Raw genomic sequence first — 72089 nt, forward strand, 5'->3', positions numbered from 1 at the left:
TCCTTGCATCACCCTGACCAATCACGAAGGCACGACCTCGGGCGCCATTGCCATTATTGTTACCCCCGTTGTTGCCTGATGTGGGGTAAAATACACATATTTGTCCCGTGTAAATTGTATAATTATTGTGTAGGTTTTATTTATTTTTATTTAGTTTTAGTATTAGATTACATTATTTGGTGTTTTGGCAGGTTCTGATGCAAATGGAGCGAAAACGGGTAATAAAGAAATAACCTGCCAGTTGAGTTGAGTAGGGCGCCAATGACTGAACTAAAATAGTCACTTAAGTGAGCCGAGCCCGCTATCTCCATGTCATCTATTAAGTGTTGCATACATAAAAGAATTAGTAAATGTCCTTTTTGATGGAAAAAGCCATAAAAGAATTGTTATTATTGGAGGTTGGGCCAGATTCTAACAATACTTGGAATAAATAAAGGATACATGCACGTGAAGTTATAAATGGCTGCTTTATCTATTTGTGGTGGGGCCGCCAGACATCAAGGAGTTCGTGATCAGACCATTATTTGATATTATTACTTGGAAAAATCCTTAGGTTGGTGGTTGGAGTTCAACGAAAGTGTAGTGGGCCGAAGCCCATGTTTTGGGAAAAGAAAACATTAGTGTGGGCGGCAATCCTTATTGGCTGAATTTGGAGGCGGCAATAATATTATTTAAGAGGACATCAGACGCGTGGAGGAGAGGCATTGAACGAAGGCAGCAAGCAGAGGGATTTTTTGGGTTCGAACAGACAAGACGAACTTTAGGCGATCATAGAGGCTAGTTCAGAGGTTTTGAAGGCTCGGGGAAGCTTGGAATCATCGTGGGAGGCTAGGGAACACTCGGGTTTGAAGATTTTCGGGTTTTATCTTCTCGTTTATTCTTCTTGTTCGGTTGATCTTTGTTTATTCATGATGAATTCTGATTTATTACTGATTGTTATGTTGATCTTAGACATGATTATTGGCTAAACTTCTCGAACTACCTAGGCGATGATTATGGCATGACAAAGATTGGATTTTTATATGATTATTGATGTGGTTGTGATTTTTCTTGCATTGTAAACACTATGATAGTTTGTCTTGGTGCGTTTGTATGCTTGTGATTTCTTATTTATCGGTTATTTGTTCCATTCAATTCTTGGTGACGGTCTTTATCACGTAATGGAGTTGAATTAGGGTTTTTGACTTAGGTGAGTGTCTATATCACATAATAGGTCATTAATTCTTTAGGGTGAAAAGTGCACTAGTAACCTTAGGAATAATATTCGGTAATTAATTAAAATCAAGTGTGCTGCTAGACTCGTCGCGGAAAGGCTCGAGGATATTGGTAGGTCTAGGAGTAGTTAAAAGGAATTAACCACCCATTGTCTATCAAGCCAAGATTGAACCCATAGTTGCTTTAGACGTTCGCGCGGCAAAGTAGAGCGTCTTACATAAGCACTTTCAAGAAACTAGAGGACGGAAAAGAAATCTAGAAAACCGGTGAGCGTAACATCCTAGGTAGTGCCACAAGAATCGCCTCGAGAGTGTTTGAGGGGCTTAGTGGTATCTTAATAGGTTTAGCATTCAAAGATCCCGGTTCCACACCACAAAATCATCGAATAGAGATCCATCCTGAGTTTAGCCTACGTCTAGCCTAGGTAGTCTTCATCACCTCTGGTCAAAACCTTCGTTCGAGTTCGTGTCTAGTTTTCTAGCATTCTTTTATTATTTTTTTTAGGATTTTTAGAAACCTCCCCCCCATCCAATTAAACAATTAGTTGAGTCGTGTCAGTCTAAGTCTAGATAGAGTCATTAGCGTAATCAGTAGAGTCTCTTGGGTTCGATACTCGGACTTCCTTAGGCTATACTACACCGATCGGTACACTTGCCGGTTGTGTGGTTTAGGGTTTAGAGAGTCTTAGTTTTATAAATTTAAAACTTAGAGAGTCTAGAATTAGGGTAATTTAGCTAGTTTTAATTAACCCACTTTTAGCACATCAAGTTTTTGGCGCCGTTGCCGGGGACTCTTGGCGATTGCGTTGATTACTTTGTTTGGACTTGATTGACATTATACGTGCTACGTGCTATTTGTTGGAGTCGTAGGAGTCTAGTTGTCCGTGTCTTTTATTTTTCTTGAGTCTTGTAAATATGTGTGAAATTTGTGGAGGACCTCATTTTACTGTTAAGTGCCCACAATATGAGGGGTCCTCTGCACGATGTGACGCCAACCCTTTTATGTGTCAAAATTGTGGTATACCTCACATATCTATATTTTGTCCATATTCCTCGAGATACTCCACACGTTACACTAACCCTGTTGTGCAACCGCAGCCATATTTTTCACAGGGGAATTATTTGCAAGGTTATGATAATCGGCCATATTACAATGATCTGTATCAGCAGCCGCAACATAACCTGGTTGAGACGAGCGATAGAGGTTTTGAGGGTAGTATGAGTAGGATAGAAGAAATGTTCGCTCAGACAATGACACAAATGGAGCAGTTCATAGTGCAAAATCAAGCTACCCTGGAAAGCATGGCTGAATATACGGAGAGAAATAAAAAGATAGTAGAGGAGTTAGTTCGAGAGCGGGGTGAGCTAGAGGAAGTAGAAGAAGAGTCAGATGAGGAGATCATTCCAGTCACGGAGACGATAATGGACGACGAAGTCCCACCTCCGGTTCAGAAGGGTATTATATATGACTTCGGGAGTGACTCTGATGATGAAATAGACGAAGAAGAATGGACGGCGTATCAAAGGTCGTTAGTGAAGAGAGAAGTGGAGGAAGAAGAAGTGGAATTGGGGGATTCCACTAGTTGGATGTTTGTTGCAGAGGAAGAAAGTGAAGAGGTTGAAATTAAGTCTTCTGGGGAGGATGAGGTTTTAGAGTCGGAATTGATCGAACTTATCCCTTACGAAGAGACTAAGTGTGGGGATCATCCTGCAAGAGTGGTGGAAGAGGAAGAGCACCACAACTGGCCCGTGGTAGGGGTAACTGAGAAATCAGAAAAACCACGGGAGAAGGCAAGAAAAGGGAAGAATCGAGATTGGTTGTGGGTCGAAAGCTGGTACAAGATGGAGAAGAAGGAGCCATTGAAGTTCAAACATGACCGGTCTTCTCATTACATGCCACGCATCCGGTTTCTTCCAGGTAAGTTTAAGTTTTGGTGGTCTGACCCGTTTCAAAATTTTAAAATATTTTATAATTCCACCATTAAATTTTTAACTATTTTTGAGGACCGGATGGAATTGAACGGGTTAGATAGGGTCCAAGTCAAAGAAAAGCCTCCTGATTAAATTCAAGTGTGGGGAGGTTTTGTAGTGTTTGTATTTTGAGTCGTAGTTTTTGTTTATTGAGTCTTAGTTAGTAGTCTTTGAGTCGTTTTTTTTTAGAGTCGGTACTGCTTTGGTTTTTGCTTGTTTTTGTTTATGCAGGTTTGAATATGTACCACTCGTACTCAATCTCCATTCGGGTGATTTTGGAGCTGCTTATCAAATTCCAGGCATTTATCAAGTGTACCAGTTAGAGTCAAAGCCGATCGCGAATGAAATGATATACGATCGAGCTGGATTGGACGAGAGTTTTGGAGCATACGCGAGAATTTAACCAGCTAAGTCCTTTCCATTTATGCCTTTGTGTCTTTTATTTCTTATTTATTTTTAGTTTTTTGAGTCGGTTTCCATCTTACATTGAGGGCAATGTAAAATTTAAGTGTGGGGATGGGAACTGTCATTTAGTGTCGGTTAGTTAGTGTCTTGAGTCATAAAAAACCGAAAAAATACAAAAAAATTAAAAAATCAAAAAAAAAAAAATTGAAAACTCAGAAAATGTCTTTTGAAATAAGAAGTTTGCAAAATAAAAACGGAAAATGATAGAAAAGTCGGGTTTTTGTTCGGGTTCAAATAATAATAATATGAGATTAAATAATTGAGCTTGTGTCTAGTTTGGGATATGCGGGTAGGCCTGAGTCGGTTCTGGGTTCCTTTGATCTTAATATACCTAATTGTTGGTCTACTAGTGGGTTCTCATCTAGGGAAAGTGGGGAAATTGAAACCGCCAAAAATAACATAAGGGGCACCGTTATAAGTTAAAACCGTTAGAGTTTGTGATCATAAAAAATAAAAAAAATAGAATAAAAAGTGAGCTAGAAACTAAATGAAAGTAGCCACTTCTATGTAGTCTGGGTTGGGGATAGCGACCCTACAGCCGGATTGCCTCTAGGGTGTGTGAAATCGACCGTGCAAAGCGAAAAAAAAAAAGAAAAAAATAATAAAAAGTACTGAAACTAAGTAATCTGTGGTTGGGGATAGCGACTCTACAGCCGGATTGCCTCTTGGTTTGGGAAAGCACCGTCTAGACTCACGAGAAAAAAAAAAGAGAAAAAGAAAAAAAATTGTTTGATTATAAACTCTCTTGGTTTTGATATAAAACGGTTGGGAATTGGTCTATTGATCGTTCCTTTTGTCCTATAAGTTTGAGGTGGGATTAGATGGGCCTGTGATTTCTAGTGTGAGACCCTATGTGGATTGACCCATATTTGAACTTAAATTGCATGATAAGGGCTTGGAACCGGGTTTGGGTTTAAGAGGATCAAAATACTTGCAATCGCAACTAACACATGTCTCGATTTTAAAATAAATTAACAAAAGCTTTTGGCCCGAATGACTATCTTGACTATGATTCCGATGCATAATTCTTTTTCGAGGACGAAAAAAGGTTAAGTGTGGGGATATTTGATGTGGGGTAAAATACACATATTTGTCCCGTGTAAATTGTATAATTATTGTGTAGGTTTTATTTATTTTTATTTAGTTTTAGTATTAGATTACATTATTTGGTGTTTTGGCAGGTTCTGATGCAAATGGAGCGAAAACGGGTAATAAAGAAATAACCTGCCAGTTGAGTTGAGTAGGGCGCCAATGACTGAACTAAAATAGTCACTTAAGTGAGCCGAGCCCGCTATCTCCATGTCATCTATTAAGTGTTGCATACATAAAAGAATTAGTAAATGTCCTTTTTGATGGAAAAAGCCATAAAAGAATTGTTATTATTGGAGGTTGGGCCAGATTCTAACAATACTTGGAATAAATAAAGGATACATGCACGTGAAGTTATAAATGGCTGCTTTATCTATTTGTGGTGGGGCCGCCAGACATCAAGGAGTTCGTGATCAGACCATTATTTGATATTATTACTTGGAAAAATCCTTAGGTTGGTGGTTGGAGTTCAACGAAAGTGTAGTGGGCCGAAGCCCATGTTTTGGGAAAAGAAAACATTAGTGTGGGCGGCAATCCTTATTGGCTGAATTTGGAGGCGGCAATAATATTATTTAAGAGGACATCAGACGCGTGGAGGAGAGGCATTGAACGAAGGCAGCAAGCAGAGGGATTTTTTGGGTTCGAACAGACAAGACGAACTTTAGGCGATCATAGAGGCTAGTTCAGAGGTTTTGAAGGCTCGGGGAAGCTTGGAATCATCGTGGGAGGCTAGGGAACACTCGGGTTTGAAGATTTTCGGGTTTTATCTTCTCGTTTATTCTTCTTGTTCGGTTGATCTTTGTTTATTCATGATGAATTCTGATTTATTACTGATTGTTATGTTGATCTTAGACATGATTATTGGCTAAACTTCTCGAACTACCTAGGCGATGATTATGGCATGACAAAGATTGGATTTTTATATGATTATTGATGTGGTTGTGATTTTTCTTGCATTGTAAACACTATGATAGTTTGTCTTGGTGCGTTTGTATGCTTGTGATTTCTTATTTATCGGTTATTTGTTCCATTCAATTCTTGGTGACGGTCTTTATCACGTAATGGAGTTGAATTAGGGTTTTTGACTTAGGTGAGTGTCTATATCACATAATAGGTCATTAATTCTTTAGGGTGAAAAGTGCACTAGTAACCTTAGGAATAATATTCGGTAATTAATTAAAATCAAGTGTGCTGCTAGACTCGTCGCGGAAAGGCTCGAGGATATTGGTAGGTCTAGGAGTAGTTAAAAGGAATTAACCACCCATTGTCTATCAAGCCAAGATTGAACCCATAGTTGCTTTAGACGTTCGCGCGGCAAAGTAGAGCGTCTTACATAAGCACTTTCAAGAAACTAGAGGACGGAAAAGAAATCTAGAAAACCGGTGAGCGTAACATCCTAGGTAGTGCCACAAGAATCGCCTCGAGAGTGTTTGAGGGGCTTAGTGGTATCTTAATAGGTTTAGCATTCAAAGATCCCGGTTCCACACCACAAAATCATCGAATAGAGATCCATCCTGAGTTTAGCCTACGTCTAGCCTAGGTAGTCTTCATCACCTCTGGTCAAAACCTTCGTTCGAGTTCGTGTCTAGTTTTCTAGCATTCTTTTATTATTTTTTTTAGGATTTTTAGAAACCTCCCCCCCATCCAATTAAACAATTAGTTGAGTCGTGTCAGTCTAAGTCTAGATAGAGTCATTAGCGTAATCAGTAGAGTCTCTTGGGTTCGATACTCGGACTTCCTTAGGCTATACTACACCGATCGGTACACTTGCCGGTTGTGTGGTTTAGGGTTTAGAGAGTCTTAGTTTTATAAATTTAAAACTTAGAGAGTCTAGAATTAGGGTAATTTAGCTAGTTTTAATTAACCCACTTTTAGCTAGAATTAGGGATCGTTCCTTGCATCACCCTGACCAATCACGAAGGCACGACCTCGGGCGCCATTGCCATTATTGTTACCCCCGTTGTTGCCTCCATTGTTGCCTCCATTGTTGTTCCCGTTTCCTTGGTTGTTGGTGTTCTGATTCTGGTTCAGCTGAGGACAGTTCCTCTTAAAGTGGCCTTCAGCGCCACACTGAAAGCATCCTTTATTGCCCTGCTGTTGCTGCTGCTGGTGGTTCTGTGGAGCTTGTGGCTGCTGTTGACGATTCTGATTCGCAGGACGTGAGCTCCTGCAATCCTTGGCTTCAAAACCCAGCTTGTTACATCTCTAACAACGACCCTTGTTACACGGCCCGCTGTGGTGCAAATTACATCGATTGCACTTAGGGTGATTTCCCTTGTAACCACCCTGACCTTGATTCCCAGAAGAATGCTGACTGGGGCTCCTGTACTCATCCGTCTTTCACTGCTGGGACTGAGACTGAACTGAAGTAGAGCCCTTGCCCGAATTTCCATCCCACTTGCGCTTGTTATCAGTGGGAGCATCAGTAGTAGTAGCGCTAATACGCTTGGGCAGCCTGTTCTGCTCAACTGCCTGATCAATGAGACGATGAGCCAACCAGATAATTTGCTGAATGGTGCCAAGATTAGCTGAGGTCATGTGGCTTTGAATTTCTGGCACCAAACCCTTAAGGTACAGCTCGATACGCTTGATTGGAGGATCCACCATAGTAGGACACAAGATAGCTAATTCGTTCGATCTCTTTGTGTATGCCTCGATCTCAGACCCCGTCATCTTCAAATTGAAAAATTCCACCTCTAGCTTGTGGATGTCATCACAGCTACAGTACTCCTCTTTGATCAAATCTTTGAAATCGTTCCATGGTGTGGCATTAGCAACCGCCAACCCTAGCAATTGAACCTGTGCTGTCCACCAGGTTAACGCAACACCTTCGAGTGTTCCAGTAGCAAATTTCACCCTACGATCTTCAGGGCATTCACACATCTCAAAAACAGACTCAAGCTTCTCGAACCAGTGAAGAAGACCTACAGCTCCTTCTGTGCCGCTGAAAGTACTAGGTCGGCAATCCATGAACGTTTTGAACGTACATACAGGAGGCTGAGCATGTTGACCTGTTGCGCAAGAATAAAAGACAAGGTTAAGCACAAGAGTTAGTTCGCGAGGGTAGGATCTAAACGTCCTAAGATGGGTTGATATGGCAGGTTATACCTCCTGTAGGGACAGCTACGAGTGCCTTAGCAACTCGTTTATTGATCAAAGCCGTCAACTGGGCTTGAGTTAGGTTGATACCACCACGTCCTCCGCGTCCGTTCATGATCTTCACAACGAAGCAACGTGAGTGAGAAAAGTGTCGCGAAAGTGCGTAAGCGTGGGACGACATAAGAGAGTAAGCACACAAGGCTCAAATAGCAGTTATCACGTTAACTAATGCACTATGTGGACTATCAAACAGACAATATAAACATAATTCATGCCACCTATTGTGTCGAGTCTTGCATGTGGAGCGAAGCGTCGTTGTGGATCGTTGAGCACTATACAGGTTATAGTCTGGTTTTATCAAAAAGCTTTTCCCTTTTTAAAACCAAGTTCACTATAACCAATGGCTCTGATACCAATCTGTCACACCCCCAAAATCCACCTTGCGGAGTATCACCGCTTGGAGGCGTGACATGACCAGGATCAAGCCGCCAATCATATTGAACAATGTATTTAAGATAGATAAAATCCAACCACACGATATAATTGGTGATCAAAAGCTAGTTAACCAAGTTCAAATTAAACAGCGGAAGCATAAAACGTGAAACCAAGACATAAGTCTTATAGGTTCATAAAGTTCAAATATTAAGCACTGGACATAACAGTCCATATCCCACAACGACCTCCACCTCGTGCAAGCTCCATAAGCATCTAACAACCTGTAAGGCATGTAACAACTAGTTAACAACAAAGTTGAGTGAGTTCACAGTTGGTTGTTTAGTTTTATGTTGTTTCCGAAAACATGGTTTGTGTTTTGCTGGCTTACTTGCCGTGGGGGTTACCCCATAGTTGAAAACATGATTAACCAGTTCCTTCTTTATTACCCTAACCATATCCATAATCAGTGGGGTCTTCCCCATGTGAACCACTAGACCGTTACCATATCGACTACTAACGAAAGTAAGTTGTGCCCTACGTCAATGTCTATCATCATTGACAGTTTGCCATAGTCCATGAGTACACGCCCGTCCGACTGGCACGGTGTGAGGTTTGTTAAACCTAATAGCGCTATTAACTAATGACCCGCTCGCCATTGGCCTCGGCGATTAAGTCGATATAAAATGAGGGACTTCATGATAGAGTTTTGTCTAGTAAGTTTTAAGGTTGTTGTCCTACCCAAGGAGGACGAACGTACGTATTCTACCCAAGGAGAATACGCAGGATTTATATTGGCATCCTACCCATGGAAGATGGCGGTACATATCCTACGCAAGGAGGATATGTAGGTTCCGTTTTAATTCTTTAACCCATTCCCAACCACCGGGAATCCCATGCCTTAGAAAGTGTGTGAACTCACCTTGGTTTGCTCGGTTAGATTAGTTACTCTAATAATCAGAAATCAAGCACGTCCTAATAAGGTACAGATAACAATCAGTTTCTCATGCATAACACGTATCCTACGTACGGTTTATCTACTCATTACTTCTATCACGTACCACACAATTCTAATGTCAAGGTACTTTGTTAAGTTATATTATTTTACCCTAAAATAATATAACTATCTCACAAAATAAAGAAGTATCCACACAAGTGTTCCTGTATAAAATATATATTCTAAATATATATATTTAACCATTTTACTTGTAAAAATCAACCTCCGATACTTTGTATTTTTATAACAAAACTCATGGCGAAGTTTATTTTGAAAAACAAAGTTGAAACGTATTTGTGAACACTTGTTAGAAAAATAATTTCTAAGTGTTGGAATTTTTAGAAAATTTCGCCAGAGTTTCCTTTGTAAATGGAGGTGTCCATGCTAATAAGCATATCATTTTCTTTTCCAAACATTATTCAACAATCAACAATCATTCACTAAACAATATTACATTCACCAAGTGTAAAAACAATGCACTCTACGTAGTAACATGAACTTGAGTTTTCGTAAAAACGCGTAGTAACTTGGTAAGGTATTTAGTGGTCTTAGTTACCTCCCGAAGTGTATTTACTTTTGTGAAAATCTCTTTATCGGGATTTCTAGATGTTTACAACTTGTAGGTACTTTTTACAAAAATATTTATTTACCACATCTTCTTGTTCCGAAAATATTTCTACACTTATTTTGTTACTTAAAATAGTGTAGGTTTACTAAGAATCATGATCTTTCAAGAATCATCTTTTCAAACTTGGTTCCTTTAGGAAAATCATTCACAAGTCTTGGATCTACAAGATTACTAGTTCACTTTGTTTGTTATTTTACAAGAAATCATTTTATGTTCAAGTTCATGTTTAATCTAGTAGGTGATTATTTCATGTAATTCCCTAATCACCTTCTAACTTGTTAAACCATGTTTTCAATCATACTTTAACATGTTCCATATGATGATCAACATCATATTATCAAGAAATCAACAAGCAAGCATCAACATACACCCAACAACATCATACTAGCAATATTTCATTATGTTTCATCTTTATGTAAAGCTTTATGTTCATGTTTCTTGTTTAAACCTTTTAGTGTTCTTGTGATATTCCTCATACTACATCCTTTAACTACTCAAAATAGAAGTGAACAAACGTTAAACAAGGACTTACAACTAGCTCAAAGCTAGGGAAGAACTTCGAGAGAAAAGATGGTGAAAATGGATGATGAAAGCAAGCAAGAGAACTCCTTGGTGATCCACAAGCTTCAAGCTCCAGGGAATCACCTTCTAGCACTTGAATGAAGCTTAAAAATGGTGGTGTGGTGGTGACAACGTGGTGATGGTGGCGGTGGCAAGGTGAGCCGAGAGGAGGAGGGAGGAGTTGAGGGAGTTGGGTGAAGCTTGAGTGTTGAAGTGAGAAGAATGATATGGTAGGATCTTATAAAGATATGCACCATATCTAGAAGATCACTTACAATATCTTGGCAAAGATATCAAATAAAATATTGAAGTAAAATCTAGTGTGGGGTCCTACTTGGGGCCGTAAATCATCAGGGAGGTGGGTAAGTGTAACTTGATGATAAGTAGGTAAGTATTAGTTCAATTTCAAGTATAAGGTTACTAGTGTTAATTAGTAGATATCTAGTGGGTGCTTATGGTGTACGGGGATCATAACTAGTCAAGAAATAATTAAACAATGTTTCTAGTAAAATTTTGGTGTGCCGGGTAATGTCTGATTGTTCGGTTAGATACCGATTCGTTAAAGTGCTAAGTTGTTCCGTTTAGTGTCTTTTATGTATCTTTTTGTAACATTTTTAATTCCCAACGCTTAGGAAGGCACACATGACTATTTAGTCAATTTTCTGCACAAGACTAGTATGTTAACAAGCACATGTAAGTATGACGCAGGAATCAGAAAGCAGTTAAGTAATTCACCACAGTTATCAAGTACTTTAATTAACATTAATAAATCGTACGGATACACGTAATTATGAGGGTTGTCACATTCTCCCCTTGTTAAGAAAATTTCGTCCCAAAATTTAGCACGTGGTTACCGAGGAAGCTAGTTAAGTTGCGTGGTTTCCTGATTTTCCTGGGGTGTCACATCATCCCCCCGTTGGTTTGGAATTTCGTCTCGAAATTCTGCAGTAGCTTCAGTCTCAATAGTGCATACAAACAGAACATATATACAACCAAGGATTAAACCATCAAAAAACAAAATTAAAAGCACACAATTGCTCCCTTCAAATATATTTTTTTAATATTCTATCTATTCATCACCCATAGAAACAAAAGCACATTAATATCCTCCAACACAATCTGAAAATCGGACTCTTAATCTTTCAGATTTATTTTATTCCTCTTAATCCAGATGATTCATATTGCATAAATTGTAATTGTTGATATTACCTTTTTGTTGTCCTTCGATACACCAGAATTTTAACCCTTTGTTGTGATGCCATGAAGGTCTTGAGCCAAAGAAAGATGATGTAACTTACACCATTCATAACATATGATCAGATCAGATCCGTTTTGTCCAGGGTTTAGATAATCAACACTTTGGATACGCCAACCTTTTCACCTACTTGATCAAAGGGCTTCTTGACCCCAACTTCTTCATGTGCATAGCCAGTGCAACCACCAACGATAACATTCTGTCTGATGAAACAATAAAAACACTAAAACGACTAAACAATGTGAATCTTAACTATAATAACAATCATAACAATTATATAGATATTGTATCGATACGATAGGATCTGATAAGATCGATGAATGCAAAACCAAAAAAAAATCATCATTAAAAGTTAAAAAATATCCAAATCAAGATGCTAATAGAAAGAAATCGGGGTCGTACCTTGTTATTGAAGATCTTTCAGTGATGCGAATTAACCGAATAACTTATTAGAATTTATTTGCTGAGATCGAAAACAATACGTGAAGCGTGTTGAAGAAGATAAAGCCCTAAATACGATATACTCGAACATTTATCACAGAAAATACAAACAACAATCTAATAAACGAACATACAAATCTGAATAATCTATGACTATAGGAATCATACCTTGCTGTTGATGACATTCTGTGAGAAGTAAACATATAGTAGATCATCAAACCCTGGGTTATGAAGAATGAAAAACAAATCAGCAAAACAATCTAAACAATGATTGACAGCCATCGATAAATGAAATCAGCGTGTTTAATCGAAAATATTAATGATCCAACCTTGATTTGCAGCGTTGATGATATGATCTCTAAAGATCAGAGAGAGAGAGAAAAATAAGAAACCCTAGTTGTGATATGAGAACCTGTTTACTTTAAAAGGGGCTTTCAAATTTGAAATGTTTTAAATTGTCCCGCCTAAAAATACCACTAATTAATTCTAATGAAAATCAGATTTATAGATTATTTATAAATTTATAAATTGGAATTATGACATCATCATTGACATGTGACATAGCTTAGGAGCTGACACATAGGCAGATTTACATCAGCTCATCTTCTCTTATTATAGATAGTATAGATACTATCAATTTGGAACATTTGTATATTTTTTTGGTTGTAATTTGTGCTAAAGTAGTTGTACCTTATTTATACTATTAATTTGGAAAACTTAATTTGGAATATTTGTATGCTTTTTTCTTGTAATTTGTGCTAAAGTGGTTGTACCTTACTTATACTATTAATTTGGAAAATTTGTATGCATATTTGGTTGTAATTTGTGCTTAAGTGGTTGTACCTTAATCAAATAATGGTTTCATTACCTTATCAAATTCAATATGTTTTGTATGCATGTACGGTTGTAAATTACGCTTAAGTGATTGTACCCTAATTAAATAATGGTTTCATTATCTTACCATATTCAATCGGTTTGATCCATTTAAAGTTGTGTTGTTTTATTTTAAATTATTATTATTTATAATAATATAATTAATTTAGCCAAAATCTTGTATAAATATAATTTGCAACATATTGACGCAATGGTTGTTGTAATGTATGGATTATGGTTTGTATAGTGGTAATGATATATGTTATATATAGATTACGATGAACCTGTCAAATGGGAAAAAATAGACGTGCGTTCATCGTAACGCGTGAGACATTAGTGCTCGGCCCCACCGCAAAGGGTGCTCAATACTAGTTTTTTTAAAATAGTAACACAATGTATGGTGCTTTTTGTCTCCAAAGAGAATGTCTATAAAATAAGTTTGTTCTTGTCATTTTATTTATTATTAGTCTAAAAACACCAAATTTATTTAGGATAATATAAGACTATTGTGGCTTGTGTTATAGCATACCCGTGGGGCTAAAAAGTTATCTTCTCAGGGTTGAAGGAATGGCCGACTTTTGTGGAGAGATTGCGAGTGCTTTTGATGGCAGAGTGGACGTAACTTGCCGTTGCGGATCTGTTAGATTTATAAATTTACTTCACAGTGAAGTTACAATTTGCAGATAGTTTATGTTAAATGTACGTACAATAATTTGCTTACTCTGTGCACAACATTGTGTAATGTTTCTTAAGCAAGAATTGACTTCGAAGCATCTGCAAATTTCTATTATTAGCATGAACATCAAACTTTTGACACAATCATAAGTAACCTGAAAGGTAATAGTTAATCTAATAAACTATAGAATGTAATTAACACATTTCAAACCATTATGAAATGACACAAATCCTAGAATATGCATTTAAAAAGTAAGTTACACAAATCAATAACAAAGAATACGCTAATTTAACAGATAATAATCAAGAATTAAAAAAATGCTAACCTGGAACAGGATATTCGGGCGATGTAAGATCCGTGAAGAGATTGATGCTGAAAAAATGAGAGGAAATTGGTATTTAAATAGAAAGTTAGAGATCTGTAGATACCTTAAATCGCTATGAGACACAACAATCAGGAAGGGTCGTGCTTAGCAATCAATTTCCGGTCCTCACTTTAGGCGGTAATTTACAACTCTGGTCGTCGTTGCTTCCATTGATTGGGGGAGAAGAGTGGATCTTATGTCGCCCGAGTTGGGGGAGCGTGCAATTAATATTAATATAGACACAACAATTAGGTAAAGAAGAGTAGATACAGGCGGCGTTTGGATCTCCAAGGAGCATGCAAAAGAACCAGGGTTTAATTGGGTGACAAGTTTGGCCCAATGAATTAGTTGCAGGGATGTTAATTACTCTCGGTTAAAGATTTAAAGCAGAAATTGTTTTTTTAATTTATTTATTGTCTAAAAATCTAAAAATAGATGACATCATGGATTTAAAAATTGACGTCATCATTTAGAAGTTCCTGTCTTAAATTGGGTGAATTTGTTCATATGACATCAACCTTAATCAATAAAAAGATTATGGTTCATAAGAGAATATTGACTCTTGCACAAACACTATATTTTTGTATAACATTTATACTTTGAGTAAGTACAATCATAGTGTGAGGTTCACTGTGGAACACTAAAAAAGTGGGGAACCGACTCAAACGAACTCCGATTGGACTCATTCCAGCGGCGTTGGAACCGGCTCGTCGAACCCTAACTAGGATCTCTTAACCCTAAACCCTAAATCATAACCCCTAAACCCTAAATATATTAGGGTTTGGCTTTTAGGGTTTAGCTTTAGGGTTTATCTTTAGGGTCTAGGGTTTAGCTTTAGGTTTAGGGTTTAGCTTTAGGGTTTAGCTTTAGGTTTAGCCTTTAGGGATTAGCTTTTAGGGTTTATCGGTTTAGCTTAGGTTTTAGCCTTATTTTTTAGCTTTAGGGTTTAGAGTTTAGGAGTTAGGATTTAGGGTTTAGGGTTGAAAGCTCTTAGTTAGGGTTCGACGAGCTGGTTCCAACGCCGCTGGAATGAATCCAATCGGAGTTCGTTTGAGTCGGTTCCCCGCTGTTCCCCACTTTTTTAGTGTTCCCCAATGAACCTTCCCCTACAATCATATATGTTATATCATTTTAATGTAGTAGAATTAGAATTAATGGTGTTGAAAGATTTGGGAAGCATCTTTATCATTATCATGGATTTGTATTGGTAAACTAAAATATAACGTGTAAGTAATAAGATTAAGAGAGCAAGAGCATGTTAGTTGTAAAACAGTTAATTCGTACGTAACTAAAAAATTTAAATATATCGCGTAAATAGGAAATAAAATGATGAAGTTCCTTATATAACTATTTGTTAGAAGCCCGACCCTATTTTATTTTATGCACGGTATGACCAAGCCTTTTCGTGTTTACCTGACACCGATTTGCATTTGCTAAAAATTGAATTAAACCGAGTTTAAATGACTTTGAGCATGAGTTCTAGTCTAAAAATAAAGTTTGTTTAATAAATGTAAGACACGTCTCAATTTAACACGAATATAATCATATCATACGCATTTTACACGGAAATGAGACTTTAAAAACGTTGTTAAGTTAACATTCATACATGTTAGAAACCTTTCAATTTTTAATTCTAAATGTTTACAAAATTCACCATTAGCTAAAACAAAATAAGATCATCATGGAAGCTTTAAATGACATGCGTTCGGTTCTTTTTCGACGCTTGATCTTCATCCGGGACTCTTAATAATAACCTACGTTCAAAGCCAACTTAAAAGTTAGTTTTGATAATTATTAACAAGTTCAAACAAGTTATATGGGTCAAACAAACAAAATAAAACATAATGCTAGCTTTGTGTGCTCTCGCGGGGCGCGACAGGTGAGAGGCCTGTCTCTCGCGGGCCGCGACGCACGTCGCGTCATGCGATGGTGACTTCCATTCGTTGTCGCGTAGCGCGACAACCCATTTTCGACGGCATGTTTGTTTTTGCTGCTGCATTTCTTGCCCAACTATGATTTCTAACCAAATTTCTAACTTAAAAGTTTCATAACTTTCGTTCTACTTATCCGAATTACACGATTCTTATTTCTATGCGTCTGTAATTAAAATACGGATCCATTTACCATCTTTGTTCACATCGAAATCCGGCTTATAAACAAACGGATCATAAATCCCTTTTTATAATTATTCGACCCGTTTAGTTTTAAGTTACACTACATGATTATTATCAAAATCATTTCTAAACATTTTTACCTAATCCCGAGCTTGTCAAACATTAGCGTTTTCGCTCCCATTACATGGTTTGCGCACGCATTTACATTATGCTTGTTGTCTAAAATTCAAACATACACCTTTTATCAATATTCAACGAATTCATGTTTCTATGTTTTGACCCAATTCCAAGGGTTCATTAAATCAAATTTTAGCGTGTCCGTTTCTCGGCTTACGCTTTCAGTTAATCGGGTTGTTGCGTGACATTCAAGTCACCTAAAATTTGCTATCTTTCTATCTATATATTTTGACCCGTTTGGTTGTCGAGTGAATTCCATCACTTCATTGACTTTCCAAACACTTACAATTTCACTATTTCAACATCATGCATATTCTAACTATCTATTTTGACCCGTTTGGTTTGTCAAGTGAATTCCATCACTTCATTGACTTACCAAAACTTACAATTTTGTTATATCAACATCATACGTATTATAACTATCTATTTTGACCCGTTTGGTTTGTCGAGTGAATTCCATCACTTCATTGACTTACCAAACACGTACATTTTTCGCTATATCAACATTTTACATAATTACAACTAAGCTTGTCTACATAGATGTAACGAAATGACAAGTCGTGTACCTTTCAAAGATTATCCTTCAAGCGCTCGTCCGTTCCGACTTGGCCATTTGAAGATTCTCCCACTTTTCCTATAGAGTTCAACCAACATCGTGTTTAGAACTCATATCATTACATATTACACGTAATTCATCAATTTTGCCAATTACGTGTTTCTTTCATAATTTCGACATATTGACATTCGTTTAGGCATTTTAACAAACACCTTGCGGGCATAATTTTTATACACCTTTTATCTAGTTCATGACTAACTTTTAACCAAGTTTTCAATCATCAAAATTTAGTCCTTATGTTTAGCATTCATAAACAACATCAATAACTTGCATTAAAACATTAGTTTTTCACAATTAACATTCAATTTCATGTGTTCATCACATTGTTATAAAACCCCACTTAACACCTATATGGATGATCATCAATGTCACACCCCAACCAATGGTGGAAACATCGGAGTGGGACTAGTTCGACATTGTAAGAGACTTCATGTCACACCCCGATTTTTCCACGTGTATCACCGGTGGGCCTGGTGGGGGATTACCGTGACGTAGTTGGCAACAATATAGTCAAACCACACAATATATAAATGCACAGCGGAAGCATAAAGATAAATATATTTCAACCTTTGGATGTAATATCAAAGTATCACGATTGTCGAAATATAATCCATCGTCACCATTTCCCATTTCCACTCGGGAAGTTTAGGCTGTTGTAGCAAGCCTGACGGCTTTTGATGCTCGGCTTTTACTTGGGCACAAGTCAAGCACTTTGCTACATAGGTGGCTATAGACTTTTTCAAGCCTATCCACCAAAAATTCGCCTTTAAGTCCTGGTACATTTTATCAGCACTAGGATGAACGGAATATTGGGAACTATGGGCTTCCTGAAGAATAACGTCACGAAGACCTCCATAAACAGGAAACCATATACTTCCATTCAATCTCAGAATTCCGCCTTTGCCATAAGATAACTGCTCTTCAGTTACCCCTAGCTTTTCGTTTGGATAGTTAGCTTCCAACACAGCTTCTTTCTGTGCAGCTAACAATCGTTCATTCAGACTGTTCTTTATTTCAATGCTCTTGGCATTGATACTTATTGGCTTCACTCTTTCCTTCCTGCTCAAGGCATCTGCGACTACATTGGCCTTACCTGGATGGTATCTTATTTCATAGTCATAGTCATTCAGAGTTTCCATCCAACGTCGCTGCCTCATATTCAGATCTTTCTTCAGATCTTTCTGATTGAACAGATGCTGAAGGCTTTTGTGATCGGAATAGATCACAAATTTAATGCCATAAAGGTAATGCCTCCAAAGCTTTAGTGCAAATACAACGGCACCCAACTCCAAGTCGTGGGTGGTGTAGTTCTTTTCATGCACTTTCAATTGTCGCGAAGCATAGGCAATCACCTTGCCCCTCTGCATAAGCACACAACCCATACCGGTTGCGATGCATCGCAATATACAACAAATTCTTCCATTCCGTCTGGCAATGTCAACACTGGAGCATTGCTCAGCTTTTGTTTGAGGATATCGAAAGCTTCTTGCTGCTTAGGGCCCCAATCGAACTTTATTTTCTTTCTAGTTAAAGAAGTTAGGGGTGCAACAATTCTTGAAAAGTTTTCGATGAAGCGTCTGTAATATCCTGCTAGACCTAGGAAGCTGCGAATTTCCGTAGGTGTCTTCGGCTCCTGCCAGTTCATGACAGCTTCAGCTTTAGCGGGATCCACCTGGATACCACGCTTGCTGACTACATGTCCAAGGAACTGGACTTCTCGTAGCCAGAAGTCACATTTAGAGAACTTAGCATAAAGCTTTTCTTGATGAAGCAGTTTGAGAATACATCGAAGATGCTTTTCGTGGTCATCTTGACTTTTTGAATAGATGAGGATGTCATCGATGAAGACAATGACAAATTTATCCAAATAAGGTTTACACACGCGATTCATGAGATCCATGAATGCGGCAGGTGCATTGGTGAGCCCGAAAGGCATCACTAGGAACTCGAAGTGACCATATCGAGTCCTAAATGCAGTTTTGTGCACGTCTTCGTCCTTGACCTTCAATTGATGGTACCCTGACCTTAGGTCAATATTTGAGAAATAGCTCGCTCCTTGCAATTGATCGAACAGATCGTCGATCCTGGGCAAAGGATACCTATTCTTGATCGTCACTTTGTTCAGCTCACGGTAATCGATGCATAGACGCATCGTCTTTCTTTTTGACGAACAGGATTGGCGCTCCCCAAGGAGATGAACTTGGTCTAACAAAACCCTTGGCCAGCAGATCATCTAGCTGCATCCTCAATTCCTTCATTTCCGTGGGTGCCAATCTATAAGGCGCTCTCGCGATAGGTGCGGCTCCTGGAATGATGTCGATACTGAATTCCACTTGTCTGTCTGGTGGCAAACCAGGCAGTTCTTCTGGGAAAACTTCGGGATAATCGGAGATGACTGGGATGTCTTCAATTCTGGGTTTCTCCTCACCGATAGTCACCTGTGCCATATAAATGACACATCCTTTCTTCAAACATCTGGATGCCTTTAGCATAGATACATGTGCAGGCAATCCATGTCGAGTATCTCCTTGGATGATAAGTGGTTCTCCAGACGGAGTCTTGATTACCACTTGTTTCTGGTTGCACACGATTTGGGCTTGGTTATGCGATAACCAATCCATACCCAACACTACGTCGAAACCAGCGAGTTTAAAGGGTAACAGGGATAAAGGAAATGAGTGGTTCCTAATGGATATAACACATCCATCTAAAACAGTTGAGACTGTTCCCATAGTCCCATCAGCTAGTTCTACTTCGTATTTTACATTCAAGGTTTTAACAGGCAATTTTAATAACTCGCAGAACTTATCATCCACAAAGGATTTATCTGCTCCAGAATCAAACAAGACTCTTGCGAAAACATCATTGATAAGGAACGTACCGGTTATGACATTGTCGTTCTGAATAGCCTTTTTAACATCCATCTAAAAGACCCTCGCGTTGGTCTTTTTACCTTCTTCAGCCTTCTTCGTTATCTTTGGGCATTTCGTCTTGATATGCCCCTTCTCATTGCAACTGTAACAAGTTGCATCCTTGAGTTTCTTGCACTCAAGAGTCCTATGCTCAGAGGACTTGCATATCCCACATGGCTTCGGTGGGGATTTCTTTTCAAACCTGCACCTTCCAAAGTGGTGCTTCTGACAAACCTTGCACAAGGGCTTGTCGCCTGATTGTCGGTCATTTCTCTTGTTCTCTGACCCCCTCTTGTGGTCACGACTTCCCCGATGCTTCTTGCTGGATCTACGTGAATCATCATCCTCACGTTTCCTCTTCTCGCTATCGGCATTTCTCAACGATCTCTGCCTCACTGCATCAAGCGTGAGAGACAGAGATATATCTGCCACGGATCTGAAGGTAGCAGGCCTAGAAGCCTTTACGCTAGCTTTTATTTCTGGGGCCAAGCCCCCAATGAAGCGTGCAATCCGTTTGGGTTCCGGTGTTACAAGATACGGAACCAATCTCGACAGAGTGTTGAAAGTCGTGAGATATGCCTGGAAATCCAGGTTCTTCATGACCAACGATAAGAAATCAGACTCGATCTTTTCAACCTCATGCTGAGGGCAGTAATTTTCCTTGATGAGAGCCATAAATTCCTCCCATGTCATGCTATACAAAACAGCCTTCCCAGAGGCTTAAACCAGAGATCTCCACCATGCTAGGGCTTCACCCTTGAACGACTGTGAAACAAACTTCACCAAGTCTCTCTCAGCACAACCACTGATGTCCACAACAGTGTCCATCTCGTCTAACCAGGTCATACAATCCACCGTGCCCTTTCCCCAGTGAAATCTCGGGGTTTGCAAGATACGAAATATTTATACGTGCAACCCCTGGCGCGAGGTGTATCATCGACTACTTTCTTCTTAGGGTGGACACTATTCTCATTGGATGAGTGCCCATCGTCGTCCTTCTTAGGCTTAGACGGAGTTGAGGGTGGTTTGCTGTGAGATTTAGAGTGGGTTTTTGGCTTTGAGTGTGGTGTAGATAGGGTTCTGCTTCGGGACTCGGTGTATTCTTCATACTGCCGATCCAAGGCTGCCTTAACACCGTTGTCTACTAGAGCTTTTAGTTCAGCGCCCGTCAAATAGATCTGAGCGTTATCATTGTCATCCTCCTTCGAATGACTATTAACTCCACTTGGTTCAGCCATTATATCTCGAATCTGCTACAGAAGATAATGACAAAGTTTATTTAGGAGTTTATTATGGAATTGTCTTTTATAGCAATTTATTAACCATGGTAAACAGAGACCATATTTGGTTAATTTGTTACTCACTGTTTATTTAGGATTTGAATATAACTTATCCTATTTACAAATAATATTGTTAATGGCACACAAGCCTAGTCACAAGGACGTTTTTATAATATAAGCCAGGATTACAGAGAATCAAGGCATGAAGGTTTGAACCGTAGTCCTTTTACCTTTTCTGACAGGGAGTCACAGACTACAACTGTCTTTTGTCTTATATGACAATAAGTATGGCCCGTGGGCACTACATCACTAATGGATGTTTTAAATAAATGATCATCTTTATTGACGATTTAACCCATGATTTACCAATCATTAATTTGGGTTTTGGAATCCCTTAATGGATTTGTATATAAGAATGACGCGTGTGATTTTAACGAATCACATCTGCCAAGGATGTTAACATGTTTATAGAGGTTAACTGGAATCTGAATCTTTTAATTAAGTCTTACCATCTTGGCCAGGTCTTATAATGACACCAGGCTAGGTTTCACTATTAAGATTCTTTATTTAGGCATATTAATTTAAAAGGAATGAGTTTTGATTCATTTCATATAACAATGTATATAATAAAAATGAAATTTATAACATATATTCCATTAATCATAATAATGGTTACACACTGTCCTAAACGGGACTTTTAAATAAATAAGTACCTACGCAGTGGTTTACAGAAAACAAGTCCACACAGGGACCGAATACATAGATAGATGTCCGCACAGGGACTAAAAGATAAGTCCACGCAGGGACTGAAATGCAATTGTCCACGCAGGGACTAAACGCGATAAATGTCCTCGCAGGGACTAAAATACTTAAGACAAATGTCCTCGCAGGGACTTGATTGTAATTGTAAATATTATAGTACATAAAGAGACTAATGATCTCGTTTCTTCCTCCCTTTTAGTAGGTTTTCTAGGCCTTTAAGGAATCCACGATTACTTTTACGTTCTTGCTCAAAGTCTCGTTCCACTCGGTTTAGACGGTGGAGGATTTCTTCTTGCTCCGGTGGAGAAAAACGTGGCTGCTGCGACGGTTGTTGAACCGGAGGTCTAGGAGGTATTGGATACCCATGAGCTGAGTAATCCGTTCCCCAAAGGTTTCCATAAGCTCTGTCGGGATGCAGGGCATTATAATTAGCCGCTACCACGTATGGGTCGGCATCGTAATTATAGTTGTAGTGCGTGTGAGTCGGCTGCTCAAACGGGTTGTACGCGGTGGAACCGCCGTACGCTGGTATAGGGTTATCATACCCAAATGGTGGCGGAGGTGGTGCAACTGGTGCAGAATTCACCTCTGCAGGGTGACCAGAAGGTTCCCCTAACTGTGGTTCTTCAGGCACTGGCGGAAAGTGACTTGCACTCGAGTGGCGAGGGGTACTAAAGTGGAATTCCCCTCCTCGGGTGGACATCCGTGCGCCTGATCTCCTACGCCTTGGCGGATCAGGAGGTGCTTGCTGAACTGGTGGCGGAGGAGGTGGTGGCGTAACTGCCACGAAACGCGAATCCTCGGAAGGATCCTGTTGCTGCTGTTGCTCATGAGGCGAGAAGTGATGAGAAGGTGTGAAGTACCAATCACACTGGTTAAATCTCGCCTGGTAACTGTCGGGACCTTGATAGGGTGTTCCATGGAAGGATGACCTATCAGAGATCTCGATTGGATGGTTGGGAGTACCCCTTGCAGGTTCTATGGGATCCGTGTCTTCATCCATATCTACCGCATTATCTTCGGAGAAATGGTCTTCAGGTCCTAAAGGGTTATAACCTATTGGTTCTTGGACATAATCAGCCGGGTTAAATCGGCCTTGAAAGAAAGGAGTAGGATCGCCATAGGAACGGTGCGATGCAGATCGCTGGAGAGGTATAAACGAAGGTTGAGGGTTACTGGGATCGTTCTCCGAATTTGGTCCAAAAGAGTGATGGTATGAAGGTGTCGAACTGTGCGAGGTAGAATGTCTTGCAGGCTCAAAGAGGTTTCTTCTACGTCTCTGAGGTTCTTCACTCCTTGTACTGGAAGGAGCTCGCATGTTCGAATGTCCGGCCTCGTGATCATTGTGAGTAGTGATCGGCCCTTTGCCTCTTCCTCCTCTCTTAATTGCTGGTGGCATATTTCCTGCTTAACAATTCTTTAAACCATAATAAACAATAAAAGACAAACTGGAATAACAATTTCGAATTTGTCCTATGTTCTTGTCTAGACTCAAGTATGTGCAATTGTGTCATTGAGATTAAACACATAAGGATAGTGTTAAATTCACTCAACGTTGGCTCTGATACCAACCTGTCACACCCCGATTTTTCCACGTGTATCACCGGTGGGCCCGGTGGGGGATTACTGTGACGTAGTTGGCAACAATATAGTCAAACCACACAATATATAAATGCACAGCGGAAGCATAAAGATAAATATATTTCAACCTTTGGATGTAATATCAAAGTATCACGATTGTCGAAATATAATCCACAGAGGATCAAAATAAAATATAAGTATTGTTCAACAGACGTAGGCATCTTAAGCTTGCGAAACTCTTTATTGATGCTAAGGAGAAATATCCAGCCAATTACGCTTAGAACATGCATTTAATCTTTTTGGGGAAAATACGTCAGTTTACATTGGTAAATACATTCAACCGACACTTTTGTAAAATGTTTAATAAAATTGATTTGAATGCACAAGGCACAAACTCTTTATAACTTGGGATAATTTATAATTAAATCTTGTAAAAGAATTACATGTTTACTATGCGTTCGGTCGCCCGGGTCGTGCCGGGTTTAAGGTTAATAGACACGCCACAAAGCATAAAGCCGTGGCGGGAAAATCAATGGTTATACCTTTAATAATATAGACACATTACGGGTGTACGCCTACACCCGTGTGTCGAAGTCGTGGCCATTTCGTAAAATGATGCCAAGGATATCCGGGACATGGTCATTAAGCTCCCAAAGGCGTAAAGCCAACAAAACGTATTTAAACGGGCCAATTAAATTATTCAATTAACCACCATATGATGGAAGATTTAATGCCCGAACAAGCGGTAATTTATATACCGTAACCCAAGCCCGTATAGGGAAAATAAGTTAAAAGTATTTACCTGAGCAAGTATTAATCCTTAATTAAACAAGATGCAAGTTTCTTTTACTGGTCTCCTATTCTGGAACGAAGGTTTAAAATAACCTATTAGAATCCTAACGGGTCTTTAGTTTAGCCTTAGCTTAGACCGGTCAGTTTCAAAGGATAGTTATGGTTTAATCGCGTGAAAGGCGAAAACCGGGAATGGAATGTGGTTTGGACCCAACAAGTTTGAAGACTTGTTTTATATGGGTAATATAACCACACTCTAGATTTTGAGGTGAAAACAATTAGGTTTGACCCGTTTCGGCTAGTTTATGTAAACTAGTTACATAAACCGAACCGTGCGCGCATAAGGCGTAACGGGTAACCGTAAGAGTCCTACACAAGTTTCCTAAGTCAATATGCTTTAAAGAGGTTGTGGTATCAGTAGGATACCTTCCATAATGCCCGTAACGAGTTTAAGTTCATTATATGCCCCGTAGGGGTATTTCGGTCATTTTAAAGATCATAAAAGAGGTTTCTGAGTTCTACAGGAAATCTGAGTTTTCCGAACAGTTTATAAAGTCCAAAATACTCTATTTATTAATTAAAATCAGTAGCAACTGGAATCGGGTCAAAAGACCTTGTAGAACTCAAGTTATGCTCGAAAAGGGTATATTCGGTATTTACCGAACCGATGCCATAACCGCAGGTTATGAGCAGGTTAAAAATAAATAAAAATCTTTAAAATTCCCAAAATATTATTTTACATACTTGTGTAAAAGGTTTGGTGCCGAAATTTGGGTTTAGATAGGCTTTATGCTAAATGCGCCGTTTAATTACTAAAGTTTCCGAAATTGCGCTATTTAGCATAACTCCTATTCTAGACCTCGGATTGAGGTGACATTTTTTAGGGACATGCTTAGAAATCAGTAACCAAGGTTATGGTCCTTTCACATGTCAAAAATTCCTGTTTTAAATTGGAAAGGGCGTTACGGTCAACTTTTAAGCATTTAACGGAAATGTGCTAAAGACTCGGACAAACAACGAACCGGTCACAGAGGGTTATACCATCATGTAACCTGGTCCTAAGAGAGTCCTAAGGCATATCTAACTCATACCATAACGGGTCAGAATTGAAGTCAAAGCAAAAGTCAAAGTTTTGCGACTTTCGGTTCCGAACCGGGTCAAAACAGTAAGTGGTCGGATCAAACAAGCTTAGACTAGTTAATATACTTATTATCATGTTATATGAGTGTTAAAACAGATTACACGCCATCTACATTACTGATTATGCTTAAAATCGCAAAATAGCATTCTTTTGACTTTTTCTAAGCAAGTTTGACTCGACATTCGGACTAGTTAGAGTGGGAATCAGAGGGTGCCCTCTTAGGGGTTTAATGCCCACATGATTACCAACATATAACTACTTTTGATTCGACAAACCACTGGACCATTTGTGATTTATCGTCAAGTCAACCGTTAATTATGACGGATTGACTTTTAGGCTATAACTAAGCAAAAACTAAGCCACAAAGGGTTAGGCATACTTACAGAAGCTTGGTGCACGACCAGAGATGTTAGAAGAATGCTCTTGAGCTCCAAAAGTGGTCAAGAAAGCAGGTTTGAGGTGTGTTTCAAATGTGTGCACTACATTGCCTTTTATAGTGAAAAATGGAGCATAAGATCATCACAACTAAGTCTATAATTGCTCATGGATGATCAGCAGCTGTCCCTGAGTGTTAGAGGACATGTAGGGGGCGCCCATGCTGCCATAATTGCACCCAAGGTCGGTTAAAACATCAAACAGTGAATCTGTGCATGTTTTCTGCATCTGGCACCTTGACGCGGCCCGCATTAAGGATCAGGCTAGGCTCATGCGGGCCGCCTGAATCCTTATGTCAGGAACCGGATGTTCACATGGCTCGCGGCCCGCATAAGCTTCCATGTTTCTCTAACGCGGGCCGCCTGAGGCCTGTAATTCAAGATTTTCAAATCTTTTGCCATTATTAGCCTGACCTTTCGGTTTCGAAGGGGTAACTTTGCGATTTAGGCCTCGATTATTTACGAATAAGGGCCTCGTGACTTTTACCCGCGCCGTTAACTCCCCGGTTAGTTTAATTACTATCCAAAAAGCCTTATCTTCCATTGTTGACGCTTCTAACCCCTCGCATACGAATTTGATCATAACTTTCTCGTTTTAAAACGGAAGTTTGCGAAATTTATATCGTATATTCTAGTGAGCGTAATTTACTGTTACAAAGCCTCGGGTATGTTAAAGGGTCACTCAGAGGTATAACTTAAACATGTTGACACAATTAACCCCTGTAGTTTGTAATCTCTCACTCTCTTCCGCATTTCGTTCCGTACGATCCATGATTTATCCGTTTGAAGGTACGAGCATCATTTAGGGTTACTGTACAGTGTATTTACCCCTTGTTGACATTTTAACCCTCGAATTTACATACTTTCCATGTTTTTCAACTTTAGTCCTTTATTCTGTATTTAATACCATGGGTAAACTCAAGACACGTGTCAATACATTATTGGACGCAAAATTTCGAGGTGTTACACTTCATAACGCTATTTGTGACAATATTTAATTCAACTGATTTTCATTTCATAAATAAATTGTCAAAACATTACAAGAGATTCAAATAACAACATTGTTCAACATAACATAACCAAAATTGATACAACACTTTAAACCTAAACGTCTAAGTGAGTATCTAGGCATCTTTGCTAATCCGTTTCTTAGCATCATCAATCACAACCTGTAACATGTTTAAAATACAATTCAATGCAAAAGCAAAGGCGAGTATACAAGTTTAAGAATAAGTATAAGTATAAAAGTTTTAAAACGAATCCACATGGCAACTTAGTTTATACAAGATCAACCTAACATGGCATGCAATATTTCTAGTCAACCCTCTGTTTACGCAAAATGATATAATTCAACATGACAACTAGTTTAGGGGCGGTGCGTTACTCCTATAGTGCTATACATGTCAAATGGAGACTCGTGAAAGCTAATGAATAAAACATATCACATAAGTATGGTCCACGTATAAGCATCAAGTATAACAACATAGTATTCATGTATAAGGATTGTTTTCGTGCATTGCATAAAGAATAAGTTTAAGTGTAGTTTAATAGATTAACATGTTACACCCCAAAAGTGGTAAACATAAAAAGGGGGTTGCGAGTATACTCACGGTTTTGCAAGTCTTTTACTTGAATCCACGAGTGAGTTGTTGTTGATTAGGGGATTGGAACACCAAGTCCTTCTACACGAAGAAACAAAGTGTATGAGTTTTGGGAATTCGGAAGATTTAGGGATTTTAGGAAGTTAAAACACAAGAACATATGTATTCGAAAGTAAACATCCTTTAATACAAGTACTTGTTCTTGACATTATGGAACCTCAAGGGTTAATGTTTTCATGAGTAATATACTCATTAGAATCGTAACAAGTCTTATGCCTTAGATGATGTCATGCTAATATCTTGACGAATGAACACGAGTCCACCATAAAGAGTTCGAATAGTATATATATGTATAAGTAATATATGTATTATTTAGTCCATTAGTCAAGCATGAGGTAGAAGATTATTCTTCATTTAGGCACCTCTAGTATCATGGAAGTCATGTAGGAGGTAGGAAGAACAAGCTTCTATTTAGGTACCTCTTATGGTTCACCACTACACTTGATGTAAAAACATACAAGGAGGGTCATGAACTAATATTAATACAAGAATAAGAAATAACTACACTATGAGAAATCATCAAGTGATGTGGGGATTCTATGTTGGACAACTCAAGTTAGTCCATAATCACACCTTCATCAAGCTTGAAGCTTGAACATCACTTGTGGGTTAGAAACCCTAAACAAAACAGAATGTATATGAGATTTAACCTTTGATTTTGAATGTCTCAACCTTGTTTTTAAGACTAACTAACCATAGAAGTGGTTATAAGCATAAGGACATAGGTTTGAGATGAGTTAGACTCAAGTTGAACAAGTTTAAGATTAGATGAAATCAGAAATGAACAGTGAACTTTGGAGCATTTTTGCCGGAGTTCCAGGGACTTATTTACTGTGAAAAACCCATGGAATCGAAGCTAAGGTCGATCCAAGCACATAGGAAAAAGAATGGACTAAATCGGACAAGTATTGAGTGAGTTATGCTCACTTTAGTGAAGGCTGGATAATCTGTCCGAACTTGAGTTGTTGCTGCGAAATTAGAGACTTTGAGAGTGTGTTTATGGGTTGTAAAAGTGGAAAAGTGGCTGGGATTAAAGTGATATTTATAGGGAAGGATTAGAATTAAAGTTGGTTGTAATAAATAGGATTAGTTGGGGTTAAAACAAATAGAAAAAACAAAATGTTGTTGTCTTGAGACTAGCGGCCGGAGTGGCTGTTTCCATTACCTATCTTCTTTTTATTTGTGACATATAATTGCTAGTTAATAATAAAGCATCGTGTATATTTAAGATATACAAGTAATTGGGGTTGTTTAGCCAAAAGACAATGTAAGAGAAGCCATACAAAACATGATAAGAGTTTGTACCATAAGCTGGCCACACAAAATTTAAGGCGTGCATAGCACAGGAAACTTGCCAAGTCTAAAAACATACATTACAGGGGAAAACTTAAAGGAGTTCATAAAGCCTCCGTTTTTATTCAATAATCCACGAAATCTTCTGCTGCTAATGCATGGCCATGTAGTCGACGTTCCCCTTAGCTACCCACAGAACCATCTGAATCAGAATCTTCATAATTAGGGCTGTGAAAGAAAGAAGGGAAATGTTAGGCTGAACCTTAACTTGGATGATGTATATATTTCCATTATTTTGTACTAAAAACTTGATAGAATGTAACTCCGTTCAAGTAAATTCCCATCTATGAACTGCAGTTCAAACTCGTTGAAGATCAATTAATTCCATTTAGCTATTTGGCATGTAAAAATAGGGGGAAAAACATAATCTAACGATTTAACTTAAATATCCAAACGAAAAAAAAAGCATAAACAAATTCACTACAAATTGCATCATAATCGACATAAGGAAAGGTAACCTTACGGAATGTGGGAATCTAGTGGTGATGCCCGCGCGTCGCCGACTTGCCATGGGTAAGTTCCATTACAATTCATTTCAACATTAAAGCGATGGGTTGATATGCATTCTCAAATTGAAAAAGCACTTATCAAAACCAGTGCTGTCATTGTAGTCATAAAGAAATAAACATGATGTTTGTATCATATATTATTCAATTTTGAACATTTACTAAAACACAACACAAATGGACAGGTAGTTACGTGGTTCATGGAATTTCGTAAGTCAAAAGTATATATAGAAACTTACATGTACTTGCTGACTGTTTCTTTAAGCTTAACTGGTGTTGGTATTGTCATCACCCCTTTACCCTTCCTAGTCATGGGAGTAGGAGTGGTACATCCAACGGATTGACAATTGGTTTTGTCTGGGAGCACACGTTTGCAGTTGAAGCTCTCAAAGGCCCCATGATGTGGATGTATCAACTTGGATGGTTCGGGTAGTGCCTATAAGTGAATGTAAGCAGTTTGGGAGCGTTGAGATGCTACCGTTAGAGGTCTGTATCATGACTGGAGTGAAGCTATCCTGGTTGCTTGCGGAAGAAACGGTGTAGATGTGCGAGAGACCCGATTCCACATTGAGTATAGACTGAGCAGTGGTGCTTGTTAGAATCTGTGCAGTGTCATCGATGCACACGATGACCACATTTGCCGTGGAATCGAGCACATCAAGTTCAAGATGGAACCTGTTGAAAGTTTTTTTTTCAGATGTGAAAATGTATAAAGACGTTTGCCAATGCACATAACTGTAGAATACCAAAGACGAACCTTGCTCGGGGAAACATAATTGGGTTTTCACATCCAGCACACCACATCTCCCCGTGATCATGCGATACACCTTTCATGCATTTTCCTCCTCCACACATAAGTCTGAACCACTCTTCGCTATTACGTACGCCTTTAATCACCACACGACAATTGAACTCAGCATTCTGCATGGATTAGAAGAAACACCTTTAATGTATGGATAATAATAATGCTGGGGGAAACAATCGAAATTATAGAAAGTGTTGATACCGTGTGTTTCTTATTTTCTCGACCATGGTTTAATATTTCTTCAAGAGTCGCCAAACTTTCTGTACATTTAGCAACAACAGTAGTTTTCTTCATGTTCGCAGGTGTCTTTCGATATTCAGCCACAGGTTGTATAGTGAAAGGTAGGATGCTTGAATGTGGCTGTGTATTTATAGAGACATGATAAGTAGGCTCTTGGGATGACCTGTGGCAGTTTTCATTTTAATGGAAGTTTAAATGCAAAGATGTTACAGGATCTGAATATGAGAATGTAAAGGTGCTCACACATGTAATTGCATTAATGATAACCAATAATAATAATTTGATGTTATGGAAGTTGAATATGAGGAGTCTATACATATATAAATCTATATTATTAAATCTATATAAATCTATAAATCTATATCAGTCTATATACATATCCCCTATATGCAGAATATATATATATATATATATATATATATATATATATATATATATATATATATATATATATATATATATATATATACACGCACATATTTAGATATGCATACCAAGGGAAAACCAAGCTCATATGATCTATAACCGGTTAGAGCCACCAATGAAACTGCAGATAATGGTCTCATGAATCTGAAATCATAAAAACCGAAACATTTCCAACCAATTAAATTCTGAATGGTAAAAGATAGAATGTGTAACATGATTCAAAACTAACCGTGTGATATTACGCCAAAGTCCACTAAAACGAAGCACAATTTGAAGAGTTGAAGCAACAATAGCAGCAGCTCCTTGAGTCCCTCTCATAATCCTCTCAAATTTCTATATAATCATCAACATGTGGTAGTCAATTGGATGTAATATTGAATAAAACACTATAAGTTTTATAAAAGGTTGATGTGCAAGTGTGTAACCACCTCTTGAGGTTCCACGATGTCGCTATATTGACCTGCCAAAATGATTGAAACAGTAGTAGGCACGAAAGTGTATGACCCCCCCCCCCCACAAAACGACAGATGGCAACCGTGCCCAAATATGTGTTTGTGTGAATGTGTTCAAACCAGCAACAAACAATAGTCTTTGAATCATCGTTGCTTTTTCAGCCTAAAATAGACAAATAAACAAACCATCCCATGTAGCTGAATAAAAAAAAACTAAGAAATATCAAAGAATATGAGTTTTCAAAATTTATTGGAAACTGTAAACACTTACATTCCCACCACTCGTGGCACAGAAGTAGCTGTTGCGCTGTCGTTATTGGCAGACTATGTGGATAGCTGGTCGTCAGCTGTTGTGTTTGGAACGGAGCAAACAAAAACTGGGTTTAGGGCATGCATTAGTTATTATGTTGGATTAACGGCGATAAAGGTGATAAAAGTTTCTTGGCATAATCTGTGGCAATCCAATCTCAACACATTTAGCAACCTACAGAACATTAAGGAAGTATATAAAACTAATATTTTTAGGCATAATTAGCATCATTCTATATACATATCCCCTATATGCAGATAATATATATATATATATATATATATATATATATATATATATATATATATATATATATATATATATATATATATACACGCACATATTTATATATGCATACCAAGGGAAAATCAAACTCATATAATCCATAACCGGTTAGAGCCACCAATGAAACTGTAGATGATGGTCTCATGAATCTGAAATCGTAAAAACCGAAACTTTTCCAACCAATTAAACTCTGAATGGTAAAAGATAGAATGTGTAACATGTTTCAAAACTAATCGTGTGATATTACACCAAATTCCACTAAAACCAAGCACAATTTGAAGAGTGGAAGCAACAATAGCAGCAGCTCCTTGAGGCCCTCTCAAAATCCTCTCAAATTTCTATATAATCATTAACATGTGGGAGTCAATTGGATGTAATATTAAACGAAACACTATAAGTTTCATAAAAGGTTGATGTGTAAGTGTGCAACCACCACTTGAGGATCCACGATGTCGCTATATTGACCAGCCAAAATGATTGAAATAGTAGTGTGCACGAAAGTGTATGACCCCCCCCAACGACAGCTGGCAACCGTGTCCCAAGATGCGTTTGTGTCAATGTGTTCAAACCAGCAACAAACAATAGTCTTTGAATCATCGGTGCCTTTTCTTCCTAAAATAGACAAAAAAACCAACCAGCACATGTATCGGAATAAAATCAACAAACAAAAAACCAAGAAATAAAAAAGAATATGAGTTTTCAAAATGTAGTGGAAGCTGTAAAGAGTTACATTCCCACCACCCGTGGCACATAAATAGCTGTTGCGCTGGCGTTATTGGCAGAATACGGGGATAGTTGGTCGTCGGAGGGTACATGAATAATACTCAACATGGTACGTATATAGCTGTTGTGTTTGGGACGGAACAAACAAAAAAAATTGGGTTTAGGGCATGCATCAGTTATTATGTTGGATTAACAGCGATAAAGGTGATAAAAGTTTCTTGGTAGTCCAAAAATATACGGTAAGGCAAGTATTGTTTATTGTGTCCGATCTGATGTGGCCAAATTGTTAAACGTTTCTTTGTAAACGATGTTTCTGGTATGGTTTTTCATGCTACCGTTGCCATCCCCGACGATGACAATCTTTAAACCTTCAGGTGTCGTAACCCTTGAAAGCGCCACATAAAGCTGGCCATGGCTAAACACAGGTCGGGGCAAATACAGACCAACAACTTTTAATGACTGGCCTTGACTTTTATTAATGGTCATTGCATAGCATGGTTTCACTGGGAACTGGCGTCTTTTCATAATAAATGGCCATTTTGATTTCGTGGATGAAAGGGTTATCCTCGGTATTAATGCAGTATCTCCACGATTAGACCCAGTAAGTATCCTAGCCTTGATTACAAATTTCCCAAGGTCTGTGATAATAAGACGGGTGCCATTACATAATCCTTTCGAGGGGTTCACATTTCTTAAAAGCATGATAGGGAGGCCTTCTTTTAAATGCAAAGCGTGCGGTGGCATACCTGACAATGTCAAATAATTAAAGAATTTAACTGGTCACAATTTTTTTGTCTGTAACTAATATTTTAGTGCCGGGGGGTGGGGGGGTGGGGGTACCTGGGAATGTCAAAGAGTTTAGGAATTTAGACGGATATAGTTGTTCCTGTTCTAATACATCCGTGGATGCGCGACATATCTCGTCAGAACTCTTGTAGGTCTTTGTGGTCCGTCTCAATTGTGCAAACATGTAATCATTGATTTCGTCCGCGTCTATATTGAGTGGGGTTAGTATTGCTCTTTCACACAAAAAATCGTCATCGACCTGCCTTTCTGTAAACGACGGGAAGACAGCGTTAACAATCGTTTTCACAGGAAGGCCACAACTATCAACGATGAACCTGGTGGGTATCTCGATCCAGGTTGGCTCATTTTCACCTTCTTTGGCTTTTGAGGGAACGATTCCATCGCCGATTTCTAACAACCATTTGTTGAAACGTTGCCTATCCATGTCTAGCACACCTGTTGAGGTGTATTCGTTGACACCCATACTACGGTGGAGACTGAAGAGTTCACAACTTTTCCACAGATACGATTTATTTATGCATGCCTGAACAACATCTTCTGTTTTTCCCTTTGGGATGACGGGAAGGATTTGCCTGAAATCACCACCAAGCAAAACAGGCATGCCACCAAACACACGTTCCCTGTTTGCGTAGGTAGAAAACCCCAAGATATCTCTAAGTGTTTTATCAAGTGCTTCAAAGGCATATTTTTGCATCATTGGTGCTTCGTCCCAGATGATTAACCTTACCTCTTATAACATGTGTGCCAACAGGGTATTTTGTTTGATGGCACACGTGCTATTGTGAAGTAATTCTAAAGGGATAGCGAAGCGGCTATGAGTTGTCTGACCTTCGGGTAATAGAAGGGACGCGATACCTGACGTGCGGGGATAGGTAAAGTGAGTAAAAATGGAGTTGTGTACGCAACCACATACATTATGTAGCACGAGAATAATTATACAACATTACAGAATTATTTTTTTTACCTGAAGATGCAACCGCAAGGGCAATCATGCCCATAGATCTTAAGCATGACAGAATGGCTCTGTACAGGAAAGTCTTGCCTGTCCCACCCGGACCATACACGAAATAGAACCCGCCTTTTCGGGTGGTAACAGAATCAATGACTGTGTCGTATATGACCGTTTGTTCCGTGTTGAGTGATGCATATAATTGATCGTGTTCGTTTGTCAACCTTTTTTTTATTGTAACTCAACTCTTCCCTGATTAGACGATTATCCATCTTATCGAGGAGCGACGTATCCGGTTGTGGCATATCTGTGAAATCCGCCAACAATTTTCCATTTTTCTCCAATAGTTCATTTAGTTCAATGAGGCAGTAGTTCTTAAGCTAGTCGTCTGATAAATGTAATCCTGGGAACATGAAGAGCCTACATTTCAGGTACAAAATATCATCAGATAGTATCTCCCAATTCTGTGCTCACAGTTGTGCCGGGCGGTTCACTTCGCAAAACAACAACATGGTAACAAACAATTCCCGTAGCTGGGAACCGGACGCCCATAATTTAGCCTCTGAAAGGGTGTCATTCCACTCCTTGTCATCATTAAGCAAGCCATACGCATAGCAGGCTTCTTTGAACGTTGCATACACGACTCCGTCGACCGTTTTTATTTCTTCGAAACTTCGGGGCCCTCTCACAATTCCCAACAACATCCTTAGATAATACTTTGGCCCAGCTGCTGGATTGCAATACACAATCCGCCCAATGGCTGTCCGCTCCAACCGCGTTTTCCATACCTTGTTATCCTCTTGCCACACATACCTTGTTGGTATCTCGGCGTACGTTAACTTTCTTGCCGCTTCATCTCTGTTGTTTAGCGCAAACCATTGGGTGAACATTGTGTCTTGTATCCCGTCCCGGTTTAACAGGGCTGACAAGCTGTCCGAATCACGTAATGTGAGCAGATGTTGATTAGGTGTATGGAACGTTAGCTTCATGACATATGGGAATGAGTAATGTATAGGAAATGCAAGCATTCTCCACACAGCTTCACATGGCGATAAGTATCGGCAATCCAGATAGTTTTTAATCTCATCGACCTTAACAGTCTGTTGTGTACGCTTTTCACCATCATTGCCAATGTTTTCCTGAACAACCATTGTAGCCCTGTCTGGCCCCTTGTTTAAGTATTTAAACAGGTATTTTATTGCTCGGGACTGGTTACACCATTCAACATTGATGTGCGATTCGTACTTTAAGAGGAGATAACGGTTGTATAGGACGACAAACCGGTTGTCAAGCATCGTTTTGCCCTTCTTAAAGAAGATCTTGGTATCTCGTCGTCGATAAACCGGGTAACCATCTTCGTCAATTGTCGTTTCTCGATAAAATGGTTTCGAAAAGTGTTTCATGCATTTTCCATCTGTTGTACACGGAGCGCTGCGCGCATCATTCCCACATGGACCATGCAACATGTAATCTGTTACAGCCTTATAGCCGGATGGATCGTCAATTTCTGATGGAATCTCTGCTGAAATCAAATCATCTATACCAGCAGGCGTGCGAGACGCGGCAGAATGTTTAAGCCACAACAAAAGGTGCGCGTGCGGTAGGCCTCGTTTTTGAAACTCAATTTTGTAAACAACTGTATATAACCAAGGGGACAAAGATTCAAGTCAGCGAGGGAAAAAAGGGGAAAATTAGAAAGCTAAAAAAGGTTAGTATTTGTGGGAGAATTGATAGCAAAAGAAAGAGGCGAGGCATTACAAACTTTACCTGCTTTGCAGCTACCAAAGATTTGTTTCTTCATAATATCTTCAATCAAGAAGGTCAGCTTTAGCTTAAAAACGCGTGATACAACATCTGCACGGTCATGAGACTTTTGCCCTGGTATGAGAGATACCATGTCTTCGATTTCAGGCCATTTTGGGTTAGCTGTAAACGTTACAAACAGGTCGGGGTTCCCAAAAGCACGGCACAGAGCCATGGCGTCTTGGTAATTTTGGATCATATATCTTGGACTGCCCATAAAGGTTGCCGGCAAAACTATACGTTGCCCGATAGCCTCAGCATTTGTATCCCCACGCGTCACAGCGTCACAAACATTATGATAGAGCTCAACGCGCAGCTCATTTTGGTTATTCCTCATCCAGCGCAACCTTTGTTCTTCGATGGCTGCGTATGAGTCAACCAAATATTGTTGGAATAAACGACCGCCTCTTAACAGGGTGGTGCCTTCGTTGTTGCGATAATGGATTCTGTAGCAGTAGTATTCCCGCATCGTGACACATTGTCGTTTAGTCGCCCCACGTCCGGTGTTGTCATGGTAGCGTATTCGCTCGTGGAACCCGGTCTCTCCGTACGGAAACAACAACGGATACTGCAAAGGCATGTAAAGTTGATGTAATTCTGATATCCGTTGAAGCGCGCCGTGCTTTGTACTGACGATAACATCACGTGGTTCGGAGTTTTCCCCAAAGTCGTTTGTGATAAGAACAGCAACTTCAGACACATTAGGGCGATTGTACTGTGGATTGTTTATTATTTGGCCTAGTAAGCGTAGTTGACAATTGTTTCTTTCATTTTGAGTGCACCAGTCGCGCGCCATGTGGAAGGCGTTAGCCAAAGGACTGTGGGTGTCTAACATTCTGATGAGGGACGCAACAATTGCTTCATCACATGTGTCGTGACAATGGGTCTGGCCAAACAAAGCAGTTATACGGTTTTGACTTCGTTTTGCGTGTCATAGAAATACAGTTGAGCATATCTGGGTTGTTCACATTCAACTGGAAACATGGCGCCTATTCGGTGGTAGTTCTGACCACTAATTCGGAAGGTGTATAGGCTTCGACCACTGTTTATAGCATGATCAATCTTTCCCCCAAATGATGTGAAACAGAACATGCTATTGTAAACTCTAATATGTTCTCAGAGTCTTAGTGTCTCTGGGTCGTTACAATCAAGTAATGATCTTAATGGTTCAGGAGGATCAAGAAGGCGAGCAATCAAAACCTTGCCATCCTGGCAGCACGAAGAGAAAGTCGTCCCATCAGACGACTTTGTATTTTTATTCCTCTCTTCATACCACATGATCGCTGCACAATTAAGGCACGTGAAGGTTGGACGGCCAAGGCTCTGGTACCTAACATGCGCACCTATGATATTTGTAACCGGCAAACTTAGCACAACGCACGGATTGAGAGTAGCGTATCAAACAACAGAGTAAAGCTAGATGCAAAAGGGAACAAAACGTGCATGGTAAGAAATAGGGTTGGAAAATACCTGTTGATGCAAACGCTGCCCTACGTGGGGTGCGAACACGAACACCTGGTAACATATTAAAATATGGCAATGTTATTCCTACGTTGCATGATAGACGGGTAGAAGCATAGTCGGGTACAGGGTAGTGATAGAGATTTACCTTCTGTTTTTTTAGGGCGAGAAGGGCGCAGGCGCGATGGGTCCGCTACGTTTTGATGAGAATTCCGTGTAGTGCAGGAAATATTGTCTGTAAAAACGTAATAGTTACGGAAATGATAAAAGGATAGTAGTAAACATCGTAGATAACGTTGTAGACCTTGGGCAGATACGGAGGGAGAATATGTTGTTGGTGGACATAAAACAGGCTGCATCTGCACTGCATCGCTCCGCATGATGTTTTTACCTGTAACATATGTTAAAAGACCAACTATTATGTAGGGCTCGTAACGGGATGAGGGATAATGTAAGCGTGCAATCCAGAAAGTATGAATAGGCGTACTGCGTCCCAGAGGGACATTGATGAGGAAATATGGGGACGACCTTTTATTGATGCTCCTGTGCGCACTCTAGCGGTAGTACCAGTGGCCACTGTAACAGCTGGCGGTTGTATTTGAGTGCAACCTGCAAGAGGCACAGAACATGAAGATAGAATAAACGCAACATAGTAGGTAGAAAACGTATAAATAACTAACTAAGAAAGTAAATTCCAATCCATTGTGTGCGGCTTGACAGCAGTGGCATCAAAATTGGAGGGCCTAAGCTGTTTGCAGTCTAGTTAGAATTGTAATTTGTGCGTGCACGCATGTCGGTAAGCGGACATTATGGCTAAATGGTTCCGTTTTCACGAACAGTATAGCTAACCTGCGTTGGGGTCAGCAAAGGAAGTAGATGCATTTATGGTAGTTAGGGTAGGCCCACAGTATATCACGGCCTTCCCACCAAGACCCACATAATTACGACTTTGTATATGGATAGAATGTTTGCTACCCACGATGCTAGCATCGCTGCAGCTGTTAATCAATGTAAGGCCAAAATATGTTTGTATCTTTCCGTCAGACAACGTATGGGAACAAAGGCGGGCCTGTATCGAATTACTAACCACATCAGGAGCAGTAGGCCATAACCTGCAAACCTCGTCTTTTATGAGGGAACAAGAAGGGTTAGAATTCAGTATTTAAAACTCCATATGCGGGGTCGGGGGTAACACTGCAATTAAAAGTTTCATACCTCTGTTTGTTCCAGCCTGTTCAAGCAGTTTAGCCCACAAACGTATTGGATCAACCCGTTAGGCATAACACGTGAATATGCATGAAAGGCGAAAGAGGCTTCGAGCATCACAAAGGGGCGCACAGCCAGCTGTATGTTGCATACAATGTTACATAATACATCGTCCAAAATGAAGCATTCATACATGTCCCCGCGGGGGGGGGGGGGGGGGGTAAAACAAAGCAAGTTGATGTGAAGGAAAAGGCACAGAATATACAGCAAATAACTCTTAAAGAATGCATGTTAAAGCTGGTTTAAATATTATATTTATTGTTGGCCACGCGCCTGTTTTTTTACCCAAATAACAGATACAGGCACAGTCAGACGGAAAAGGTCATATGTCGTAAGGTATTTGTTTAGCACAAGTCATAATTTGCTTATTTCGTTGTTGTTTGTAATGCAGACTTCCACGTAGGTGCTCACGAAGATTGTTTAATGACACGGTCATCGCTTGTACATTTGCATTCATCTATATGCTTTATTCAACATCTTAGATAAAAATTCATGTAAGTCTTATATGATTCCAAAACTTATTTTACGTTGTTCATTGGTATTATTCTATTGGAGTATGCATGATTCTGAACAAACATTTATAGAACCCTTTTACAGTGATTGGAAGTTATATATGACTTTAAAGATGTAACAAAAGGGTTGGGTAAACGTATTTGGAAGCGTATGTTCGGAGGTGGCATATTATGATCCTATTTGGACTCTACCATCGCTTTTTAGGCGGAGTATTTTTGTTCGTCGTAAATACGTGGCTGAATTGTTTTAATAAATCCAGAGAGACTGGTAAGGCGGAAAAATTACATATATTGCGCAATAGAAAAACATCACAGTTTTGGTGTGGGCACAAGTCATAGGTGTCACCACATTATTTGAATCCATAAAAGAGAAAGTCACAAGAGCACAAACACTTGAAGAAAATGAGAAATGACCACCGCCATATCAGCGGGAGCCCTTCTTAGCATCCCCACTATCGTCTACCACATCGTTAACATGCACACGGTCAACGGACACCCCCTCATCATCGTCATCCGATTCTTCAACGTAGCTGCAAAGAAAGATGGGAATGTATGTATTGGCGCAAAGTTCCAACATGTAAACATTCGAAACAGGGGACAATTGGTAGGTGTAACTTACAGCTTTCTTAGTTTGTGTCCAGTTCCGGGTGTCGGGGGCGGGAGGCTCGAACCACGCTTTAGGGAGTCAGATGGTATGGTACCCAAATCCGACGTGACAACCTTAACGCTCCCATCTGTATCATCCATACCAGGGCCAACAATCTTCGCGCAATTGAAGCTCTCATACTCTCCATAACGGTAGTATGTGTGGCTCTTAATCTCAAAAGTGTGTTTTGTTCCAATAAGGGATTCGAGGGCGGAGGGTAGTATGGGAGCATCAATAGAAGTATCCTGCATACAGTGAATCTGTGCATGTTTTCTGCATCTGGCACCTTGACGCGGCCCGCATTAAGGATCAGGCTAGGCTCACGCGGGCCGCCTGAATCCTTATGTCAGGAACCGGATCTTCACATGGCTCGCGGCCCGCATAAGCTTCATTGTTTCTCTAACGCGGGCCGCCTGAGGCCTGTAATTCAGGATTTTCAAATCTTTTGCCATTATTAGCCTGACCTTTCGGTTTCGAAGGGGTAACTTTGCGATTTGGGCCTCAATTATTTACGAATAAGGGCCTCGTGACTTTTACCTGCGCCGTTAACTCCCCGGTTAGTTTAATTACTATCCGAAAAGCCTTATCTTCCATTGTTGACGCTTCTAACCCCTCGCATACGAATTTGATCATAACTTTCTCGTTTTAAAACGGAAGTTTGCGAATTTATATCGTATATTCTAGTGAGCGTAATTTACTGTTACAAAGCCTCGGGTATGTTAAAGGGTCACTCAGAGGTATAACTTAAACATGTTGACACAATTAACCCCTGTAGTTTGTAATCTTTCACTCTCTTCCGCATTTCGTTCCGTACGATCCATGATTTATCCGTTTGAAGGTACGAGCATCATTTAGGGTTACTGTATAGTGTATTTACCCCTTGTTGACATTTTAACCCTCGAATTTACATACTTTCCATGTTTGTTAACTTTAGTCCTTTATTCTATATTTAATACCACGTGTAAACTCAAGACACGTGTCAATACATTATTGGACGCAAAATTTCGAGGTGTTACACTTCATAACGCTATTTGTGACAATATTTAATTCAACCGATTTTCATTTCATAAATAAATTGTCAAAACATTACAAGAGATTCAAATAACAACATTGTTCAACCTAACATAACCAAAATTGATACAACACTTTAAACCTAAACGTCTAAGTGAGTATCTAGGCATCTTTGCTAATCCATTTCTTAGCATCATCAATCACAACCTGTAACATGTTTAAAATACAATTCAATGCAAAAGCAAAGGCGAGTATACAAGTTTAAGAATAAGTATAAGTATAAAAGTTTAAAAACGAATCCACATGGCAACTTAGTTTATACAAGATCAACCTAACATGGCATGCAATATTTCTAGTCAACCCTCTGTTTACGCAAAATGATATAATTCAACATGACCACTAGTTTAGGGGCGGTGCGTTACTCCTATAGTGCTATACATGTCAAATGGAGACTCGTGAAAGCTAATGACTAAAACATATCACATAAGTATGGTCCACGTATAAGCATCAAGTATAACAACATAGTATTCATGTATAAGGATTGTTTTCGTGCATTGCATAAAGAATAAGTTTAAGTATAGTTTAATAGATTAACATGTTACACCCCAAAAGTGGTAAACATAAAAAGGGGGTTGCGAGTATACTCACGGTTTTGCAAGTCTTTTACTTGAATCCACGAGTGAGTTGTTGATGATTAGGGGATTGGAACACCAAGTCGTTCTACACGAAGAAACAAAGTGTATGATTTTTGGGAATTCGGAAGATTTAGGGATTTTAGGAAGTTAAAACACAAGAACATATGTATTCGAAAGTAAACATCCTTTAATACAAGTACTTGTTCTTGACATTATGGAACCTCAAGGGTTAATGTTTTCATGAGTAATATACTCATTAGAATCGTAACAAGTCTTATGCCTTAGATGATGTCATGCTAATATCTTGACGAATGAACACGAGTCCACCATCAAGAGTTCGAATAGTATATATATGTATAAGTAATATATGTATTATTTAGTCCATTAGTCAAGCATGAGGTAGAAGATTATTCTTCATTTAGGCACCTCTAGTATCATGGAAGTCATGTAGGAGGTAGGAAGAACAAGCTTCTATTTAGGTACCTCTTATGGTTCACCACTACACTTGATGTAAAAACATACAAGGAGGGTCATGAACTAATATTAATACAAGAATAAGAAATAACTACACTATGAGAAATCATCAAGTGATGTGGGGATTCTATGTTGGACAACTCAAGTTAGTCCATAATATCACCTTCATCAAGCTTGAAGCTTGAACATCACTTGTGGGTTAGAAACCCTAAACAAAACAGAATGTATATGAGGTTTAACCTCTGATTTTGAATGTCTCAACCTTGTTTTTAAGACTAACTAACCATAGAAGTGGTTATAAGCATAAGGACATAGGTTTGAGATGAGTTAGACTCAAGTTAAACAAGTTTAAGATTAGATGAAATCAGAAATGAACAGTGAACTTTGGAGCATTTTTGCCGGAGTTCCAGGGACTTATTTACTGTGAAAAACCCATGGAATCGAAGCTAAGGTCGATCCAAGCACATAGGAAAAAGAATGGACTAAATCGGACAAGTATTTAGTGAGTTATGCTCACTTTAGTGAAGGCTGGATAATCTGTCCGAACTTGAGTTGTTGCTGCGAAATTAGAGACTTTGAGAGTGTGTTTATGGGTTGTAAAAGTGGAAAAGTGGCTGGGTTAAAGTGATATTTATAGGAAAGGATTAGAGTTAAAGTTGGTTGTAATAAATAGGATTAGTTGGGGTTAAAACAAATAGAAAAAACAAAATGTTGTTGTCTTGAGACTAGCAGCCGGAGTGGCTGTTTCCATTACCTATCTTCTTTTTATTTGTGACATATAATTGTTAGTTAATAATAAAGCATCGTGTATATTTAAGATATACAAGTAATTGGGGTTGTTTAGTAATAATAAAAAAAGAACTTAAATGGGGTCATAACATATGATCGCTGCTAATGGTGGTCTTAGTTTTTTTTTTGACAATTAATATATTAGTTAGGTATTGTATAATAGTTATGTTAGTGCATACATAATTTACTATTAAATGTTATGGTGATACATTGTGGTTGTAGATATAATTAAAAGCCAAAAATAACTATCCATTTGATGTTGGTGGCCATAACTCCCATCAGCCCTACATACTCTTATTTTTTATTTTATTATTATTTTTTTATTTAATAGTAATATATCAACATGATAAATCAACGTTATAGTTGATGTTTACTAAGTTATTATTATTACTAGAGGGAAGGCCCGTGCGATGCACGGCATGACCAATAGTTAGTGTCCTTCATTTTGTTGTGTGTTTAGGGAAAATGTTTATCTATGGATATAAGATAATTAGCCAAAAGACAATGTAAGAGAAGCCATACAAAACGTGATAAGAGTTTGTACCATAAGCTGGCCACACAAAATTTAAGGCATGCATAGCACAGGAAACTTGCCAAGTCTAAAAACATACATTACAGGGGAAAACTTAAAGGAGTTCATAAAGCCTCCGTTTTTATTCAATAATCCACGAAATCTTCTGCTGCTAATGCATGGCCATGTAGTCGACGTTCCCCTTAGCTACCCACAGAACCATCTGAATCAGAATCTTCATAATTAGGGCTGTGAAAGAAAGAAGGGAAATGTTAGGCTGAACCTTAACTTGGATGATGTATATATTTCCATTATTTTGTCCTAAAAACTTGATAGAATGTAACTCCGTTCAAGTAAATTCCCATCTATGAACTGCAGTTCAAACTCGTTGAAGATCAATTAATTCCATTTAGCTATTTGGCATGTAAAAATAGGGGGAAAAACATAATCTAACGATTTAACTTAAATATCCAAACGAAAAAAAAAGCATAAACAAATTCACTACAAATTGCATCATAATCGACATAAGGAAAGGTAACCTTACGGAATGTGGGAATCTAGTGGTGATGCCCGCGCGTCGCCGACTTGCCGCGGGTAAGTTCCATTACAATTCATTTCAACATTAAAGCGATGGGTTCGTATGCGTTCTCAAATCGAAAAAGCACATATCAAAACCAGTGGTGTCATTGTAGTCATAAAGAAATAAACATGATGTTTGTATCATATATTATTCAATTTTGAACATTTACTAAAACACAACACAAATGGACAGGTAGTTACGTGGTTCATGGAATTTCGTAAGTCAAAAGTATATATAGAAACTTACATGTACTTGCTGACTGTTTCTTTAAGCTTAACCGGTGTTGGTATTGTCATCACCCCTTTACCCTTCCTAGTCATGGGAGTAGGAGTGGTAGATCCAACGGATTGACAATTGGTTTCGTCTGGGAGCACACGTTTGCAGTTGAAGCTCTCAAAGGCCCCATGATGTGGATGTATCAACTTGGATGGTTCGGGTGGTGCCTATAAGTGAATGTAAGCAGTTTGGGAGCGTTGAGATGCTACCGTTAGAGGTCTGTATCATGACTGGAGTGAAGCTATCCTGGTTGCTTGCGGAAGAAACGGTGTAGATGTGCGAGAGACCCGATTCCACATTGAGTATAGACTGAGCAGTGGTGCTTGTTAGAATCTGTGCAGTGTCATCGATGCACACGATGACCACATTTGCCGTGGAATCGAGCACATCAAGTTCAAGATGGAACCTGTTGAAAGTTTTTTTTTTCAGATGTGAAAATGTATAAAGACGTTTGCCAATGCACATAACTGTAGAATACCAAAGACGAACCTTGCTCGGGGAAACATAATTGGGTTTTCACAGCCAGCACACCACATCTCCCCGTGATCATGCGATACACCTTTCATGCATTTTCCTCCTCCACACATAAGTCTGAACCACTCTTCGCTATTACGTACGCCTTTAATCACCACACGACAATTGAACTCAGCATTCTGCATGGATTAGAAGAAACACGTTTAATGTATGGATAATAATAATGCTGGGGGAAACAATCGAAATTATAGAAAGTGTTGATACCGTGTGTTTCTTATTTTCTCGACCATGGTTTAATATTTCTTCAAGAGTCGCCAAACTTTCTGTACAGTTAGCAACAACAGTAGTTTCCTTCATGTTCGCAGGTGTCTTTCGATATTCAGCCACAGGTTGTATAGTGAAAGGTAGGATGCTTGAATGTGGCTGTGTATTTATAGAGACATGATAAGTAGGCTCTTGGGATGACCTGTGGCAGTTTTCATTTTAATGGAAGTTTAAATGCAAAGATGTTACAGTATCTGAATATGAGAATGTAAAGGTGCTCACACATGTAATTGCATTAATGATAACCAATAATAATAATAATTTGATGTTATGGAAGTTGAATATGAGGAGTCTATACATATATAAATCTATATTATTAAATCTATATAAATCTATAAATCTATATCAGTCTATATACATATCCCCTATATGCAGAATATATATATATATATATATATATATATATATATATATATATATATATATATATATATATATACACGCACATATTTAGATATGCATACCAAGGGAAAACCAAGCTCATATGATCTATAACCGGTTAGAGCCACCAATGAAACTGCAGATAATGGTCTCATGAATCTGAAATCATAAAAACCGAAACATTTCAAACCAATTAAATTCTGAATGGTAAAAGATAGAATGTGTAACATGATTCAAAACTAACCGTGTGATATTACGCCAAAGTCCACTAAAACGAAGCACAATTTAAAGAGTTGAAGCAACAATAGCAGCAGCTCCTTGAGTCCCTCTCATAATCCTCTCAAATTTCTATATAATCATCAACATGTGGCAGTCAATTGGATGTAATATTGAATGAAACACTATAAGTTTTATAAAAGGTTGATGTGCAAGTGTGTAACCACCTCTTGAGGTTCCACGGTGTCGCTATATTGACCTGCCAAAATGATTGAAACAGTAGTAGGCACGAAAGTGTATGACCCCCCCCCCCCCCACAAAACGACAGATGGCAACCGTGCCCAAATATGTGTTTGTGTCAATGTGTTCAAACCAGCAACAAACAATAGTCTTTGAATCATCATTGCTTTTTCAGCCTAAAATAGACAAATAAACCAACCATCCCATGTAGCTGAATAAAAAAAACTAAGGAATTTTAAAGAATATGAGTTTTCAAAATTTAGTGGAAACTGTAAACACTTACATTCCCACCACTCGTGGCACAGAAGTAGCTGTTGCGCTGTCGTTATTGGCAGACTATGTGGATAGCCGGTCGTCAGCTGTTGTGTTTGGAACGGAGCAAACAAAAACTGGGTTTAGGGCATGCATTAGTTATTATGTTGGATTAACGGCGATAAAGGTGATAAAAGTTTCTTGGCATAATCTGTGGCAATCCAATCTCAACACATTTAGCAACCTACAGAACATTAAGGAAGTATATAAAACTAATATTTTTAGGCATAATTAGCATCATTCTATATACATATCCCCTATATGCAGATAATATATATATATATACACGCACATATTTATATATGCATACCAAGGGAAAATCAAACTCATATAATCCATAAACGGTTAGAGCCACCAATGAAACTGTAGATGATGGTCTCATGAATCTGAAATCGTAAAAACCGAAACTTTTCCAACCAATTAAACTCTGAATGGTAAAAGATAGAATGTGTAACATGTTTCAAAACTAATCGTGTGATATTACACCAAAGTCCACTAAAACCAATCACAATTTGAAGAGTTGAAGCAACAATAGCAGCAGCTCCTTGAGGCCCTCTCACAATCCTCTCAAATTTCTATATAATCATTAACATGTGGGAGTCAATTGGATGTAATATTAAACGAAACACTATAAGTTTCATAAAAGGTTGATGTGTAAGTGTGCAACCACCACTTGAGAATCCACGATGTCGCTATATTGACCAGCCAAAATGATTGAAATAGTAGTGTGCACGAAAGTGTATGACCCCCCCCCCCCACAACGACAGCTGGCAACCGTGTCCCAAGATGCGTTTATGTCAATGTGTTCAAACCAGCAACAAACAATAGTCTTTGAATCATCGGTGCCTTTTCTTCCTAAAATAGACAAATAAACCAACCAGCACATGTATCAGAATAAAATCAACAAACAAAAAACCAAGAAATAAAAAAGAATATGAGTTTTCAAAATGTAGTGGAAGCTGTAAAGAGTTACATTCCCACCACCCGTGGCACATAAATAGCTGTTGCGCTGGCGTTATTGGCAGAATACGGGGATAGTTGGTCGTCGGAGGGTACATGCATAATACTCAACGTGGTACGTATATAGCTGTTGTGTTTGGGACGGAACAAACAAAAAAATTGGGTTTAGGGCATGCATCAGTTATTATGTTGGATTAACAGCGATAAAGGCGATAAAAGTTTCTTGGTAGTCCAAAAATATACGGTAAGGCAAGTATTGTTTATTGTGTCCGATCTGATGTGGCCAAATTGTTAAACGTTTCTTTGTAAACGATGTTTCTGGTATGGTTTTTCATGCTACCGTTGCCATCCCCGACGATGACAATCTTTAAACCGTCAGGTGTCGTAACCCTTGAAAGCGCGACATAAAGCTGGCCATGGCTAAACACAGGTCGGGGCAAATACAGACCAACAACTTTTAATGACTGGCCTTGACTTTTATTAATGGTCATTGCATAGCATGGTTTCACTGGGAACTGGCGTCTTTTCATAATAAATGGCCATTTTGATTTCGTGGATGAAAGGGTTATCCTCGGTATTAATGCAGTATCTCCACGATTAGACCCAGTAAGTATCCTAGCCTTGATTACAAATTTCCCAAGGTCTGTGATAATAAGACGGGTGCCATTACATAATCCTTGCGAGGGGTTCACATTTCTTAAAAGCATGATAGGGAGGCCTTCTTTTAAATGCAAAGCGTGCGGTGGCATACCTGACAATGTCAAATAATTAAAGAATTTAACTGGTCACAATTTTTTTGTCTGTAACTAATATTTTAGTGCCGGGGGGTGGGGGGTGGGGGTACCTGGGAATGTCAAAGAGTTTAGGAATTTAGACGGATAGAGTTGTTCCTGTTCTAATACATCCGTGGATGCGCGACATATCTCGTCAGAACTCTTGTAGGTCTTTGTGGTCCGTCTCAATTGTGCAAACATGTAATCATTGATTTCGTCCACGTCTATATTGAGTGGGGTTAGTATTGCTCTTTCACACAAAAAATCGTCATCGGCCTGCCTTTCTGTAAACGACGGGAAGACATCGTTAACAATCGATTCCACAGGAAGGCCACAACTATCAACGATGAACCTGGCGGGTATCTCGATCCAGGTTGGCTCATCTTCACCTTCTTTGGCTTTTGAGGGAACGATTCCATCGCCGATTTCTAACAACCATTTGTTGAAACGTTGCCTATCCATGTCTAGCACACCTGTTGAGGTGTATTCGTTGACACCCATACTACGGTGGAGACTGAAGAGTTCACAACTTTTCCACTGATACGATTTATTTATGCATGCCTGAACAACATCTTCTGTTTTTCCCTTTGGGATGACGGGAAGGATTTGCCTGAAATCACCACCAAGCAAAACAGGCATGCCACCAAACACACGTTCCCTGTTTGCGTAGGTAGAAAACCCCAAGATATCTCTAAGTGTTTTATCAAGTGCTTCAAAGGCATATTTTTGCATCATTGGTGCTTCGTCCCAGATGATTAACCTTACCTCTTGTAACATGTGTGCCAACTGGGTATTTTGTTTGATGGCACACGTGCTATTGTGAAGTAATTCTAAAGGGATAGCGAAGCGGCTATGAGCTGTCTGACCTTCGGGTAATAGAAGGGACGCGATACCTGACGTGCGGGGATAGGTAAAGTGAGTAAAAATGGAGTTGCGTACGCAACCACATACATTATGTAGCACGAGAATAATTATACAACATTACAGAATTATTTTTTTTACCTGAAGATGCAACCGCAAGGGCAATCATGCCCATAGATCTTAAGCGTGACAGAATGGCTCTGTACAGGAAAGTCTTGCCTGTCCCACCCGGACCATACACGAAATAGAACCCGCCTTTTCGGGTGGTAACAGAATCAATGACTGTGTCGTATATGACCGTTTGTTCCGTGTTAAGTGATGCATATAATTGATCGTGTTCGTTTGTCAACTTTTTTTTATTGTAACTCAACTCTTCCCTGATTAGACGATTATCCATCTTATCGAGGAGCGACGTATCCGGTTGTGGCATATCTGTGAAATCCGCCAACGATTTTCCATTTTTCTCCAATAGTTCATTTAGTTCAATGAGGCAGTAGTTCTTAAGCTAGTCGTCTGATAAATGTAATCCTGGGAACATGAAGAGCCTACGTTTCAGGTACAAAATATCATCAGATAGTATCTCCCAATTCTGTGCCCACAGTTGTGCCGGGCGGTTCACTTCGCAAAACAACAACATGGTAACAAACAATTCCCGTAGCTGGGAACCGGACGCCCATAATTTAGCCTCTGAAAGGGCGTTATTCCACTCCTTGTCATCATTAAGCAAGCCATACGCATAGCAGGCTTCTTTGAACGTTGCATACACGACTCCGTCGACCGTTTTTATTTCTTCGAAACTTCGGGGCCCTCTCACAATTCCCAACAACATCCTTAGATAATACTTTGGCCCAGCTGCTGGATTGCAATACACAATCCGCCCAATGGCTGTCCGCTCCAACCGCGTTTTCCATACCTTGTTATCCTCTTGCCACACATACCTTGTTGGTATCTCGGCGTACGTTAACTTTCTTGCCGCTTCATCTCTGTTGTTTAGCGCAAACCATTGGGTGAACATTGTGTCTTGTATCCCGTCCCGGTTTAACAGGGCCGACAAGCTGTCCGAATCACGTAATGTGAGCAGATGTTGATTAGGTGTATGGAACGTTAGCTTCATGACAGATGGGAATGAGTAATGTATAGGAAATGCAAGCATTCTCCACACAGCTTCACATGGCGATAAGTACCGGCAATCCAGATAGTTTTTAATCTCATCGACCTTAACAGTCTGTTGTGTACGCTTTATACCATCATTGCCAATGTTTTCCTGAACAACCATTGTAGCCCTGTCTGGCCCCTTGTTTAAGTATTTAAACAGGTATTTTATTGCTCGGGACTGGTTGCACCATTCAACATTGATGTGCGATTCGTACTTTAAGAGGAGATAACGGTTGTATAGGACGACAAACCGGTTGTCAAGCATCGTTTTGCCCTTCTTAAAGAAGATCTTGGTATCTCGTCGTCGATAAACCGGGTAACCGTCTTCGTCAATTGTCGTTTCTCGATAAAATGGTTTCGGAAAGTGTTTCATGCATTTTCCATCTATTGTACACGGAGCGCTGCGCGCATCATTCCCACATGGACCATGCAACATGTAATCTGTTATAGCCTTATAGCCGGATGGATCGTCAATTTCCGATGGGATCTCTGTTGAAATCAAATCATCTATACCAGCAGGCGTGCGAGACGCGGCAGAATGTTCAAGCCACAACAAAAGGTGCGCGTGCGGTTGGCCTCGTTTTTGAAACTCAATTGTGTAAACAACTGTATATAACCAAGGGGACAAAGATTCAAGTCAGCGAGGGAAAAAAGGGGAAAATTAGAAAGCTAAAAAAGGTTAGTATTTGTGGGAGAATTGATAGCAAAAGAAAGAGGCGAGGCATTACAAACTTTACCTGCTTTGCAGCTACCAAAGATTTGTTTCTTCATAATATCTTCAATCAAGAAGGTCAGCTTTAGCTTAAAAACGTGTGATACAACATCTGCACGGTCATGAGACTTTTGCCCTGGTATGAGAGATACCATGTCTTCGATTTCAGGCCATTTTGGGTTAGCTGTAAACGTTACAAACAGGTCGGGGTTCCCAAAAGCACGGCACAGAGCCATGGCGTCTTGGTAATTTTGGATCATATATCTTGGACTGCTCGTAAAGGTTGCCGGCAAAACTATACGTTGCCCGATAGCCTCAGCATTTGTATCCCCACGCGTCACAGCACGCGCAGCTCATTTTGGTTATTCCTGATCCAGCGCAACCTTTGTTCTTCGATGGCTGCGTATGAGTCAACCAAATATTGTTGGAATAAACGACCGCCTCTTAACAGGGTGGTGCCTTCGTTGTTGCGATAATGAATTCTGTAGCAGTAGTATTCCCGCATCGTGACACATTGTCGTTTAGTCGCCCGACGTCCGGTGTTGTCATGGTAGCGTATTCGCTCGTGGAACCCGGTCTCTCCGTACGGAAACAACAACGGATACTGCAAAGGCATGTAAAGCTGATGTAATTCTGATATCCGTTGAAGCGCGCCGTGCTTTGTACTGATGATAACATCACGTGGTTCGGTGTTTTCCCCAAAGTCGTTTGTGATAAGAACAGCAACTTCAGACACATTAGGGCGATTGTACTATGGATTGTTTATTATTTGGCCTAGTAAGCGTAGTTGACAATTGTTGCTTTCATTTTGAGTGCACCAGTCGCGCGCCATGTGGAAGGCGTTAGCCAAAGGACTGTGGGTGTCTAACATTCTGATGAGGGACGCAACAATTGCTTCATCACATGTGTCGTGACAATGGGTCTGGCCAAACAAAGCAGTTATACGGTTTTGACTTCGTTTTGCGTGTCGTAGAAATACAGTTGAGCATATCTGGGTTGTTCACATTCAACTGGCAACATGGCGCCTATTCGGTGGTAGTTCTGACCACTTATTCGGAAGGTGTATAGGCTTCGACCACTGTTTATAGCATGATCAATCTTTCCCCCAAATGATGTGAAACAGAACATGCTATTGTAAACTCTAATATGTTCTCAGAGTCTAAGTGTCTCCGGGTCGTTACAATCAAGTAATGATCTTAATGGTTCAGGAGGATCAAGAAGGCGAGCAAGCAAAACCTTGCCATCCTGGCAGCACGAAGAGAAAGTCGTCCCATCAGATGACTTTGTATTTTTATTCCTCTCTTCATACCACATGATCGCTGCACAATTATGGCACGTGAAGGTTGGACGGCCAAGGCTCTGGTACCTAACATGCGCACCTATGATATATGTAACAGGCAAACTTAGCACAACGCACGGATTGAGAGTAGCATATCAAACAACAGAGTAAAGCCAGATGCAAAAGGGAACAAAACGTGCATGGTAAGAAATAGGGTTGGAAAATACCTGTTGATGCAAACGCTGCCCTACGTGGGGTGCGAACACGAACACCTGGTAACATATTAAAATATGGCAATGTTATTCCTACGTTGCATGATAGACGGGTAGAAGCATAGTCGGGTACAGGGTAGTGATGGAGATTTACCTTCTGTTTTTTAGGGCGAGAAGGGCGCAGGCGCGATGGGTCCGCTACGTTTTGATGAGAATTCCGTGTAGTGCAGGAAATATTGTCTGTAAAAACGTAATAGTTACGGAAATGATAAAAGGATAGTAGTAAACATCGTAGATAACGTTGTAGACCTTGGGCAGATACGGAGGGAGAATATGTTGTTGGTGGACATAAAACAGGCTGCATCTGCACTGCATCGCTCCGCATGATGTTTTTACCTGTAACATATGTTAAAAGAACAACTATTATGTACGGCTCGTAGCGGGATGAGGGATAATGTAAGCGTGCAATCCAGAAAGTATGAATAGGCGTACTGCGTCCCAGAGGGACATTGATGAGGAAATATGGGGACGACCTTTTATTGATGCTCCTGTGCGCACTCTAGCGGTAGTACCAGTGGCCACTGTAACAGCTGGCGGTTGTATTTGAGTGCAACCTGCAAGAGGCACAGAACATGAAGATAGAATAAACGCAACATAGTAGGTAGAAAACGTATAAATAACTAACTAAGAAAGTAAATTCCAATCCATTGTGTGCGGCTTGACAGCAGTGGCATCAAAATTGGAGGGCCTAAACTGTTTGCAGTCTAGTTAGAATTGTAATTTGTGCGTGCACGCATGTCGGTAAGCGGACATTATGGCTAAATGGTTCCGTTTTCACGAACAGTATAGCTAACCTGCGTTGGGGTCAGCAAAGGAAGTAGATGCATTTATGGTAGTTAGGGTAGGCCCACAGTATGTCACGGCCTTCCCACCAAGACCCACATAATTACGACTTTGTATATGGATAGAATGTTTGCTACCCACGATGCTAGCATCGCTGCAGCTGTTAATCAATGTAAGGCCAAAATATGTTTGTATCTTTCCGTCAGACAACGTATGGGAACAAAGGCGGGCCTGTATCGAATTACTAACCACATCAGGAGCAGTAGGCCATAACCTGCAAACCTCGTCTTTTATGAGGGAACAGGAAGGGTTAGAATTCAGTATTTAAAACTCCATATGCGGGGTCGGGGGTAACACTGCAATTAAAAGTTTCATACCTCTGTTTGTTCAAGCCTGTTCAAGCAGTTTAGCCCACAAACGTATTGGACCAACCCGTTAGGCATAACACGTGAATATGCATGAAAGGCGAAAGAGGCTTCGAGCATCACAAAGGGGCGCACAGCCAGCTGTATGTTGCATACAATGTTACATAATACATCGTCCAAAATGAAGCATTCATACATGTCCCCGCGGGGGGGGGGGGGGGGGGGGTAAAACAAAGCAAGTTGATGTGAAGGAAAAGGCACAGAATATACGGAAAATAACTCTTAAAGAATGCATGTTAAAGCTGGTTTAAATATTATATTTATTGTTGGCCACGCGCCTGTTTTTTTACCCAAATAACAGATACAGGCACAGTCAGACGGAAAAGGTCATATGTCGTAAGGTATTTGTTTAGCACAAGTCATAATTTGCTTATTTCGTTGTTGTTTGTAATGCAGACTTCCACGTAGGTGCTCACGAAGATTGTATAATGACACGGTCATCGCTTGTACATTTGCATTCATCTATATGCTTTATTCAACATCTTAGATAAAAATTCATGTAAGTCTTATATGATTCCAAAACTTATTTTACGTTGTTCATTGGTATTATTCTATTGGAGTATGCATGATTCTGAATAAACATTTATAGAACCCTTTTACAGTGATTGGAAGTTATATATGACTTTAAAGATGTAACAAAAGGGTTGGGTAAACGTATTTGGAAGCGTATGTTCGGAGGTGGCATATTATGATCCTATTTGGACTCTACCATCACTTTTTAGGCGGAGTATTTTTGTTCGTCATAAATACGTGGCTGAATTGTTTTAATAAATCCAGAGAGACTGGTAAGGCGGAAAAATTACATATATTGCGCAATAGAAAAACATCACAGTTTTGGTGTGGGCACAAGTCATAGGTGTCGCCACATTATTTGAATCCATAAAAGAGAAAGTCACAAGAGCACAAACACTTGAAGAAAATGAGAAATGACCACCGCCATATCAGCGGGAGCCCTTCTTAGCATCCCCACTATCGTCTACCACATCGTTAACATGCACAAGGTCAACGGACACCCCCTCATCATCGTCATCCGATTCTTCAACGTAGCTGCAAAGAAAGATGGGAATGTATGTATTGGCGCAAAGTTCCAACATGTAAACATTCGAAACAGGGGACAATTGGTAGGTGTAACTTACAGCTTTCTAAGTTTGCGTCCAGTTCCGGGTGTCAGGGGCGGAGGCTCGAACCACGCTTTAGGGAGTCAGATGGTATGGTACCCAATTCCGACGTGACAACCTTAACGCTCCCATCTGTATCATCCATACCAGGGCCAACAATCTTCGCGCAATTGAAGCTCTCATATTCTCCATAACGGTAGTATGTGTGGCTCTTAATCTCAAAAGTGTGTTTTGTTCCAATAAGGGATTCGAGGGCGGAGGGTAGTAGGGGAGCATCAATAGAAGTATCCTGCATACCAAATACAAACTAGAGAAGTTATCGTAGCAATTTCACATATGCTTCAAAACCACCTTGTAATGAGTAGTGCGCATACCTTCAGTTGTTCCTCTACCAAGGATTTTGCGGTCCTCTTAACCAACTGCTCAGCAACTTCATCAAAGAAGGTGACAACGGTGCTCATCGTTCCATCAGTTACATCCGCCTGAATCCGAAACCTAGCAGGGTATAGTAGATCAATAATAATGGTACTACGGGGCCAAAATTGTTTGGTGGTGAAGGTAGAAGGGCACCAAATCACCCCGGACAACAAAGAATCATGGCATCATATGGGAAGGGGAACAAAGTAATGAAGTTGTGCATGAGATGTTGAAGTGTATACCTCGTCCTTGGATAGTCAGCCTTGGATTTGCACGCCTTGCAAATGAAGTAACCGCCCTCTCTTGTTAGTCCCTTACGACACTGGCTCCCGGAACACGCGAAAAGATACCAGCTGTTCTTGGTTCTAATAGACGTAATCTCTACAACGTTCCGAAAAAGGATGGCCTACAACGAACAAAACACAAGTAGGCACATAGGCAGGTTATGTCGGGGAGGGTAATCCCTATTTCCACACATTTGGTAGATTAGGCAGTTCTGTTTAGCAGTGGATCAATAAAAAATCAAGAACCCTAGATGTTTCTTGTGGTTTTTTTTTTGTGATTAAAAGTTGAAGAAATGAGATTGGTATGAGCCCAACGGTGGTGGTTCACAGTGGTGGTGTGGTGGCGCCGGCGGTAGCGGTGGTGGTGAATCTTGAAATTTAAAGCATATGCTAATTATGTTCTTGTTTGTTTTATACAGAATAATGGTTGTCTGCACATACTCTGGTCATCTTCTGATGTTTTAATTTAAGGATGGCGAAGATGGAATGATGTATTCATTAATTTATACTAACTTTAAAAAATAATAAAAGTTTAAAAAAAACAAAAGAGGATATGAGAGTTTATTAAATTATATTCTATAAAATCTAGTATGCACGAATGGTTTTAATGGAGAGTGTGTGGAGCAGTTCAGTACTTATTCCCCCAACCAACCCAAGCGAGGACCACCAGGTTGCCGTTACCATCACAACAACGTACCCTTTGTCAAATATATAGTTTTGAACCTATGGAAAAGGTCTTGTTTGATTTAATTTGTAACTATCAACCAATCATTAGGATGATTTAAAGCTCATAAAGTTGGTTAATCATTTCTTTTAGTTTCTTGTTAGCTGCCAAAGCCAGTTTTTTTTAGAAAAGGGTTTGAGTATTGCGTTGGTTAAAGTACTGGTTTACTGGTTGAATCGGTATAAGGGGAGAGACGAATGCAAACAGTCAGTTGGGATAAATACCTTCTTTTTGGATTTGTCAGCCCGAACTCTGTCTACAAGCTCTTGTAGGGTACCAACACATACCACTTCCTCGGTGACTGGATCGCTAGTATCTCCAATAGCAACACAGCTGGGAAGCATAGTTTCATATTCAGCCAGAGCAATAAACGTATAAAAAACAGATAATTAAAGTGTGTGTGACAAAGGCTGTAACAGTACCTGACAGACGACTTAAAAGTTTGCAGTGCGGGAACCTCGGAGGAATCAATGAGCATAGTTGACGATGAACTGGACAAACCAAGGACACCTCCATTGTCTTAAGTTAGGTAAAGATTTTTGAAGTAGTACGCATAATAATTTACGCGTCGGAAAACAATCGTACCCAGGTAAAACTTTGCACTCATGGAAGTCAGGATTAGAGAATAGACAACCGGGTTTTCGTCCTTCTTCTTAATCATAACATCACCCAGATCACCCCACAGCGTCACTCTAACTCGGCGATTGCTGTGAGAATTTAAAAAAGGTTGAAAATTTAAAGACTTAGGTTAGGGAAAAAGAAAGACCAAACAAGCAATAAGGATGAGGTACCTACCGTTCGTTGGTTAGATTGAACTCAACCGCGCGAGCACCCGATGCTTTCACATACTGCGGCCCCACCTCAGTAACATATCCGATAACATCTGCAGTGCAACGAGAATTAGTCTGAATTATAACTGTGTCCAATAGCCTAACTGAGCCAAATTTGAGACAAATTCAACTGAGTAAACTAATTTATTCGGTTTAGTTAGCTGATCGAACCAGTTATTGTCTGGTTTATTCGTTTTCATTCAGTTTGGTTATCCAAATATGCAAGGTTTGTGGAACCCGGATTCTGAATTTATATTCGAATACGGCTAGGGGCTGAATTAAAAACCGGATTCACCATTCGTTCGGTTATTTCTCGTACGGACATGTTTTTGGTTTTTGGGTTTTCTGTTTCAATGATTTGTGTGCATGTGAATTTTTACCTGGAAGAATAACGTTTAAATGTTCCAACTCCTAAGAGAATTTCTAATGCATTCAAAGGTTGAAGGAGAAAGAACGTATCACGATAGAGTAGCTGCTATTCTACACCAGATAGTCATTAGTCTTTGTAGATTCTTAAAGCAAAATGATTCTTACGTTTAAATGTTCCAACCAGTTTGGCCCATTACTTGACCCGTTTACTGTGCACATGTTTTACATTTAGTTAGTAGTCGTTGTAGATTTTAAGAGTAAAATGATTTTCTACCCAGGTGAGCCCTTTGGGATGGTCAGAAGGATAATGCAGAGGTAGAAACGGGTGGTTCCCACCGGCTTATGTGGAGAGACGTCAAAGGCTTCCTAACACCAATGGAACACCCGACTTTTACTAATTTGCGATCTTATCCACTCTATGTGGATTCCCTTTTATTTCTCTCAGCCGGTCATAGCATTCTACAAACTAAATAAAAGATTAGTTCCATACTATGTGGTGTTACTACTGGTTTTCGAACCTGATTTCCGCCGCAAAACCGTTACACCAGCATGAGGAGAGTAAACATACCTACAAAATACTTGCCCTCTGTTGGTTCGAGGTCCTCAAACGTCGTAAGTAAGAACGGGTAGCGCGTAAATGAAGCACTGGCATCGTCAACCTTCTTAACTACCGTGGAGCCATTTAACCCGATAACAAAGGGGCTGTCTTTCAGAATCGGGTATTGATCGGTACGTTGGACTATAAAACCCTTGAGTAAATATATCCCACCGTCTTTGAGCTTGTCAAAGAAGTAATGTGCAATGTTATTCCGGGTGGTACAATGCATTACACCTCCCCGTGCAAACCAAACAGCAGACTTTCAATAACGATGAAACTCGTAAAAGGGAAAGGGTACGGGGGTTAAAAGGGTGATAGTTACCTTTATATCACTGACGACATAGTCGGTGCTCATGAAGCGTCCATTGACACTTGTGACGTCCCACTTTCTGCAAACCATAACCGTGATGGGGCCAGTACTCCCTTCACGGAGGTCAGCAAGGACCAATTGGTTGCCAACACCAATTCCTGATGTATTCACACTAAGAGAGCTAGACATGATAGTAGAGTAACAACTCTGAATATGGGCCCACAACAATAGGGAGGGTGGACGTCATATAATAGAAATTAAGACCATTCACCTTCCTAAGAAGAAATTAGTGAATAATCAATGCAATTAAAGCCGACCGTAAATTGCCCCATTGAATGATCATGCAATTGTGGTATGTAAAAAGCCTCATTAATCAATATCCCTAATTAAAACCCTAAAATCTATATATAATCTATTATGAAATAATATGATATAATGAAACAATTTTAATAATATGAAGAATCATTACCTGACCACAATAATTCCTAGAATTAATATCACCCGAAGATTCTTGAACAACCAAAGAACCAACAATGGCGTATACCTGCAACACGAAGAAGATATACATATACTTCACCATCAGATTCATCTCATGAAGAAGATGAATCAATAATCCCCAAACTCCAAACCCTACTTACCCAAAAATAATCAAAACAAAATAACAAAAAAATAATAACAACGCTATTTGTCTTTAAAGACAACCATATTCTCAAATGTTTTGGGCTAGGATGGCCCGAAGCACTTTCTATCATAAATCAATAATGTATTTTTTAAAATTTTTATGCCGCGTCAAATAGTATGCTTTTTCAAAAATAATATTATTTTGACATAAAACGATTAAAATGTTGTATGCACTAAAAGTTTATATTATGTTGGAACTCATATTCTCAAATGACTAATTTCAAGATGTAACTGAATCTTACTTCTCGTTTGAAGGTTCGTTACGAAGAACTTCAGGTGCCATCCATTGAGGCTGTAAAAGACATAACCATAATCAATAAATTTTTTGCCAGTTTTGACACTTCACCAAGAAAATAGCGAAAGAAAATGTTCTTACCGTCCCTCCCCGGATCTAGCAGATAAAAAGGTTGCATGCTTCAATTTTAAAAGACCGAAATCCCCAACCTGATGAATATCATGGTAGATTTAAATCATAAGCTAAAAAAAACAAAACTTTGAGAAGGGTAAAAATGGAAATGATCACCTGAAGATTCTTGAACAACCAAAGAACCAACAATGGCGTACGCTTGCAACACCAAGAAGATATACATATACTTCACCATCAGATTCATCTCATGAATAAGATGAATCAATAATCCCCAAACTTCAATCCCAGCTCACCCAAAAATAATCAAAACAAAATAATAAAAATAATAACAACAACACTATTTGCCTTTAAAGACAACCATATTCTCAAATGTTTCGGGTTGGGATAACCGGAAGGACTTTCTGCCATGAACCAATAATTTATTTCTTAACAATTTTTTGGTGTGTGAAATAGTCTACTTTTTCAAAAATAATATTATTTTGAAATAAAACGATTAAAATGTTGTATGCAGTAAAAGTTTATATTATCTTGGAACTCATATTCTCAATTGACTAATTTCAAGATGCTAACTGAATCTTACAGCTCGTTTGAAGGTTCGTTACGAAGAACTTCATGTGCTATCCATTGAGGCTGCAAAAGACATAACCATAATCAAGAATTTTTTTCCCAGTTTTGACACTTCACCATGAAAATAGCGAGAGAGAATGTTCTTACCGTCCCTCCCCCGGATCTAGCAGATAAAAAGGTTGAATGCTTCAATTTTGAAAGGCCGAAATCCCCAACCTGATCAATATCATACTATATTAGGTTGCTTCATTATTAAAAATAACAATAATTAACAAATATCAGATCATTTAAACGGTGTTACTCAGTGAAACACTACCTTCAACCTATTAATTATACATAAATAAGAGCCATAGCATTTTACAAAATAAATAAAAGATCAATTCCATACAATGTGTTGTTACTACTGATTTTCGAACCTGATTTCCGCCTCAAAACCGACTAATAATTAGAAACCAAAACACCAAGGGTAAATAAAGAAATTAGCCTCCTGGTTTACGGATGTTGAAGACAAAAACACCTAATCGACTAACAGATGAACAATAAACAAAAAATCACAACGAATTAATTCATAATATCAAAACTTAAATCATCAAATCAAAACAAATATAAAAGACTCAAATTAACCCAACTAATTTCATCACTACATATTCAAAAAAACCAAAACAAAAATTGAACTGAACATGTAAGATCAAACGAAATCAGAAAGTACAATTTTTAAACGAATCGCACCATCGTCAGTGGTTTAGGGTTTAGTGTCGTCACATTCAAGCGTGCATCACTGACGTCGAGTACCGCCTTCGCACACATCAGCGACTTCATTGCCTTCGGAGATTGATGCATATCGCGGTAGTGATTGAGGCAAAGGGAGATTAGGTTTTCAAAAAGTTGAACTGTGAGAAAGACAGATGATGCCAAATTGGTGATTTCCTTAAAATTCATCGAGGAGGGGTTTGTTTGTGGAAGATGGATTCTACATCTTCAGAGGTTGAGAGAACCCTAATTAAAAGGAATAACGTGGATGGAGGCGGATGATGGAGGCGGATTATGATTTTGTAATATATTATTTTAATCAATTTTATTTTAAGAATTGCATTTAAAACATCATAAATTTGACTTTAAAATAGAACATGTAACTAAATTTTAGATTATATATAGATTATTATTATTATATTATTAGTATTACTATTATTATTATTATTATTATTATTATTATTATTAGAATTTAATCACATAATTAATAGTTACCAAGCATGTATAAGTCATGAGTACCAGTATGTTGAGTATCGGTTGCGCGTATGCATTCAAGATTGGTAACGTATAACCCGAGTATTGCAACAAGTATAAGCATGCATAAAAATAGAATTTCATTACGATCGAAGTCTCAGATTTACAATGGCTTGAAACGAAATACGATTACAAAGGAAACAAGTTTCCAAAAATAGAATTACAAGCTGAGCTTTCTAATTAAGAAAAGTACAAAAAAGCAGGGCGTTACAATTAAACTCTTAGTTTTCAACATTAATTCATCAAGTTCTTAGCTAGGGTTTGTTCCTAGACATGGATTCAACATAATATCACTCATACATTCAACATTCATTCGAGAATTTCAATTATGAGTGTTTACCAAAAATTCAAGATATCACCAAATCATGAAATTTGACATACCTTGTGATCTCCTAGTTTTGATGATCACGAATTTAGTAAAAGCCCCAAATTTTTAGCTCGTTTTCCCTTTGATTCGTTGGATTTTTATGATTTAGGGTTCTTGTGGAGAACCTTCTTGTTTCTCCTGGATATCACGACCAAACACACACATATATGTGTGTTTTGGTTTTTAATTATTTTAATTAAAAACATTTTCCATTATTGCCCCTTTTAGTCCCTTATGTTTGAGAGTTATTCTAAAAGGGGTACTTATTCACATTTCCCTTTTTATTTACCAATATTTAGTTAACTAGGTTATTTGCTCCTAATTACATTTCCGTTGGTTTTGACCAACTCACATTTTTTTATATATTTATATTTAAATTTAATATTTTTGGGGTGTTACAATAAACGAGTCCGGACTCGAGCTTTGACGAGCTAATTACTTATATAATTTTATGTACTATATATGTTAGACCTGTACAGAGGAAGGTTCAAATGAAAACCATTTTTATTGCGAAAACTCGAAAACTAACTAAAAAAAGCCTAAAAACACACCAATTTTTTTTTACAATTTTTTTTATTAAAAATCGCTAGTTTTTATATATTGATATGTGGTCGAAAACCGGTGATTGATATTGTTTAATTTGATGTTTTTACACATGTTTTAATTTCGAATAGCCTACTTTTGATTAGATACTTGTTTTGCAGGTCTAGCAGAGTTTAAGGAGCTTTTCGGGAGCTCTACGGATCACCGGGATGAAAAACGGACCACCGGGACGCGGAACGGGTCAACCGGACTCAAGAAATGAAAGAAACAGAAAAACAAGTTTGGGGGCACCGTCACTGATGCCCATAGGGGCCGTCGCCGACGGTCTATGCATCCTCCCGTAGCCACAAAGTGCCGTAGACAGCAACATAGGCCGTCGGGTGAATGTCAACATTTACATACCATCGCTGACGGGGCATCAAGCCGTCGGCGACGGCTCCCCAAACTTGACTACGCGAATTTTCTTCTCCTTTGGTCTTGGTACGAATCAAAAGGGGGTTGTTGGCCATGATTCAACAGTTACACTTACTTTTGAGTTTTGAATATCATCTTGGAGCCACTACTCATCATCTATCACCTACCATTCCATCAAACATCATCTCTAACAACCCGAATCAAGAACGAAATCACATCTTAATCTTGATTCCAAACCCTAGCTCCATCAATCCATTCATTCCAATCCATCATCACCAATCTTCAATAACCCTAACCATTCATCCATCTTCAAGCTTCACGATGATCCAAGTCAAGCTTTCTACATCCGGTGATCAAGTTTCTTCTATCATGCTCGGCTAATTTCTTGGAGGTTTCACCCCGGTGTAGAATTTTGTAAGATTTAGGGTTTATTATGTTTTGATAATTGTTTTGTGACAACTTGAAGTGCATTTGAATCTTAGAAAATTGTCCTACGTTGGTATTGAATTTGCAAATTGTCGAGTGAATGATTAAATTTGACTTTGTGAAATGAATACACGTGTTTATGCCTTGTCTTTTGGTAGGATTTGCTAGTCCAAAGTAACGAAGTGTATCATGGTCCGTTGTTTATGACGTTGATAGCGATTGACACCTAAGCTTTGTGATTGCGACCCGTTAATGAATTATTTCAAGTAAAGCTAATTAAAATACATAGTAACCCTAAGTCTTGCATTAGTTGAAACCGGGTGTGAGCCTTGTTTTCTTATTATTATTCAATCAATCAATTTTATTTCTTGCAATATGTTAATCATTAGTAGTTAATCCATTCAATCATTTTAGTAATTTTAATTCACATCTTTCAATCAAACAAAAATATACAAAAACAAGATAGCAAGCTTCATAAGTTGTGACTCATATTTCAATTCAATCAAATCCACTCGCAAACCACAGACCTCTTGCTACCACTAACTATTTGTTAAGGGTAATTTGGGACTATAAATATTATCTTTGACCAGAGCACGACACTCTGATCAAATTTTGGCGCCGTTGCCGGGGAGTGCGTGCGCTTTGTGATTGGATAGTGTTTGAATTTGTGTGATTAACAGTTTAAACTGCATAATTTCTTTTCTTGTACTTGTTTTTTTCCTTGTTACGCGGGGTGTGTTACTTGTGCAGGTTACAGCTAGTGCATGCATATGCGGAACTCCGGGAGGACTTCACCTTTAGTCTACGAACCGGAAATTGAAAGAGTTGCAAGGAGAAATTTAGCAAGCCGGTTAGAGGCAACACTTGCTTCTAATCAAACCACCACAACACCACCACTCACACCGACCATTGAAACCGATTCAATGGCAAACCAAAACCAAAACCTTAACTCGAACCAATTCTAATATCGGAGCAACTTCATTCCCGCTCAAAATGTCCAACCTATACCCCAAGAGCGACTGGGTGGTAACAACAATACCGGACCACCCAAACCACCTTTTCAAAACCAAAATCCCAACAACAACCAAAGAATACCTCACAACAAAACCTTCATCGACAAACCTCCTTACCCCTAAGCCTTGATGACCGGAATGTCAATTCCGACCGTCGAGGCAACCGAGATCGTGGCAATCCTGCGAACGAAGACCCATTTTTCAACATAGACGACTTGAGGAACGCCATCCCCGATGACGAACCTTATAGTGTTCCCGGTTATCAATCGCCGGAGCATGTGAGTGTTCATACGGAAAATTCGGATGACGGGGGCTACTATGATGATCGAGTTAATGATGACGAAGATTGGGGGTACGTGAATCAGGGTAATATCTACAATGCATGAGGATTTGAAGATGAGGAGTTTGGCTATCAAAATGCCAACTATGTGGGGGATGATGACTACGGTTATGGGAATAATAGAAATGATGGTTACGAAAATAACCGCCAACCACGAAACAATTACCAACGGAACCGGAATGATGGGTTTTACAACAACAACAACAATGCTAACCCTAACCGGATTCCTCGTTTCGTGGGAGGGGGTAACCAAAGGGGTAACCAAGGTGGAAATCGAAGAGATGAAAGAATGGGTGATAGGGGAGGTGATCGAAGGGACAACCGAAGACCGGTTGATCAAGAAGTTAACGGCCCGCATCGTCGTCAACAACCTCCACGGGGAGTGAATGACCGTTTTAGGCCGGTGGTCACCGAGAATGCTTCACCAATTGTTTGTGAGAGGAAGATGTTTGATTGTAAACCTCATTACATCAACATACTTCCTCACTTCAATGGAAGGTCGAATGATGAACTGTACACGCATTTGGCGGAATTCTCATCTATATGTAGCACAATTGGGGGGCACAATTTTGCATTGGAGGAAGTCAAGCTTCGACTATTTCAATTCTGATTAAAGGACAAAGCGAAGCAGTGGTTCCTTACACTTCCGGCCAATAGTATTCGAACATGGGGAGAAATGCAACAAGCGTTTCTTGATGAATACTATTCGATGGCAAAGACCGATGATGATCGTGATGAAATTAGGTCTTTTCGCCAATTATCGGGTGAGCCGTTGCATGAAGCATTCACAAGATTTAAGGAGTTGATAAGAAAGTGCCCACATCATCAAATAGAGAAGTGGGAGTTAGTCAAGTGTTTTGTACGGGGTCTAGACGACAATACATGGAACCGCCTTGAATCAACGAGCAACGGGACTCTTTTGAGCAATCATGAAGATGATGATTGGGAGTTTTTGGAGCGGATGAGCAAACGGTCAAAAGAGAAGGAATCGGCCGATCGAGCTAAGAAACATCCCATTTCCCGGTCACTTCCCGATCTTGATTCTAAAGATCGAATCTCTACCTTAGAGCGGGAAATGGTTCTTATGAAGAAGAAGGAGGTGAACGCGGTACAATTTGCGGTGTGTGAAGAGTGTGGAGATATTGGGCATAGAACCGAGGAATGTCCAACGGGGACGAGTGATTACACCGAGGAGGTAAACCAAGTGTATGGGGATCGAAAACAATATGACATGAACTCCAACACTTACCATCCGGGTTTGAGAAATCACCCTAATTTTCGGTATGGTAATTCTTCAAATCAAATGAATTCGAATTTCCAATCGGGTAATCAAGGTGGTCAAGGTGGGTCATCGTATAACAATCGTCAAGGTGGTAACCAAGGGGGTTACCAAAGGAATTACAATCAAGGGGGTAACCAAGGCTATCAAAATCGTGAAGGTAATTATCAACGTGGTTACAACCAAAGTGGAAATGGGGGTGGTACATCAAACTCTCAAGATGACGACTCATTCAATTCTAAAATGGACGCTCTCATGAATGCTATGACCACCCTTACAACCGAAGTAAGGAAAGAATTTGAAGTGAGGGATAAATCTCATAAAGCGTTGGAGAAGCAAGTGGGGCAACTTGCTCAAGAGATGGCTCAAATTCGTGGAAGTGGAGGAGGACTTCCAAGTGATACCACAGTGAACCCTAAGCATCAAGGGTCGAGCTCGAAGAACACACGTGAGGTACTAATTAATCAAATTTCTTTACGTAGTGGTCGAGTCATAGATAGTGGTGTCGAGCCACCATCACCCAATTTTGTTGAAGGGGTGGTCGAAGATGCGAGTGATGATGAAGGTAAAAACGGTCAAACGGGTCAAAAGAAAAATGATTTTAAAATTAATAGTAATACCCCCGTTGTGACCGTTCCCTTCCCAAAAGCTAAGGAAAAGGGTGTGGAGGTTAATACCACCCCTTATCCCGAAGCTTTGTTGGGACCATCTAAGAAGGTGGTAAATAAACGAGGCCCACAACAAGAAGAGATGTGGGAAATTTTTAAGCAAGTCAAAATCAATTTACCACTTCTAGATGCAATTAAGCAAATACCTTCATATGCTAAATACTTGAAGGATTTATGCACCCAAAAACGGACTCACAAGTTTCCTAAGAAACTTGATTTGACTGAAAATGTGAGTTCGATTCTTTCGGGTGCACTTCCACCAAAACTTCAAGATCCAGGGGCGCCCATTATTTCAATACAAGTTGGGGAATTCAAAATGACTCGGGCACTTTTGGATCTTGGGGCAAGTGTGAGTATCTTGCCGGGTCGTTTATATGACCAATATGATTTTGGTCCACTTCAAGTGTCTAACACCACCGTGGTGTTAGCCGACTTGACCCCTAAACTACCCCGTGGGATAGTCACGGATGTAATAGTCAAGGTCGAGGACTTTTACTATCCGGTGGACTTTCTTGTATTAGATTATGTTTCCTTGGACCGAACCAAGCAACCAACGGTGATCCTCGGTCGACCATTTTTGGCAACATCGAATGCCCAAATTAATTGCAAATCGGGCACGGTCGACATGACTTTTGGTAACCGTCAGTTGCGGTTAAATGTCTTTTCAGGATTGACGGATCCTCTAGTCGGCGATGAATGTTTTATGGCGGACATCGTTGACGAGTGTATACCTCTATGCGACATTAGTGTCGAAGAGGAAAACACAATAGAGGAATGTTTCATGTTTGACAGGTTACAAGGAGAAACGAATCGGAGCATGGATGAAGAGGTGAGAGAGTTGGAGGTTATGGCGGCAAAGGAAGGAAGGCCCACTTGGACACATCAAGTGGAAAGTCTTCCGGAAAGCATTGACACAAAGTTGAAGCCGTCATTGGAAGAGCCTCCGGTGCTAGAGTTGAAGGTGTTGCCAAAGCATCTTAAATATGCTTATGTGGGTGAAGGTAGCACGCTCCCGGTTATCATTGCATCTAACTTGACCGGGGAGCAAGAAGAAAAGTTGATGAAGGTGTTGGTCACCCATAGAGCCGCTATTGGGTGGACCATTGCGGATTTGAAGGGAATTAGTCCCTCGGTGGTGATGCACAAGATCATCACGGAAGATGGTATGAGTCCTTCTCGCGACACGCAACGGAGACTAAATCCGAACATGCGGGAAGTGGTCAAGAAGGAGGTATTGAAGTGGCTAGATGCGGGTATCATATACCCTATTTCGGATAGCCAATGAGTGAGCTCGACATAAACAGTTCCGAAGAAGGCGGGTATTCAAGTCGTCACAAATGATGCAGGTGAAGAGGTCGCCACTCGGTTGGTAACCGGGTGGCGTATTTGTATTGATTATAGCAAGTTAAGTGCTGCAACTTCCAAAGATCATTTCCCTTTGCCATTTATTGACCAAATAGTTGAGAAATTGGCCGAACAAAAATTTTATTGTTTTCTGGATGGTTATTCCGGATACAATCAAATTGCTATACATCCGGAAGACCAAGCAAAGACTACCTTTACTTGTCCATACGGTACCTTTGCATTTAGGCGAATGCCTTTTGGACTTTGTAATGCCCCCGCCACCTTTCAAAAGTGTATGATGAGTATCTTTTCAGATATGGTGGGGGAGTCTTTGGAAATCTTCATGGATGATTTCTCAATATTTGGGTCATCATTTGATACATGCCTTGACCAACTCGAAAAAGTTTTGAAAAGATGTGTTGAGAAAAATCTTGTTTTGAGTTGGGAAAAGAGCCATTTTATGGTTCAAGAAGGGATTGTGTTGGGGCATGTAGTGTCAAATCGTGGGATAGAGGTTGACCGTGCAAAAGTGCAAGTCATATCTACTTTACCCTATCCTACGAATGTTAAGGGTATTAGATCATTTTTGGGTCATGCGGGGTTCTATAGAAGATTTATAAAAGATTTTAGTGATATAACCAAACCTCTATGTAAATTATTGCTAAAAGATCAACCGTTTGAATTCAATAAAGATTGTCAAAATGCCTTTAATGTGTTGAAGAAAAAGTTGGTTGAGGCCCCGATCTTGCAATCACCGAATTGGTCATTACCATTCGAAATTATGTGTGATGCAAGTGATTATGCGGTGGGGGCCGTATTGGGTCAATGGGTAGATAAGAAACCAGTTGTTGTTTACTACGCAAGTAAGACTCTCTCGGATGCACAATTTAATTATACAACAACCGAGAAGGAGCTACTTGCGGTGGTATATGCGTTGGATAAATTTCGTGCTTACATATGGGGTACTAAGGTCATTGTATATTCTGACCATTCTGCAGTTAGGTATCTTATGGAAAAGAAGGATGCTAAGCCGAGATTAATCCGATGGGTTCTCTTGCTACAAGAGTTTGACTTGGAGATTCGAGACAAGAAAGGGAGTGAAAATGTGGTTGCGGACCACTTGTCTCGATTGGTTGTGAAGGAGGATTCTTCCTGTGAAGAGATCAATGAGAACTTTCCTGATGAGCAAATTTTAAAAGTTGGAATATTACCATGGTATGCTAATATTGTCAATTATTTTGTTACAGGTGACTTGCCGGCTCATTGGGATAGAAGGAAGAGGTTGCACTTCCTATCTCAAATCAAGTACTACACGTTGGAAGAACCGGACTTATTCAAGTTTTGTCCGGATCAAGTCGTTCAAAGATGCATACCCGACAAGGAGATTCCTAGTGTCTTGATGCACTTGCATTCGTTTGCTTGTGGGGGCCATTTCAGTGGTCACAAAACTGAGCACAAAGTGCTCAATAGCGGTCTTTATTGGCCATTTCGCTAAATTGTGTTGAATGTCAAAAGCTAGGGAGTATTTTTAAACGGGATGAAATGCCCATGCAACCGATCCTCATTGTAGATATTTTTGATTTGTGGGGGATCGATTTCATGGGCCCATTCCCCAATTCGTATGAATTTATACATCGTGGTGGCGGTCGATTATGTATCCAAGTGGGTCGAAGCGATTGCCACCAAGACGAATGACGATACCGTTGTTTGCAATTTTGTACAAACAAATATAATTTCTAGATTTGGGATTCCTCGGGTAATCATTAGTGATGGGGGATCTCACTTAAGAATTTTAACTTTGGCAAACTTTTGAAACGGTATGGTGTTGACCATCGAATTGCTACTCCTTACCACCCACAAACAAGCGGTCAAGTGGAGGTTTCCAATAGGCAAATAAAAGAAATTTTGCAAAAGACCGTTCGACCCGACCGAAAGGATTGGTCGACGAAGTTGAATGATGCTTTATGGGCTTATAGAACGGCTCATAAAACACCTATTGGAACCACTCCCTATCGCTTAGTTTATGGGCGAAATTGTCACTTACCGGTTGAGCTTGTGCATCGCGCTTGGTGGGCTATTAAAGAAGTTAACATGAAATACGATGATGCAGGTAAAGAGCGGAAATTAAAGCTTTGCGAATTGGAGGAGCTTAGGGAAGAAGCGTATGAGTGCGCCTCGAAGTACAAGGATGATATGAAGAGGGCACATGACGCGAAGTTGAAGCCGAAGGAATTTGAAGTGGGTCAAAAGGTTTGGCTCTATAATTCAAGGATTAAATACTTTCCCGGTATGCTCAAGAGCAAATGGATGGGACCGTACGTGATTACACGGGTCGGAAAGCTTGGAAAAGTTACAATCTAGGACTCGAAGGATGGGTCGAAGCAAACGGTTAATGGGCATCGCCTTAAACCGTTTCTTGATGGTAACAATGAGAACAAGGATGAGAATGTGGAGTTGGTAAACTTCGTGGTAAGTGTGCCAACTTATGAGGTCATCTGAAAGGACCGGTATTAAATTTTGTAAAGTTATGTACAATTATTTAATTGTTTGTGTGTTTTTGTGTTAATCGTTCTCGTTTCGTACTAATCCTCTTGATTGTGTGAAGTTCGGATATCACGAACGGGTCTTGAAGACAAAAAGGTATGTTTTAAGACTTATTTGTGTGTATTAGGGACAATACACGACTTTTCGGGGGGTGGTAGGGCAGTTAACGGTTTCCGCGTTTTTAAAATTTAACTTATAAAAATTCACAAAAAGATTTTTAATAATTTTTAGGAATTTTTCATGTATATAGTTCATTTACAAAAAGTTCATATTTTCCTCTTATTTTTCATAAAAAAAAATTGAAAAAAATAAAAAAAAGTGGGATTATAGTCATCGGCGTCGACGGTGAAGGTCTTCGTCGCCCACAGTGCCCCGATTTGTCCGTAGCCCAAAAAGTACCGTAGACAGTAACATAGGCCGTCGGCTCCCGAGAAGAATCTACATACCGTCGCCGACGGTACTCCTGCCCGTCACCGACGGTCTCCACAAAGTGTGCCGACGCTGATGTTGTTTTGAGTTTAGGATTCGAACCCATGAACCTTTTTCACAACTTAAACTCAAGAAAAAATCAGTTTTAACCATACACAAGACCGAAAACCTCATTACATAACCACCAAATCTCATTTACCCTCAATCATTCAGATCTATACGTTACCTTATCTCTCCCCCAACTTCATCTTCTTCACAATTTCAACCAAGAACCCTAATCCTTCCTCTTCTCATAACTTCTTCGATTCTTAACCAAATCACTTGATTCTTGAGTCTATCTTGAGTGATTTTCCAAGAGGAACAAAACCCCCATAGCGGTTTTCATTAATTCTTGCTTGTTTGCAAGATTTCTGGACGTGAGTTTTTAGGGTTTTAAAGAGTGTTCATCCAGGTCTCTTTGCTTTACACTTTTTCTTAGTTCTTCTTGGTCATCTACACTTAAGGTATGAATTTTCAGTAAATTTATGCATGATGTTTATATGGATTGTTGATTTCTTCTGAAATTTTAAGCTTATTGTTTAAGAGTAGGTTGTTTATCATAATGCATGAATTTTTAGCATGAATTTATGGATTATTACTTCATTTGGGTGGGATTTGAGCATGCTTTAGTCTTGGTGATGTGATTACACTAGATTGTTGCATGGTTGAGCATAGTTGTGATGTTGAATATTTTTGAAACCATGAAATTTTGAGAAATCTTATGAATAAACATGCTAAATTGATATGTAGATGTTAAAATTAGCGACTTTGGAAGATTAAAAAGGCGATTTTACATCTAATTATTGATTGAAATTCAACATTGCATATTATGTTCAAAGTTTGAGATTGATTGAAGGAATTGGGTATACTAATTGTTGTCTTGTCTTTTGATTGTAGCTATGTTTAGAGGAAGCAAGAAAGCAAAAACCTCCGGACAAGGTTCGTCTTCGGGAGCCGATTCAGGCTCGGGGCAATATCAAAGGCGTTGGGAACAATTAAGTAATGTAGAAGAAGATGATGGGTAACTCTATAGACAAGATTGGGATTGGGAGGTGGCCAAGAATAGTAGGTCGGCTTCGGTATGGAAAGATGAAAAACTGAAGGCTCTTTCCAAGTACCGAAACAAGAGACTAGAGGCGAAGATGTGGAAAATGAAGATGGTCATTGGTGTTTCAAAGCCCGTACCCGAGAGGGCAGTATGTGAGCGTACAGTGAATGTCGATGAGTTCCGAAAAATCGGCATAGTTCAAAGGTTTGAGAAGATTGGGTAGGAGCGAGTACTTGATTGGTGCGAGGATATCACCACCCAGGTGTATTTGGGGGCTATTTGTGAATGGTTGTCTACTCTCCGTTTTGAACATTCTGATGGGCCGGCTCCTACGTGGCATTGATCGGCAATATTGGCAAAAACCAAATGATCATGTCATTCGAGCACATGAATGCTATAGCAAGATTTGATTCGCTTGGGATTGAAGCGTATGACTACTACGGTTATGATCAGTTTTTGGATAATAAAAGAAACGACGCTGATCCGGTGAGAATGTTAGCATCCATATTGCCAGGTTCCGGGGGTGCGGGGGATTCGAGAAACGACTTGTCATTGGAGGGCAAA

At 39.5% G+C, this 72089-nt stretch overlaps 3 protein-coding genes across 3 annotated transcripts; all 3 read right to left on the bottom strand.

Moving 5' to 3' along the window:
- Positions 1–34861: 34861 nt before the first annotated feature.
- On the bottom strand, positions 34862–36990 carry LOC110896238. Its single transcript, XM_022143702.1, has 2 exons — positions 36159–36990; positions 34862–36027 (listed from the first exon to the last, which is right to left on the bottom strand). The coding sequence occupies exons 1-2, from the start codon at positions 36988–36990 to the stop codon at positions 34862–34864; spliced, it is 1998 nt and encodes a 665-aa protein (XP_021999394.1).
- A 9424-nt stretch (positions 36991–46414) lies between these two features.
- Positions 46415–49326, bottom strand: LOC110896239 (ATP-dependent DNA helicase PIF7-like). Its single transcript, XM_022143703.1, has 6 exons — positions 49038–49326; positions 48107–48928; positions 47892–48013; positions 46812–46877; positions 46613–46729; positions 46415–46486 (listed from the first exon to the last, which is right to left on the bottom strand). The coding sequence occupies exons 1-6, from the start codon at positions 49324–49326 to the stop codon at positions 46415–46417; spliced, it is 1488 nt and encodes a 495-aa protein (XP_021999395.1).
- Positions 49327–49401: 75 nt separating this feature from the next.
- Positions 49402–50999, bottom strand: LOC110896241. Its single transcript, XM_022143704.1, has 2 exons — positions 50789–50999; positions 49402–50657 (listed from the first exon to the last, which is right to left on the bottom strand). Exons 1-2 carry the CDS (start codon positions 50997–50999, stop codon positions 49402–49404), a joined length of 1467 nt encoding a protein of 488 aa, XP_021999396.1.
- Between the last annotated feature and the right edge of the window lie 21090 nt (positions 51000–72089).

Source organism: Helianthus annuus, chromosome 7 (genome assembly GCF_002127325.2).
Source record: "Helianthus annuus cultivar XRQ/B chromosome 7, HanXRQr2.0-SUNRISE, whole genome shotgun sequence".
Taxonomy (NCBI): Eukaryota; Viridiplantae; Streptophyta; class Magnoliopsida; order Asterales; family Asteraceae; genus Helianthus; species Helianthus annuus.

Coding starts and splice junctions, on each gene's coding strand:
- LOC110896238 (XM_022143702.1), bottom strand. CDS start 36,990: ATGGCGCGCGACTGGTGCACTCAAAATGAAAGAAACAATTGTCAACTA. Junction 36,028..36,158: donor CTTTGGTAGCTGCAAAGCAG/GTAAAGTTTGTA, acceptor GGTTATATACAG/TTGTTTACAAAATTGAGTTT.
- LOC110896239 (XM_022143703.1), bottom strand. CDS start 49,326: ATGCCACAACCGGATACGTCGCTCCTCGATAAGATGGATAATCGTCTA. Junction 48,929..49,037: donor CCTTGCGGTTGCATCTTCAG/GTAAAAAAAATA, acceptor CCCGCACGTCAG/GTATCGCGTCCCTTCTATTA. Junction 46,487..46,612: donor ATGAGTTTGATTTTCCCTTG/GTATGCATATAT, acceptor AATGTTCTGTAG/GTTGCTAAATGTGTTGAGAT.
- LOC110896241 (XM_022143704.1), bottom strand. CDS start 50,999: ATGGCTCTGTGCCGTGCTTTTGGGAACCCCGACCTGTTTGTAACGTTT. Junction 50,658..50,788: donor CTTTGGTAGCTGCAAAGCAG/GTAAAGTTTGTA, acceptor GGTTATATACAG/TTGTTTACACAATTGAGTTT.